Here is a 68,136-nt window from a genome sequence, read left to right as displayed (position 1 = left end):
TGGTGAGTCGCAGCTCATTTATGTGTGCTTCCGATGCAGATTAAGGGAGATGGGGGCTGGATGTCAGAATTTTTACACACTTGTATTCCTCATTACCAGTAGGATATCTTATGAGACTCTTTTCAACAAGAAATAGTCAGGCTATTGATTTTGATTGAACAATATTCTTATAAAAAGCATGAGCTGGCGCACACCCAGAGACACTGATTTAGTGTAGAGCTGCTGACAAATGGAGAATAAACTATAAAAACAGAGTATATAACAATATTCTTAAACAAAATTCAACCGTTTAAACTTTGTAATATCATTTTTTATACAATTACCCCCAACTGAGCATAAAGGCAAAATGTGATATTAATTTCCATATGATTTGTCCGATAGCAACTCAGAAATAGGTTTGAAACACAACTCCCCTGTCTTCTTTCAACAAATACATTGTTCATGGATAGCCTACCCCTATAATTCAAATAATGCACTACTTGGCCAAAAGTATGTGGACTCCTGCTCGTCAAACGTTTCATTCCAAAATCATGGGCATTGATGTGGAGTTGGTCCCCCCTTTGCTGCTACAACAGCCTCCACGCTTCTGGGAAGGCTTTCCACTAGATGTTGGAACATTGCTGCGTGGGCTTGCTTCCATTCAGCCACAAGAGCATTAGTGAGGTCGGGGCACTGCTGTTGGGCTATTAGGCCTGGCTCGCAGTCGGCGTTCCAATTCATCCCAAAGGTGTTCAATGGGGTTGAGGTCAGGGCTCTGTGCAGGCCAGTCAAGCTGCTGGAACAGGAAAGGGTCTTCCCCAAACTGTTGCCACAAAGTTGGAAGCACAGAATCATCTAGGATGTCATTGTGCGCTGTAGCGTCCCTTCACTGGAACTAAGAGGCCTAGCTCAAACCATGAACAACAGCCCCAGACCATTTTTCCTCCTCCACCACACTTTACAGTTGGCACTATGCTTTGGGGCAGGTAGTATACTCCCGGAATCCTCCAAACCCAGATTTGTCCATCGGACTGGCAGATGGTGAACCATGATTCATCACTCAATAGAATGCATTTCAACTGCTCCAGAGTCCAATGGCTGCTAACTTTACACCACTCCAGCCGACGCTTGGCATTGTGTATGCTGATCTTAGGCTTGTGTGCGGCTACTCGGCCATGGAAGCCCATTTCATGAAGTTTTTGTTTTTCCGGACTTGCTTCCAGAAGCAGTTTGGAACTCGGTAGTGAGTGTTGTAACCGTAGACAGACGATTTTTACTCGCTACATGCTTCAGCGCTCGGCAGTCCAATTCTGTGACCTTGTGTGGCCTATCACTTTGTGGCTGAACCGTTGTTGCACCTAGACGTTTCCACTTCACAATAACAGCACTTACAGTTGACCGGGGCCACTCTAGCAGGGCAGAAATTTGACTAATTGACATGTTGGAGAGGTGGCATCCAATGACAGTGCCACGTTGAAAGTCACTGAGCTCTTCAGTAAGGCCATGTTTGTCTATGGAGATTGCATGGCTGTGTGCTCGATTTTATACACCTTTCAGCAACCGGTGTGGCTGAAATAGCCGAATCCACTAATTTGAACGGGTGTCCACATACCTATGTATATATAGTGTACCAATACATGTATTTTTTATTATAACCTCTTATAAAAACATACAGATCCCACTCTCCTCCATGTTTTGAGATGTTGATATGAATTGACCAAGTCACATAGGTCACACGTTTTAATCTTAAAATTACTAGGCTACACAGCATCCTAGAGTAATAGGCTAAGAACTCTGACAACCAACCCATGATGAGACACCCAGTCTCCCCTATCATGGCAGTTATGAGTTTCCTCCAGTATATTGACCAAAGCAAAAGTAATATGAAGATTGGGACACACAAGTGATGCTCCATGATGATAATAAATGGATTTAACATGACCATTTGTGTCCAAAAAACAAATGACTTGCATGAACATGTGGTTTTGTTTGGTCATTTTTGTTTGTTAGACATTTGGCAATGTGAAACCAAAATGGACCAAATGAAATTAATACAATGTAACAAATGTGTTGGTCTATTAGCTGATCCATTTCAAATGTGCACACAGTACCTATTTTACTCCTGAGAGCAGATTTAAAATGCAGCTTGCCGATAACGATAAATGCTCTTGTTCTGAAATAGGAAACTTCATGCATATGTTTTGACACCGTTTCACTGTTGAAACTCTTTGGGAAAATGTTGTTGACGTTTTGGGACCAATTCTGTCCGTGCTTTAAGTGATGTGCAGCTTATAAACACAACACAAATGCGTCACAAATCATCTATAAGAGTACAGTGTCTCAAGCTCTATAAAGGGTTCATAAATGTGACATAACTGTGTGATATAACCACCAATGTCAAATGTGACATCAACCACTACGTCAAATATGACATACGCCGGTGCTTTATAAGCTCTACTCAATAAAGGCTTATAAATCATATTACATTGAGGGTTCACAAAGCATTTACAACCTTGTCATGCATCTTGGTAGAGCATTGCAACATGAGGATAGTGGGTTTGATTGCCAGGACCACCCATACATAAAAATATATTCACGCATGACTGTAAGTTGATTTGGATAAGGCTTTTGAGCACACAACACATATAAGCCTGGGATATCAACCATTCAAATTTGGCCTTAGTGGGAGTGACCATAGAATCCTATGGGAGGGACCTTACTGAGTAAAGTATTTGTCATCAGGCTATGTACTCTGTCAACAAAAGCATTTCCCCTGGTCATCACTAGTTAACACAGCCACAAAGTCATAATTATGGCAAAACCTTGTACAGTTCCACAATTTCTCTTCTTAAAAATTTGATTTGAAATGTAACCGAACTAATGAAGGCCAAGTTTAATGCATTGGTCCACCAGACCTTCTGTACATTTGGGCAGAAGTGTCTGGGAACGAGATTAGGTGTAATGTGACTAACATGACTTCAAAGAGCGTGAGCCATCCTTCAGCACAACATGCCACCCTTTATGAGGCACAAATCTGTCGTTCTGCCCCTGAACAGGCAGTTAACCAACTGTTCCTAGGCCGTCATTGAAAATAAGAATTTGTTCTTAAATAAAGGTAAAATAAAAAATTTGTTCTTAAATAAAGGTAAAATAAAAAAATAAACAATAAAAATGAAGCACATGTATAATATTATGTTTGACATTGGTGATTGTCATACAGTTATGCCACATTTATGAACCCTTTATAAAGCATGACATATGCTTATAGATGCTTTGAAACACATTTATGTAGTGCTTATGAAGGTGTTATGAAGGCTTTATGAAGCCTTTATATGCTGAATGTCATTTAAAGTGGGACGATAATGGTCATTAAAATCCTTCCTGCTCTTATGCTCTTTGGTTACAACCCACATTTCAACATGTCCTTTCAAGAAAAGCTAATAATCTTACTTGCTGTGAAAAAAACGTTCAATTTCCTTTGTTTGAACCCGAATATTGTATTGTGTAAAGCTTGGGTATTAATATCAATAGCATTTGCATATTAGAAAGGTCAATAGCCAAAATGTTTGGACATAGTGTTGAGCACTAACCAACTGATCCTGGGCTATCACGTACACTCAGAATCTGATCTAGGATCTGTCCCCAGTCATCACTTTAGGATATCTGGTGGCTATTATAGGCTATATTTGTATGTGTGGTTTGTACGTGTATGTTTGTGTATATATTGTGGTGTATTCTTGTTCAGGAGTGTGCATGCTTTGCACCATCCTGTGCCCAAAGGTGTCATTACACTGCTCTTATGACAGTCACGTTTATTCACCAGAAAAAAACAATTTGTTTTGACCTTCTTGATTGATTTATTCCTTGTTTTTTGTTGTTGTTAATGTTTCTCCCCCTGTGTACTGCTTGTATGTTGCCTTATATTTAATAAAATAAATGTTTTTGTTTTTTTTTAAATCTCAGTTTCAGTAATATCTGTTAATCAATGAGACCAGTCTGTCTCATCTGAATGAGAATTGCTGATACTATACAGTGATAGAGTCAAGTCATTAAACCTCGAGTCAGAGTCTGAAGTCCCCTTCCACTGGGCACACACTGGTTGAATCAACGTTGTTTCCACATCATCTCAATGAAATTATGTTAAACAAACGTGGAATAGACGTTGAATTGATGTAGACTGCCCAGTGGGCTGTAGTCCATGAGCCAGACGGCTTACTTCCGCCATCTTTGAATGTGAAATTGTAAGACATCTGTACATTCAAGCTTAAGTTCGGAGCACAATTCCTGCATTTTCAGACCCGCCTACCCAAATTCGTGATTTGTTGGGAAAGTTGAGAAACATCCGCGTAACATTTTTTTTTGTCCCCTTTCGAAATGTCAGAGAAAAGCTGACATTCTCCCCCAGACATTGTGCCGTTGCTTATAGGTTTTACGTAGCTCCAAGGTCGGGGATATCTGAGACTAAGTCCCATGTGCTTCGGTCCGAGTCCAAGTCATCATTGGTCGAGTCACAAGTTGTGTCACGAGTCCTTATGGCTGGAGTCCGAGTCCCAGTGCTTCAGTCCACATTAACTGCAAATTAAGTTGTTTACCTAGTCAGATGCAGTGTAGCGGCAAGACGAAAACTTATTCTGTCAATCAAGTGTTTGCTATCACTTTTTTTTCTTTCTGGGTCACCAAATGTTTGCATATACTGCTAAAGTTATCACAAAACTGCAGATGTTTTTCTCTGCCCCATGGCAATATGTGTAGAATTGCAGGAAATTAGCTTTAATATTGAGTTGCAACCCTCCTCCCCCTTTTTCGTCGGGGCATTGACTCTACAAGTTGTCGAAAGAATTCCACAGGGATGCTGGCCCATGTTGACTCCAATGCTCCCCACAAATGTGTGGATGTCTGGATGTCCTTTGGGTGGTGGAACGTTATTGATACACACAGGAAACTTATTGAGCGTGAAAAACCCAGCAACGTTGCTGTTCGTGACACACTCAAACCGGTGCGGCTGGAACCTAATAAGAAACGCACACCTATTTAGGCGAGGTGCTGGCTAGCGGAGTAGAAAACTTGAAAATAAAGGAGAGCCGCACACTCTAGGAGCTCAGATGCAAACATTTAATATCCAACGTTTCGACAGCCAAGCTGTCTTCATCAGGGTATAATCACAAACACTGCGGGATGACTCGTGTATATAGTGTCAAAAGTCACACACACACAGGTGTCTGTAATCATGGCCAAGAGTGGCTTAATATCATTGGTTAATTCTCAAATATTAAAATTGCATACAAAAAACAGCATACAAAAAACCAAATGGATAGCATAAGATCATAGATTCATTTTAGATTACACAAGCATACAAACAATTACAATGGCAAAGTCACAAAGCTGTTCGTGACACTCTCAAACCGGTGCGGCTGGAACCTACTACCTACCATAACCCTTTCAAAGGCACTTAAATATTTTGTCTTGCACATTCAGCCTTTGAATGGCATACAATCCATGTCTCAACTGTCTCAAGGCTTGAAAATCATTTCTTTAACCTGTCTAACCTAACCTTTAACCTGTCTTCTTTAATTCTGTCTGTCTACCTTTCGTTAGGAGTGAAGCATGTTGTTTGGAGTTCGACGACTACGGGAAAGACAGCTTCCAAACGGGCTGACAAAACATAGAGCTGTAGTCAGCAGGATTCGAACCTACACAAGTAAATCTCAATAGAGTTCTAGTCAATTCTTAACCCCTTGGACACAACTAACTCTCTTGCAGCTGGCTGTGCTGAGGCGATTTCCCTTCTTCGGTGGAGCTAGGAGCAAGCTTGCCATGGAAACTCCCTTGAGATGACAAGCCGCTAAAGTAAAGTGGGATTCGAATCCACACCTCCAGGGGAGGATGTGACCTGAACACAGCACCTTAAACTACTTGGTAATCCTGACCTCCTGCAGGTCGCCTTGCCGTGGGCCAATGACAGCAGAAGGCCTGGTTACGATTCATTTTACAGCCCGGTGGTATTTACTAAGACACTATGTGGTGGCAATAGATACTTTCTTGCACTTACTTCAAATAATTCAACGCCATTGCTAACTACCTGGTACCAAAGGGTACAAAACATACGCTATGTCAATGTTCTAACTTGGAATTAATATGCAGTTATTAGGGAATTACCATTTCAACAAGTCATTTCAAAGTAACTGCCTGCTAAAGACAGGGCTGTAAAGTAAATGGTTATCTACATGGGGTTGTTTCCTCACACGTATTGCACTCACTGTCTTGTTATCTGTCATGAGAATTTTCAATCCCAATGATAATAACTATCAATCAAAAGTTTGGAGTCCCTAGGAAATGTCCTTGTTTTTGAAAGAAAAGCATATTTCTTTGTCCATTAAAATAACATCAAATTGATCAGAAATGCATTGTAGACATTGTTAATGTTGTAAATGACAATTGTAGCTGGAAACGGCAGATTTTTTATGGAATATTTACTATGGCGTACAGAGGCCCCGTCACATCAGCAACCGTCACTCCTGTGTTCCATTTGTGTTAGCTAATCCAAGTTTATCATTTTAAAAGGGTAATTGATCATTAGAAAACCCTTTTGCAATTATGTTAGCACAGATGAAAACTGTTGTTCTGATTAAAGAAGCAATACAACTGGCATTCTTTAGACTAGTTGAGTATCTGGAGCATCAGCATTTGTGGGTTCGGTTACAGGCTCAAAATGGCCAGAAACAAAGACCTTTCTTCTGAAACTCGCCAGTCTATTCTTGTTCTGAGAAATGAAGGCCATTCCATGCAAGAAACAGCTAAGAAACTGAAGATCTCATACAACGCTGTGTACTACTCCCTTCACAGAACAGCGCAAACTGGCCCTAACCAGAATAGAAAGAGGAGTGGGAGGCCCCGGTGCACAACTGAGCAAGAGGACAAGTACATTAGAGTGTCTAGTTTGAGAAACAGACACCTCACAAGTCCTCTACTGGCAGCTTCATTTAATAATACCCCCAAAACACCAGTCTCAACGTCAACAGTGAAGAGGCGACTCCGGGATGCTGGCCTTCTAATTATATAGCGCATAGAATTAAAAAGGTATTGTCGGACATTATTAATTGGAGATAATATAAGGCAAGTACTGGAAACAATAGAACACCTGTCACGCCCTGACCTTAGAGAGCTGTTTTATTTCTCTATTTGGTTAGGTCAGGGTGTGATGTGGGGTGGGCATTCTATGTTTTGTTTTCTATGTTTCTTTACTTCTATGTTTTGGCCGGGTATGGTTCTCAATCAGGGACAGCTGTCTATCGTTGTCTCTGATTGGGAATCATACTTAGGTAGCCCTTTTTCCCTCTTTTCAGTGTGGGTAGTTATCTTTGTTAGTGGCACTATAGCCCTGTAAGCATCACGGTTGTTTTTCGGTTCTTGTTTTGTTGGCGACATTTTAAATAAAAAGAGAAATGTACGCTCAACACGCTGCACTTTGGTCTCCTTCCAGCGACGGCCGTGACAACACCATGAAAAATCTGGGAAACCAGGCCTGCTATTCATAGCTTACTTTGAATAGGCTTTTGATAAAGTATAACTGGAGTTTAGATATAAATGCCTGGAACATCTACATTTTGGATAATTTCTTAAAATCATGTGTAAAAGGTGTAAAATAGAAAATAATGGCTACTTCTCAGAAAGTTTTAAACTGTCGAGGAGTAAAACAAGATTGTCCTCTATCGGCATATCTATTTATTATGGCCATTGAAATGTTAGCTATTAAAATCAGGTCCAACAATAATATCAACTGATTAGAAATCCAGGGCTTCTCTGTCGTAACCGGCCGCGACCGGGAGGTCCGTGGGGCGACGCACAATTGGCCTAGCGTCGCCCGGGTTAGGGAGGGCTTGGTCGGTAGGGGTGTCCTTGTCTCATCGCGCACCAGCGACTCCTGTGGCGGGCTGGGCGCAGTGTGCGCTAACCAAGGTGGCCAGATGCACGGTGTTTCCTCCGGCGCATCGGTGTGGCTGGCTTCTGGGTTGGATGCGTGCTGGGTTAAGAAGCAGTGCGGCTTGGTTGGGTTGTGTATCGGAGGACGCATGACTTTCAACCTTCGTCTCTCCCGAGCCCGTACGGGAGGTGTAGCGATGAGACAAGATAGTAGCTACTACAACAATTGGATACCACGAAATTGGGGAGAAAAAGTAAAATTCAAAAAAAAAAAAAAAAAAAAAAAAAAAAAAAGAAATCCAGAGCTTAAAAAAAATGTTATTGTAGGCTGATTCATGTTTTCTTTTAAATATACAACTTGGATCCCTCCACAGTCTCATTGAGGATCTAGATTTTTTAAAAATTCTAACCTCTCTGGATTACAACCAAATTATGATAAGTATTATGATACTATATTACGTATTGGATCACTAAAAAAGACAACTTTTATATTACAGTGTAGTTTACCAATAAAATGGCCTGATGGTGATGTGGAAATACTCAGTATACATATCCCAAAATAAATGATCTCACTCCAATACATTTTAATAGAAAGTTAGCAAAAATAGATAAGATCTTGCTACCATGGGAATAAATACCTTTCTTTTTGTGGAAAAACAACCGTGATTAACTCTTTAGTGATATCCCAGTTTATCTATTTGCTCATGGTCTTGCTTACACCTAGGGAACAGTTTTTGAAATGATATGAGAAAAAAATATTCAATTTGATTTGGAACGGCAAGCCAGACAAATTTAACGGGCCTATTTATATAATGAATATGAATTCAGAGGGCAGAAATGAAATATTAAACCATTAGACCTCTCACTAAGGCGTCAGTCAAACAAAAGTTATACTTAAATCTGAACTGGTTCTCTAGCAAATTAGTAAGAATGTCTCACCCTATGTTCAAGAAAGGCATTTTTCCCTTTATTCAGATTACCTCTCACTTTCAGTTATTTGAAAATAAATCCTCTCACAATATTGCTATTTTTAAAACAAGCCATAGAAAGTTGGTTGCAATTTCAATTTAAACCACCTGAAAAGATCGAACAAATAATACAAAATATTGAGACTCAAATATACTAAATTATTTTTTTTTAAATGAAAGTGTAAAAAAATATACAATCTTGATATCATATCATAAATAGGACTGGTGGAGTTTTCACACACGCAGCTAACAAAAACATACAGAAATGTCTGCTCTAAACCAAAATGACAACCACTTAATTGCAGCATTACTGCAAAAATTGAAGAGGCAAGTGGAAGGGGGAGAAAGTAAGGAACTTGTTTGTCGGCCCTGCATTAAAGACCAAAATTGGATAAAGAAAATTGTGATAAATAAAAAAGTATCAGTTTCATTTATGTACCAAAAAAATTGACAGCCGTGTCAGATTGCAAAACAGTTGGGAAGAGATTTGTGACATACCAATTCCATGGCACATGGTTTATGAACTGATACGCAAAACAATGCTGGATTCAAAATGTATAATTGTTTTATTTAAATTGTACAACATTCTTGCAACCAATAGAATGTTATTTATATGGGGGATCCAACCTTCCCAGGTGTAATGAGTGTGCTGAGAGTCGGGAAGAAAGTTCAGGCAGTGAGTGTTTTAATAAATAAAAGAACCAATGAACACGAAACACAACCAATGCACTGACATGAAAACAGAGTCAATAACACCTGAGGAAAGAACCAAGGGGAGTACAGATATAGGGAAGATAATAAAGAAGGTGGAGTCCAAGTGAGTGTCATGAGGCGCAGGTGTGCGAAATGATGGTGACAGGTGTGCGGGATAATCAGCAGCCTGATGACTTAGAGGCCGGAGAGGGAGTATATGTGACACCAGCTCTGCAGATTTGGCTGTGAAGAGGCAGAATCATTCAATCATTTGTGTTACTACTGTCCAGATGTAGCTTGTTTTTGGTCACAGGTCAAGGAATGGCTGAAGAATTGCAATTTTACTTGGAGCTAACCTTGCAGATAGCACTACAGGGTGATCTGAAAAGTCATAGTCAATCAATCAATAATAGAATAATACTTTTAGCAAAAATGTTTATTTTCAATTTACAATCTGTAGAAATAATGAAAATAGAAAGGTTCAGAACTTTTGTGAAACATAACAGCACAGGTGAAAAATATGGCAAATAGAAATCCAATATGGATGGTGTTAAGAGATAGATGGGAGGGGGTGAATGGAGCTGAATGGACTAATAAGAACAAGATAACAACAAGATAACTAATGTTAAACATACTGTGTCCGTAAAACGTATATAGGTTAAGAACTTTGGTGAAAGGGCACAGTTGGAAAGATATGGCAAATAGAAATCAAACTGGATGGACATCAGAAATAGACAAGAGAGGTTGAGGGTAGAGGAAGAACAGGACTAAAACCAAACAAAATAGAACTATTGTAAAATAGACTGTGTCCTTAAAATGTATATAGTATGTATAAGCTGGAAATACAGGCCTAAAGCTTTGTTGTTCACTGGTTTGCTAAAATTGGAAGACGGGTGGAGGGTAATAAAGGAAAATAGATATGTATACATGCGTATTTATATGTATGTATGTATGTATGTATGTATAATACAGGTAACGAGTGGAGAGACAGAGGAGCCTCTTAAAAAAGAAGTTACAGGTCTGTGAGAGACAGAAATCTTGCTTGTTTGTAGGTGACCAAATACTTATTTGCAAATAAATTCATTAAAAATCTTACAATGTGATTTTCTGGATTTGTTTCCCTCATTTTGTCTGTCATAGTTGAAGTGTACCTATGATGACAATTACAGGCCTCTCTCATATTTTTAAGTGGGAGAACTTGCACAATTGGTGGCTGACTAAATAGAGAGAGAGAGAGAGAGAGAGAGAGAGAGAGAGAGAGAGAGAGAGAGAGAGAGAGAGAGAGATGGATGGTACATGAATAGACAAAACATTAATTGTTTATGTCTGTAAAACAGTAAGCTCGGCTTGTACCCCCAATATGGATGTGAAGATTTCATCAGAGATGATTCATCAGAGATCCTTGTATTTTTGCAGTGGTGGAAAAAATATCCAGTTGTCATACTTGAGTAAAAGTAAAGATACCTTAATAGAAAATGACTAATGTTAAAGTGAAAGTGAACCAGTAAAATACTACTTGAGTAAAAGCCTAGAAGTATTTGGTTTTAAATATCAAAGTAAATGTAATTGCTAAAATATACTTAAGTATCAAAATAAAATAATAAATACTTTCAAATTCCTTATATTAAGCAAACCAGATGGCATCATTAAATGTTTTTATTAAGGAATAGCCAGGGGCACACTCCAACACTCAGACATCATTTTACAAATGAAGCATGTGTGTTTATTGAGTCCGCCAGATCAGAGGCAATAGGGATGACCGGGGATGTTCGCTTGATAAGTGCGTGAATTTTCCTGTCCCGCTAAGCATTCATAATGTAAGTAGTACTTTTGGGTGTAAGGGAAAATGTATGGAGTGAAAAGTACATTATTTTCCTAAGGAATGTAGAGAAGTAAAAGTAAAAGTTGTCAAAAATATAAACGAAGAAAGTAAAGTACAGATACCCCAAAAAACTACTTAAGTAGTACTTTAAAGTATTTTTACTGAAGTACTTAATGCCACTGTATTTTTGCGTAATTTGTATTTGACAATACAATACATTTTGCCTATCCCTGGTCCCCCTCAACACGCATTCTAATGTTATACCTCTCAACTGCCTTTTTCAATTCTTGATTCTCCGTTTTTGCAGGAATCTTCTAGCTTGGGTGGAAGGTTGGAGAAGGGAACAACGGGAAGGAGTACAGAACTTATTGTCACAACTTCCACCAAAGGTGCGGTCGTCGTCACCGGTCTACTAGCTGCCACCGATTCCTTTTCCCTTTTCTGTTGGTTTTGTCTGTACCTTGTTTGTGGTTAATTCGGGGCTATTTAAGTCTTCAAGGCCCGCCTGCTTTTGTGCAGGCTTATTTTCTTTTCTGTCAGTGGAGGTTTGTGTTTTGTTCCATTACGGAATGTTTGGTGTCCCGTTTTGTTGTCATTTGTGCCTGTTGTTTTTTGCCTGACCATTTTTGGAATAAATACGTCCTTTCTGGAACCTCTGCTCTCTGCGCCTGACTCCACACCCACCACTCCTAGCTAATGTGACAGAAGCCCGCACCTAAGCATGGAGTCAGCAGGAGCAGCTGCGACCCCCCCCCCCCCCCTCCATCTATGGAAGAGCGTGTCCTCCATCACACGGCCATCCAACACCGAATAGGGACAGCAATGGACCAGATGATGGAGAGAATGGACTGATGGGAGAGGAGTGGCCTCCCTACCTTGTCTCCAGCTCCTCCTCCGCCTGCTCTACCTACTTTTACGGTGCCGTCCAGACCCAGTGCTCTTCGGCTCGCACCCCCGAGGGAGTACGATGGAATGGCTGCCGGGTGCAAGGGATTCTTGCTCCAGCTAGAGCTGTACCTGGCTAACGTTCGCCCGACTCCTTCTGGAGAGCGTCCTCGTCTCCTTTTAGACGGGCAGAGCCCTGGAGTGGGCCAATGCGGTCTGGGAGAGTCCTGACTCCGCAAGGGTCCACTACTCTGAGTTCACCCGCCGGTTCCGGGCCATTTTCGACCACCCACCAGAGGGCAGAGCGGCGGGTGAACGGCTGTTCCACCTTAAGCAGGAGACGAGGAGTTGGAGTTTCAGACCCTGGCCGCTGGAGCAGGGTGGAACGACAGGGCCCTGATGGACCACTACCGTTGTAGCCTCCCGGAGGACGTCTGCAGGGAGCTAGCTTGTCGGGACGCCACCCTCACCCTGGATGAGCTCATAGACATGTCGATCCGACTGGACAACCTGCTAGCTGCCCGCGGGCGTCCAGAGCGGGTCCTGTTTGTTCCACCCCCAAGGTTCTAGGGGAACCGGAGGAGGAGGCTCCTCCTGCACCAGTTGTGGTCGGAGAGGGCACACTGCCGATCAGTGCTGGAGGAGCTCGTCTGGGAGTCGAGAGGGCAGGCAGAGCACTTCTCGGACACCCCAGGTGAGTCAGCACCAGACTCACCCAGAGCTCCCTGTTGGTCACATGTTCATACTAATCTCTTTTCCTGAGTTTTCCCCCTCTTTCCAGCATAAGGCGCTAGTCGATTCAGGTGCAGCTGGGAACTTTATGGATCGCGGACTCGCTCTTAGTTTAGGGATTCCGCTGGTGCCGATAGGCCAACCCTTCCTCGTGCACTCCCTAGATAGCCGACCGTTAGGGTCAGAGCTGGTCAGGGAGGCCACGGTTCCACTGGACATGGTAACGCAGGGAGGTCATATGGTGCGGATTAGTCTCTTCCTTATTGATTCGCCTGCATTTCCACCACACTGGGGGATACCCTGGTTGGGGATTCCCTGGTTGGCTAGTCACAATCCTAGGATTTCATGGAAACAGGGGGCTCTAAAGGGGTGGTCAGAGGAGTGTTCAGGTAGGTGTATAGGAGTTTCCATCGGTGCAACGACGGTGGAGAGTCCAGACCTGGTTTCCACTGTGCGCCTGCCCTCAGATTTGGCTATCGCCTTCTGTAAAAAGAGGGCGACCCAATTACCACCTCATCGACGAGGGGATTGCGCGATAAACCTTCAGGTAAATGCAGCACTGCCCAGGAATCACGTGTACCCACTGTCACAGGAGGAGACAATGGCTATGGAGACATATGTCACTGAATCTCTGGGACAGGGGTACATTTGGCCCTCCACTTCACCCGTCTCCTCGAGTTTCTTTTTTGTGAAGAAGGAGGGAGGTCTGCGTCTGTGCATTGATTTTGAAGAGGTCTAAATTCCATCCAAGTGGGGTTTAGTTACCCGCTACCTCTCATCGCTAAGGCGGTGGAGTCATTTCACGGAGCGCAGTTTTTCACAAAACTGGATCTCAGGAGCGTGTATAACTTGGTGAGTATCCGGGAGGGAGATGAGTGGAAGACCGCGTTTAGTACCACATCTGGCCATTATGAGTACCTCGTCATGCCGCATGGGTTGAAAATGGATGGATTCTCAGCAACCTGCAAGGTTGGTGGTGTATATCGATGATATACTGATCTATTCCGCCACACACGCCACACATGTGTCTCTGGTGCGCAAGGTGCTTGGGCAACTGCTGGAGCATGACCTGTACGTCAGGGCTGATAAATGTGTGTTCTCCAAACAAGCCATTTCCTTCCTGGGGTATCGCATTTCCACATCTGGCGTGGTGACCGCGTTTCAGCCATGCGTAATTGGCCGACTCCAACCACGGTAAAGGAGGTGCAGCGGTTTTTAGGGTTTGCCCATTACTACCGGAGGTTTATCCGGGGTTTTGGCCAGGTGGCTGCTCCCATTACCTCACTGCTGAAGGGGGGGGGTGGTGGTCTGCGGCGGCGGACATAGCTTTTAGTCATCTGAAGGCGTTGTTTACCAATGCTCCCGTATTGGCTCATCCGGACCCCTCTTTGGCGTTCATAGTGGAGGTGGACGCGTCCAGGGCTTGGGTTGGAGCCGTGCTATCACAGCGCTTGGGCACGCCACCGAAGCTCCGCCCTCGTGCTTTTTTTCGAGGAAGCTCGCTCCGGAGCGAAACTATGACGTGGGGGACCGGAAGTTGTTGACTGTGGTAAAAGCTCTGAAGGTGTGGAGACATTGGCTTGAGGGGGCTAAACACCCATTCCTCATCTGAACTGACAACCGTAATCTGGAGTACATCCAGGCAGCGAGGAGACTGAATCCTCGTCAGGCAAGGTGGGCCTGATTTAGGTTCGCCATCTCCTATAGATCAGGTTTCCTTAACACTAAGGCCGACGTGCTGTCCCGTCTCTATGACACCGAGGAGCGGTCCATCGATCCTACTCCCATACTTCCAGCTTCATGTCTGGTGGCACCGGTGGTATGGGAGGTGGACACGGACATCGAGCGGGCATTACAGTTGGAACCCGCGCCCCCTTCAGTACTTGCCGCTTGGTGTTCGTGACAAATTGATTCGGTGGGCCCATACACTACCCTCTTCGGATCATCCGGGAATTGGGAGGACAGTGCGGGGTCTTAGGGGGAGGTACTGGTGGCCCACTTTAGCGAAGGACGTGAGGTTTTATGTCTCCTCCTGTGGCATTGCTTGATCGACCCTCGCAGCCGACCTTGGCCTAGTAACCTTAAAAAAGGGTCCCACTGGACTGAGGGGCAGCTCCGGACTGAGGGACATCTCGGGACTGAGGTAGCTCGGGACTGAGGGGTAGCTCAAGACTGAGGGGTAGCTCATGACTGAGGGGTAGCTCAAGACTGAGGGGTAGCTGAACACTGAGAGGTAGCTCAGGACTGATAGGTAGCTCAGGACTGAGAGGTAGCCCAAGACTAAGAGATAGCTCAGGCAGGTTGACGGCTCTGGCAGATCCTGGCTGAATGGTGTCTCTGGCGGATCCTGGCAGACTGGCGGCTCTGGCGGATCCTGGCTGACTGGCGGATCCTGGCTGACTGGCGGCTCTGGCGGATCCTGGCTGAATGGCGGCTCTGGCAGATCCTGGCTGACTGGTGGCTCTAGCAGATCCTGGCTGACTGGCGGCTCTGGCAGATCCTGGCTGACTGGCGGCTCTGGCAGATCCTGGCTGACTGGCGGCTCTGGAAGATCCTGGCTGACTGGCGGCTCTGGAAGATCCTGACTGACTGGCGGCTCTGGCGGCTCATGACAGACGGGAGACTCAGGACTGATAGGTAGCTCAGGACTGAGAGGTAGCCCAAGACTAAGAGATAGCTCAGGCAGGTTGACGGCTCTGGCAGATCCTGGCTGAATGGTGTCTCTGGCGGATCCTGGCAGACTGGCGGCTCTGGCGGATCCTGGCTGAATGGCGGCTCTGGCAGATCCTGGCTGACTGGCGGCTCTGGCAGATCCTGGCTGACTGGCGGCTCTGGCAGATCCTGGCTGACTGGCGGCTCTGGCAGATCCTGGCTGACTGGCGGCTCTGGAAGATCCTGGCTGACTGGCGGCTATGGAAGATCCTGGCTGATTGGCGGCTCTGGAAGATCCTGGCGGCTCTGGAAGATCGTGGCTGACTGGCGGCTCTGGCGGCTCATGACAGACGGGAGACTCTGGCGGCTCATGACAGACGGGAGACTCTGGCGGCTCATGACAGACGGGAGACTCTGGCGGCTCATGACAGACGGGAGACGCTGGCGGCTCATGACAGACGGGAGACTCTGGCGGCTCATGACAGACGGGAGACTCTGGCGGCTCATGACAGACGGGAGACTCTGGCGGCTCATGACAGACGGGAGACGCTGGCGGCTCATGACAGACGGGAGACTCTGGCGGCTCATGACAGACGGGAGACTCTGGCGGCTCATGACAGACGGGAGACTCTGGCAGCTCTGAACAGACGTGAGACTCTAGCAGGTAAGGACAGACGGGAGACTCTGTTAGCGCTGGAGAGGAGCAAGGCTCTGGCAGCGCTGGACAGGCGATGCGCACTGTAGGCCTGGTGCATGGTGCCGGCACTGGTGGTACTGGGCCTAGGACACGCACCTCAGGGCGAGTGCGGGGAGCTGCCACCGGAGGGCTGATGCGTGGAGGTGGTACTGGATAGACCGGACCGTGCAGGCGCACTGGAGCTCTTGAGGACCGAGCCTGCCCAACCGTACCTGGTTGAATGCTCCCGGTCGCCCTGCCAGTGTGGCAAGGTGGAATAGCCCGCACTGGGTGGTGCAGGCGAACCGGTGACACCATGCGTAAGGCTGGTGCCATGTACGCCGGCCCAAGGAGACGCACTGGAGACCAGATGCGTAGAGCCGGCTTCATGGCACCTGGCTCGATGCCCAATCTAGCCCGGCCGATACGAGGAGCTGGTATGTACCGCACCGGGCTATACACCCGCACTGGGGACACCGTGCGCTCCACAGCATAACACGGTGCCTGCCCGGTCTCTCTAGCCCCCCGGTAAGCACAGGAAGTTGGCGCAGGCCTCCTACCTGGCTTTGCCATACTCCCTGTGTGCCATACTCCCTGTGTGCCTCCCCCCCAATACATTTTTGGGGCTGACTCTCAGGCTTCCTTGCCAGCTGTGTTCCCTCATATCGCCCGCTCCTCACTCCGGCTGCCTCTGCTCTCCTAGCTGCCTCCACCTGTTCCCATGGGAGGCGATCCTTTCCCGCCAGGATCTCCTCCCATGTGTAGAAACCCTTGCAGTCCAACACATCATCCCATGTCCATTCCTCCTTGCGCTGCTCCTGCTACCGCTGCCTGTCACCACGCCGCTTGGTCCTGTTGTGGTGGGTGATTCTGTAACAGTTTTCTTCCTTAACTCCCACTGTTTATCGTAAGGAGCCAAGGAAGAAAACCGTTACAATAATATAGTACATAATATAGTGGTCAGAATTATGACCAGCTGGTCAGATAGAGGTCACAATTGCCCTCATTGATTTCATTGTTGTTTTCATTACTACATGATAATAACTCTGGACATGTGTGCGTTTCTATCAAAGTAAGTGCCTTACTAGGTTATCATAAAAGTTTCTGTGTGTCATTTCCACTGTTGCTCACTGTATGTATGGAGCATAATATATTTGTCTGTATTCCTTATAACCGCGGACATAGCCCTTATGGTGTTATACTCAGTTGTGCTTCTGTAGCTAGCTACATTATTCTATTATTGTAGCTCTGTAAAACAATGCTAACGGTGTCAGAGAAGGATTAGCTTGTGTTGTCTTTTGAAGCTGCCCTGGTCTTATGACCATGGTCTGTGTGATTTAATTTGGCCTGTTTAGCATAGCGCTGCTTTGCCTCGCCCTGTCCCCTTGTAGAGCTTTAATTTTGTCAATGCAACATATTATTTTTAGAGCAGTGTTATGTTCTTTGCAATACTGTTTTATTGCTATATCCTGATATTTATTCTGTACTTCCAGAAACCACACACATAAACAGTATTTGCCAGTATCATAACTGGAACTGAACCTCTGGTGATAAACATGAGGGGAGACAGAGAGCTGGTTTCAAGAGAAGGGTGCAGGGCGCAGCAGGTGTTTATTGCAAAGGACCACAGGAGGAGGCAGGTAGCTGGATCAAATCAAACCAAAGTGTATGTCACGACTCCTACCGAAGGTGAACACTTCCTGTTCGGGTGGCGCTCGGCGGTCGTCATCACCAGCCTACTAGTTGCCCCTGATCCCTTTTTCCCCTTTCTGGTTATTGGTTTCACCTGTTTGTGTTTTAGGCTGATTAGTCGGGCTTTATTTACCAGTAGGCCTGCTCTTTGTGCAGGATTGTTTTGTGTAACTTGTATGCACATCTGTGGGTTACCTGTTTCCCATTTCGTGGGATTTTCTGGACTGTTTTAGTCCCCGTGTTTGGGGCATTTGTTTTGTTGTGCGCCCTGTGTTTTCGTGGGGTTGGCGTATGTTCACCGTTTTGTGCATTAAATATAGCACTACCCTGAACTCTCTGTTTTCTGCGCCTGACTTCTCACCCACTACACCCAGTACATTACAGTGTATTTGTCACATGCGCCGAATACAACAGGTGTAGACCTTACAGTGAAATGCTTACTTACAGGCTCTAACCAATAGTGTGGGGGAAAAAATAAAAATAAAGTATGTGTGTGTGTGTAGGTAAGTAAATCAATAAAACAACAGTAAAAAGACATTTGAAAAAAGAGTAGCAAGGCTCTATACAGACACCTGTTAGTCAGGCTTATTGAGGTAGCATGTGCATGTAGGTATCGTTAAAGTGACTGTGCATATATGATGAACAGAGAGTGGCAGAAGCGTAAAAAGAGGGGTTGGCAGGTGGTGGGACACAATGCAGATAGCCCGGTTAGCCAATGTGCGGGAGCACTGGTTGGTCGGGCCAATTTAGGTAGTATGTACATGAATGTATAGTTAAAGTGACTATGCATATAAGATAAACAGAGAGTAGCAGCAGCGTAAAAGAGGGGTTGGGGGAGGCACACAATGCAAATAGCCTGGGTAACCATTTGGTTACCTGTTCAGGAGTCTTATGGCTTGGGGGTAAAAACTGTTGAGAAGCCTTTTTGTTCTAGACTTGGCACTCCGGTACCGCTTGCCATGCGGTAGTAGAGAGAACAGTATATGACTGGGGTGGCTGGGGTCTTTGACAATTTTTAGGGCCTTCCTCTGACACCGCCTGGTGTAGAGGTCCTGGATGGCAGGCAGCTTTGCCCCAGTGATGTACTGGGCCGTACGCACTACCCTTTGAAGTGCCTTGCGGTCGGAGGCCGAGCAATTGCCTTACCAGGCAATGATGCAACCGGTCAGGATGCTCTCGATGTTGCAGCTGTAGAACCTTTTGAGGATCTCAGGACCCATGCCAAATCTTTTTAGTTTTCTGAGGGGGAATAGGCTTTGTCGTTCCCTCTTCACGACTGTCTTGGTGTTTTTGGACCAATGGGGACATGCTCGGTGCTCCTTTTCCTGTAGTCCACAATCATCTCCTTAGTCTTGGTTACGTTGAGGGATAGGGTGTTATTCTGGCACCACCCGGCCAGGTCTCTGACCTCCTCCCTATAGGCTCTCATCGTTGTCGGTGATCAGGCCTCTGTTGTGTCGTCTGCAAACTTAATGATGGTGTGGAAGTCGTGCCTGGCCATGCAGTCGTGGGTGAACAGGGAGTACGGGAGGGGACTGAGCACGCACCCCTGGGGAGCTCCAGTGTACTGGTCTGTAGTCATTTAGGCAGGTTGCCTTTGTGTTCTTGAGCACAGGGACTATGGTGGTCTGCTTGAAGCATGTTGGTATTACAGACTCAATCAGGGACATGTTGAAAATGTCAGTGAAGACACCTGCCTGGAGCACACGTCCTGATAATCCATCTGGCCCAGCAGCCTTGTGTATGTTGACCTGTTTAAAGGTTGTGATCACACAGTCGTCCAGAACAGCTGATGCTCTCAAGTATGCCTCAGTGTTGCTTGCCTCGAAGCGAGCACTGAAGTGATTTAGCTCGTCTGGTAGGCTCGTGTCACTGGGCAGCTCACGGCTGTGCTTCCCTTTGTCGTCTGTAATAGTTTGCAAGCCCTGCCACATCCGACGAGCGTCGGAGCCAGTGTAGTATGATTCAATCTTAGCCCTGTATTGACGCTTTGCCTGTTTGATGGTTCGTCACAGGGCATAGCGAGATTTCTTGTAAGCTTCCGGGTTAGAGTCCCGCACCTTGAAATCGGCAGCTCTACCCTTTAGCTCAGTGCGAATGTTGCCTGCAATCCATGGCTTCTGGTTGGGGTATGTACGTACAGTCACTGTGGGGACGACGTCCTCAATGCACTTATTGATAAAGCCAGTGACTGATGTGGTGTATTCCTCAATGTCATCGGAAGAATCCCGGAACATGTTCCATTCTGTGATAGTAAAGCAGTCCTGTAGTTTAGCATCTGCTTCATCTGACCATTTTTTTATAGACCGAGTCACTGGTGCTTCCTGCTTTAATTTTTGCTTGTAAGCAGGAATCAGGAGGATAGAGTTGTGATCGGATTTATCAAATGGAGGGCGAGGGAGAGCTTTGTACGCATCTCTGTGTGTGGAGTACAGGTGATCTAGAATTTTTTTCCCTCTGGTTGCACATTTACAATGTTGATAGAGATTTGGTAGAACTGATTTAAGTTTCCCTGTATTAAAGTCTCCGGCCACTAGGAGCGCCGCCTCTGGATGAGTGGTTTCCTGTTTGCCTATTTCCTTATACAGCTGACTGAGTGCGGTCTTAGTGCCAGCTTCTGTCTGTGGTGGTAAATAAACAGCCACGAAAAGTATAGCTGAGAACTCTCTAGGCAAGTAGTGTGGCCTGCAGTTTATCACAATATATATACTTCAGGAAATCAAAATCTAGAGACTTCCTTAGATTTCGTGCACCAGCTGTCGTCTTACCTGAGTGTGCTGTTCTATCCTGCCGGTGCAATGTGTATCCCGCTAGCTGAATATCCATGTCGTCATTCAGGATATTCGTGATCTTACCTCGTCTAGTTTATTGTCCAATAATTCCACGTTGGCGAGTAATATTGACGGTAACGGCAGCTTTCCTAGTTGTCTTCTGCGGGTCCGGACGAGGCATCCGGCTCTTCGTCCTCTGCGTCGCTTCCTTTTGTGAATAATTGGGATGTCTGCCCTATGGGGTGTTTGGAGAATATCGTTTTAGTCCTGCTTGTTGTTGTTGTTGTAAGAAATCTTCATGTAATCCGAGGTGCGTGATCGCTGTCCTGATGTCCAGAAGCTCTTTTCTTCCGTCAGAAACGGTTGCAGAAACATTATATACAAAATAATTTACAAATATCGCAAAAAAACCCACATAATAGCACAATTGGTTAGGAGACCGTAAAACGGCGTCCATCTCCTCCAGCGCCATTTTCAAAAACCAATCTGGAAACATCCAGGGGCAGGCAGAAGGTCACACACAGGGGGTCCAAAAGGGCAACAGTACAGGCAGGGAAAGGCTAGTAACATAGTCCGGGAGATCAGGCAATAGGTAGATAACAGGAAATCCAATATGCTGAAGTACAGGCAGGGAACAGGCAAAAAGCAAAGTTACTGAGGCAGGCAAAAAACTACCATACACGGGAGGAGTAAATCACAGGAAAACCAATGATTGCAAGACGTGTGTCTATTTTACTGAAATATTGGCGGTGGTTGAACAACAAAAACTTGCTTTACTCAAGGGAAAAAAACTGCAAGAAAATACTGACAACTTATGAATATGCATAATCCATATTTCAATATTCATGCAGTGATTGAACAACAACTAAAGGCATAACATCATGGCAGGTCACCTGTTAAGTCAGTCAGTCAGTCAGTAATTTCTGCAGATGTGCTCAATAGTGCTTGAGCGTTTGGTACTCCCTAAAGCATGGTGAAACACACAGGAGTGTGTCACAAGCTAAACACATATACTTTGTCAACCTCCTTTGCTTCCTTCTCCTGGTTCCAGACAGGCAGACTTTGCAGTGTCTCTGTGTGTGACTGCCTTGAGCAGAAGTTTGAGGGACTTCACAGGGAAAATGTCGTACAGTGAGGCATAGGGAATTGTCTGCAGCAGGACGACCCCCAGTGGATCCACACTGAGGGGTGTGGTGCTCCTCCAGCAGCTCTCTCATGAGGTTCTCTGTACTTTTGGTAGGTAATTACTTTACATATGAGGGAGTGGGGAGGATGAGGGAGAGGAGAGAATGATGAGGGAGTGGGTAGGTGGGTGAGATGTCGTCACTATAATTGATTAATGCAACTTTGTGATTTGTATGTGAACTGTATGTCCAAAAACATATTGTACAGTAATCATCTCACCAGCTATTTGGTGGTGAACTATGTGACCATTGAGGACAGTTTTCTGAACGCATTTCACATTTATCATGTCTGCGTTATCCACTGCCCCCATTTTGAGGTTATAGTCAAGCACACAGTCTGGTTTGATGTTTCTCTCTTCCGTCAGGTGGTCCTCCATCCCTGTGACCGACATGGTTGACGTATGGACACTGGAGAGGACATGGATGTCTCGTTTGTCGTGCCACTTTACTGCCAGCTGTTGACCATTCTCCTTGAACTCAACCTCCCCCTCTGCATCTTCCTGCTTCCGAATCCCGGCATCCCCTTCCTGTTCATCCTGACTGTGCCACAGGTCCCTGTGCTGTTGGAGAGCAGATGCTGGAAGACTTCTGTACCAATTGTCCACATACAAAGTGTCTCTTTCCTAGATGAGGAACCAGCATGGTCATCACCATATACTCAGATTTTCTGAGCAGCAAATGTGTAGGATAAAAAATGTTTACATTTTTTTTAATTTTATTTAACTAGGCAAGTCAGTTAAGAACAAATTCTTATTTACAATGACGGCCTAACACGGCCAAACCAAGACAACGCTGGGCCAACTGTGTGCCGCCCTATGGGACTCCCAATCACGGCCGGATGTGATACAGCCTGGATTTGAACAAGCGCACTAATCCAGACCAGTCTGAAAATGAGGTTGAATGTGTTTCTAGTTTAAAAAGTGTAAGGGAATAGGGTTCCAAAGAATAATAACCATAGGCAGAAATAATTTGTACAACAAAACTGGCATTGGGAACAAACAAAGTATATGATAGGCTACTCCCGAGGCTAATTCTACTTAGCTAATTGTAGCCGGCTATTGACTGACAACACTAGAGCAGCAACGTGGTTGATCCCCGCAATCAATGACATCCCCGCAGCAGCCTAACATTACAACATGAGCAGATTGAGTGACCTCGGGTGAGATTCAAACACAGATAGCGAGAATTTGCAAAGAAAATGTCATATCAGAAACAACAGCATAGGGAGTACCGCCAATTACAGCAAGAGCGTCAATGCAGCAAAAGAAGCAAATACATACTAGTGGAAGCAGAGAGCAACAGCAGAATGTGTGAGCAGAACCGGTCACCTTAAATCGACAGCCAAATAAGGTAGGTGCGATTGTTACGAGCACCTGATGCGTCAGCTGTGGCGGGCACTTGGGTTCCCTTTCTAAAGTGGCTTCGCTTTATATAGGGAGGATGAATTCAAATAGGAGCCGATGCAGATTTAGGAAATGTATGCCTTTTTTACACTTTTTGATTTAAACACTCATTATTTGGTGTTTACTTACCCTATAAACTTGTGTAACGAGGTTTGCATGTGGGGCTTCCTTGTGTGCACTGAATAAATCTAATTCAATCCCAGAAAACACTTCCCTGGCTACCCAAACTCCTTGCTCTGGCCAAATGCTATGCCACACCCACGTTTCTTCACCGAAATGAGTCTGGATCTGAATACCTCCCCAACAATTGCTAGAACGCAAACACATTCTAACGGTTCTGATTGGTCACAGAAACCGATAGGTTTGGCCAGAGCCAGAACACACATGAGTAAAGTGGCATTTAGTAAATTCGTCATTGGCTTTGATGGTTAGAAATGTTCCAATCGCTGATGACTTGGGAAGAGGGGAATGTTTTATACAACACCCCTCATTTTGATATCACCACAAACGACTTCAAGTATGCAGCAAACATACAGCAGCGGAATAATTCAGTTTGAGTCATCAGGCAAGGTAAACACCCACTGGGTGGCCTACCAATTTGATCAGGAAGTTTTTACTCAATTTGTTGATCTGTTAATTTATCTAAAGCGATCCCTTTAAATACTGTGTACTCTACCTATAATTTTAATTTGATCAGCACAACATTAGAATGTATCCTATGGAGAATGAGTTCAGAATGGAGATTTTACTTTATTTTATTTAACCTTTATTTAACTAGGCGAGTCAGTTAAGAACAAATTCTTATTTACAATGATGGGCTACCAAAAGGCAAAAGGCCTCCTGTGGGGATGGGGGCTGGGATTAGAAAATAAAAATAAATTAAACAGAAATATTGGACACAGTACACATCACGACAAGAGAGATAACACAACACTACATAAAGAGAGACCTAAGCCAACATGTCATGTGTTGCTGCCATGCTAACACAACATGAAAACAACATGATAGCGACACAACATGGCAGCAGTACAGGGTACAAACATTATTGGGCACAGACAAAAGCACAAAGGGCAAGAAGGTAGAGACAATAATACATCACAAAAAGCAGCCACAACTGTCAGTGAGAGTGTCCATGATTGAGTCTTTGAATGAAGAGATTGAGATAAAACTGTCCAGTTTGAGTGTTTCTTGAGGCTCGTTCCAGTCGCTAGCTGCAGCGAAATGAAAAGACTAGCGACACAGGGATGTGTGTGCTTTGAGGACCTTTAACAGAATGTGACTGGCAGAATGAGTGTTGTATGTGGAGGATGAGGGCTGCAGTAGATATCTCAGATAGGGGGGAGTGAGGCCTAAGAGGGAATGATAAATAAGCATCAACCAGTGGGTCTTGCGACAGGTATACAGAGATGACCAGCTTACAGAGGAGTATAGAGTGCAGTGACGTGTCCTATAAGGAGCATTGGTGGGAAATATGATGGCCGAATGGTAAAGAACATCTAGCTGCTCGAGAGCACCCTTACCTGCCATTCTATAAATTACATCTCCGTAATCTAGCATGGGTAGGATGGTCATCTGAATCAGGGTTATTTTGGCAGCTGGGGTGAAAGTGGAGCGATTATGATAGAGGAAACCATGTCTAGATTTAACTTTAGCCTGCAGCTTTGAAATGTGCTGAGAGAAAGAAAGTGTACTGTCTAGCCATACACCCAAAAACTGGTATGAGGTGACTACCTCAAGCTCTAAACCCTTAGAGGTAGTAATTACACCTGTGGGGAGAGGAGCATTCTTCTTACCAAACCACATGACCTTTGTTTTGAAGGTGTTCAGAAGAAGGTTAAGGGCAGAGAAAGCTTGTTAAACACTAAGATAGCTTTGTTGTAGAGCGTTTAACACAACACCCAGGGAGGGGCCCGCTGAGTATAAGGCTGTATTATCTGCATATAAATGGATGAGAGAGGTTCCTACTACCAGAGCTATGTTGTTGATGTAAATTGAGAAGAGCGTGGGGCCTAGGATCAAGCCTTGGGGTACACCCTTGGTGACAGGCAGTGGCTCAGACAGCAGATGTTCTGACTTTATACACTGCACTTGAGAGAGGTAGTTAGCAAACCAGGCCAAAACCCCTCAGAGACACCAATACTCCTTAGCCGGCCCACAAGAATGGAATGGTCTACCGTATCAAAAGCTTTGGCAAAGTATATAAACATAGCAGCACAACATTGCTTAGAATCAAGGGCAATGGTGACATCATTGAGGACCTTTAAGGTTGCAGTGACACATCCATAACCTGAGCAGAAACCAGATTCCATACCAGAGAGAATACAACAGACATCAAGAAAGCTAGTCAGTTGATTATTGACAAGTTTTTCCAACACTTTTGATAAACAGGACAACATACATGTAGAAATAGGCCTATAACAGTTAGTATCAGCTTGATCTCCCCTTTAAATAAAGGATGAACCGTGACTGCCTTCCAAGCAATGGGAACCTCCCCAGAGAGGAGAGACAGGTTAAAAAGTTCAGAGATAGGCTTGGCGATTATAGGGGCAGCAACCTTAAAGAAGAAAGGGTCTAAACCATCTGCCCCAGATGTTTTTTTGCGGTCAAGTTTAAGGAGCTCCATTAGCACCTCGGACTCAGTTACCGCCTGCAGGGAGAAACTTTGTAGCGGGGCAGGGGAAAAAGAGGGAGGAGCATGGGGGCTAGTCACATTAGAAGGGGTGTGAGATGAGGAAATGTTGGACGGGCGAGGAGGCATGGCTGAGTCAAATAGGAATCCTGACTTAATGAAGTGGTGATTAATGAGCTCAGCCATGTTCTTCTTGTCAGTAACAACCACATCATCAACTTTAAGGGACATGGGCAGCTGTGAGGAGGGTATATTCTCCAGGTCTTTAACTGTTTTCCAGACCTTCTTGGGCTTAGACCCACAGAGAGATAACTGCTCCTTAAAGTAACTAACTTTGAAAGATAGCCATAAAGAAAAAAGGCATATTTATCTCTGTTTCAGAACCCATGCTTAGATGTCAAAACACTGATATTTGACAATATGTACTGTATGTTTTAATGAACCCTGGCCTGTTGCCCGCACTGACCCTGGAACTGTGTGATAACACGGCAAACGCTTGATGCACTTCAAGTCCCGCCTCTCCCAACAACCGCCATATAAAGTCCAAAGAAGAAGAAACCTGAAGGAGAGATTATTAGAAACCAACTTGGTTTACCCTTTTATCTGTGGATTAATTGTCAGAGTAGAGGACCAAGCGCCACATCTGGAGGAAACCTGGCACCATCCCTATGGTGAAGCAAGATGGTGGCAGCATCATGTTGTGGTGATGTTTTTTAGCGGCAGGGACTGGGAGACTAGTCCGGATCAAGGGACAGATGAAGGGAGCAAAGTACAGTGAGATCCTTGATGAAAACATGCTCCAGAGTGCTCAGGACCTCAGACTGGGGCGAAGGTTCACCTTCCAACAGGACAACGACTCAAAGCACACAGCCAAGACAACACAGGAGTGTTCTGATTTGTGTTAATTATGCCCCAAAATATTAAAAAACTATTTTTGCTCTGTCATTATGGGGTATTGTTTGTAGATTGAGGAGGGGAAAAAACGATTTAATCAATTTTACAATAAGGCTGTAACTTAACAAAATGTGAAAAAAGTCAAAGGGTCTGAATACTTTCAAAATGCACTGTAAAATGCGTCTGATTTTTCTACACATCTCTTAACATTATCTTTATGAGTAACCTTGTACTATACTTTTCCAAAGGAACATTTACACCCACTGCTTGGGTTGGAAGCTTTTTCTAACCTTCAGCTATACAGGTCAAATACTCTCACCTTATTTTGAGAAGCTCAGGCTTACCAGTCTGCTCCTGAAAGCACATTACAACAAGACTGGCATTCCTTGCAGAGGTTTGGCTCAGGTTTTCCCAGTAGGGGATTAAGAAAGGCTGCCAAAGCTCCTTATTTACTTTATGAACCCTGAATAGATCAGAGGTTGGTCGCAGTCCAGGCACAATGTCTGTCATACGCTTGCTTGCTCCTCTGTAGTGAAAATAAAGTAGACTTTTTATGACCGTGGATGAGGTCAATTGAATGTGAACTTTTATCAACTCAGGGATGATGTACAGCAGGGTTCCCCAACTGGCAGTCCGAGGGCCAAATAGTTTTATTTGGCTCCCAAGTTTTGGCCAGCATCCTGGAGTCGTCTCTACTGTTGACGTTGAGACTGGTGTTTTGAGGGTACTATTTAATGATGCTGCCATTTGAATACTTGTTAGGTGTCTATTTCTCAAACTAGACACTCTAATGTACTTGTCTTCTTGCTCAGTTGTGCACAGGGGCCTCCCACTCCTCTTTCTATTCTGGTTAGAGCCAGTTTGCGCTGTTCTGTGAAGGGAGTACTACAAATCAAATCAAATGTATTTATATAGCCCTTCGTACATCAGCTGATATCTCAAAGTGCTATACAGAAACCCAGCCTAAAACCCCAAACAGCAAGCAATTAAGGTAAAGAAGCACAGTGGCTAGGAAAAACTCCCTAGAAAGGCCAAAACCTAGGAAGAAACCTAGAGAGGAACCAGGATATGAGGGGTGGCCAGTCCTCTTCTGGCTGTGCCGGGTGGAGATTATAACAGAACATGGCCAAGATGTTCAAATGTTCATAAATGACCAGCATGGTCAAATAATAATAATCACAGTAGTTGTCGAGGGTACAGCAAGTCAGCACCTCAGGAGTAAATGTCAGTTGGCTTTTCATAGCCGATCATTAAGAGTATCTCTACCACTCCTGCTGTCTCTAGAGAGTTGAAAATAGCATGTCTGGGACAGGTAGCACGTCCGGTGAACAAGTCAGAATTCCATAGCCACAGTCAAAACAGTTGAAACTGGAGCCGCAGCACGGCCAGTTGGACTGGGGACAGCAAGGAGTCCTCATGCCAGGTAGTCCTGAGGCATGGTCCTAGGGCTCAGGTCCTCCGAGAGAGAGAAAGAAAGAGAGAAAGAGAGAATTTGAGAGAGCATACTTAAATTCACACAGGACACCGGATAAGACAGGAGAAGTACTCCAGATATAACAAACTGACCCTAGCCCCTCGACACATAAACTACTGCAGCATAAATACTGGAGGCTGAGACAGGAGGGGTCAGGATACACTGTGGCCCCATCCGATGATACCCCCGGACAGGGCCAAACAGGAAGAATTTAACCCCACCCACTTTGCCAAAGCACAGCCCCCACACCACTAGAGGGATATCTTCAACCACCAACTTACCATCCTGAGACAAGGCCGAGTATAGCCCACAAAGATCTCCGCCACGGCACAACCCACGGGGGGGCGCCAACCCAGACAGGAAGATCGCATCAGTGATTCAACCCACTCAAGTGACGCACCCCTCCTAGGGACGGCATGAAAAGGCACCAGTAAGCCAGTGACTCAGCCCCTGTAATAGGGTTAGAGGCAGAGAATCCCAGTGGAAAGAGGGGAACTGGCCAGGCAGATACAGCAAGGGCGGTTCGTTGCTCCAGAGCCTTTAGGTTCACCTTCACACTCCTGGGCCAGACTACACACAATCATATGACCCACTGAAGAGATGAGTGTTCAGTAAAGAGTTGAGACCGAATCTGCGTCTCTCACATGGGTAGGCAGACCATTCCATAAAAATGGAGCTCTATAGGAGAAAGCCCTGCCTCTAGCTGTTTGCTTAGAAATTCTAGGGACAATTAGGAGGCCTGCGTCTTCTGACTGTAGCGTACGTGTAGGTATGTACGGCAGGACCAAATCAGAGAGATAGGTAGGTAAGCCCATGTAATGCTTTGTAGGTTAGCAGTAAAACCTTGAAATCAGACCTTGCCTTAACAGGAAGCCAGTGTAGGGAGGCTAGCATTAGAGTAATATGATCACATTTTTTGGTTCTAGTCAGGATTCTAGCAGCCGTATTTAGCACTAACTGAAGTTAATTTAGTGCTTTATACGGGTAGCTGGAAAGTAGAGCATTGCAGTAGTCTAACCTAGAAGTAACAAAATCATGGATGAATATTTCTGCATCATTTTTAGACAGAAAGTTTCTGATTTTTGCAATGTTACGTAGATGGAAAAAAGCTGTGCTTGAAACAGTCTTGATATGTTCGTCAAAACAGAAATCAGGGTCCAGAGTAATGCCGAGGTCCTTCACAGTTTTATTTGAGACGACAGTACAACCATTAAGATTAATTGTCAGATTCAACAGAAGATCTCTTTGTTTCTTGGGACCTAGAACAAGCATCTCTGTTTTGTCCAAGTTTAAAAGTAGAAAGTTTGCAGCCATCCACTTCCTTATGTCTGAAACACAGACTTCTAGCGAGGGCAATTTTGGGGCTTCACCATGTTTCATTGAAATGTACAGCTGTGTGTCATCCGCATAGCAGTGAAAGTTAAACATAATGTTTTGAATGACATCCCCAAGAGGTAAAATATATAGTGAAAACAATTAGTGGTCCTAAAACGGAACCTTGAGGAACACCGAAATTTACAGTTGATTTGTCAGAGGACAAACCATTCACAGAGACAAACTGATATCTTTCCGACAGATAAGATCTAAACCAGGCCAGAACTTGTCCGTGTAGACCAATTTGGGTTTCCAATCTCTCCAAAAGAATGTGGAGATCGATGGTATTGATCGATGGTAGTGAAAATAAAGTGGACTTTTTATGACCGTGGATGAGGTCAATTAAATGTGTAAACTTTTATCAACTCAGGGATGATGTATAGCAGGGTTCCCCAACTGGTACACAGCGTTGTATGAGATCTTCAGGAAATTTCTAAGTGACCCCAAACCTTTGAACGGTAGTGTACATAGGTATGACTTTTATTAGTAAAAATACATTTTTGATTAAACAAACAAATTGACACAAAATTGACTGAACAATGAGATGCCAGTTTTAAACCTGAATTATCAAACTTGGTACCATACAGAGCTGCTTCACTACAAGCGTATCGTAAGCATCCCACCATTGTAGGCTTTGGAGCTTCTGCACTGTCATCGTATCACATAGCCACTGTTTTATCAAATGTTTGATGGGCAGGAGATGTATGCCGGTGTGTATAAAATAGACTGGAAGCATAATTTCACTCATAACTTCATTCATACACTGCTCATGCATCCAGCATAGCAGGCTGGATTCACAGTATGAGCGTACCAGTTCCACCTGACGCCTGGCTAAAGTATGCACTGTTAGGCCTTGCCACAATAAAAATACCACTGTTACTTCGTATGTAAAGTGTAGCTTGCTGGTAAAAATAGTCAAATCACATTGTACATTGAACTTCGAATAGGCAGAAAGTAGTGTTGTGTTGGATACCACCTAAAGTGAGACCGATTCAAGACCAGAGCAAATTGAGTCCACGTCAAGACCAAGACCGTTAGGGGACAAGGGGTTCGAGACAGAGTTAAGTCCGAGACCAGAAAAAAGCAAGTCTAATTCAGGACAATGATTGTAATTTTGTCTAATCACCACCATAATATGAGTTCAAAATGTCCAGTATTTCTGTGTTCATATTTCAGACCAACATATGGATTATTTAGACATTCAGAAGCATTTCGCTACACATCAACATCTGCTAACCATGTGTATGTGACAAATAAAATGTGATTTGACTTGAATAGTGAATAAAGGCATGTTGAGGGACAATAGAGCCACTATACAAATTATTACTAACCCAAACAAAGTGGGGAACAATGGGCCTTCTACAGCCTTCAAAGAAGGGTTATGGATTTATAAAATAATAATTAGAATGTTTTCAGTGATGATTAAATCACTTCAGTTTTGTTTGTAAAGAAAAGGGTTGATACTGAAGAGAAAAAAATATCTAATCAGGATTTTCCTTTGGTGGTCTCAGGGGAGATAAATCTGGAGACCACATTCTCCAGACCACATAGAGTGTCTCGGTCTTGTTTCGGATACATTTTTACTCAGCCTTAACTCAGTCTTGGACAATGAGGACTCACAATTTCTTCCTGAGACCAGCCAAGACCAGCTGAGTAAAAAAACAAAATTATCAGCTTCCATTGTCAGCACATGAAACCGCTTGGCCAGGCCAAATATATACACTCCTTTCTTGAAACATAAATATCTTATCGCCTATTGAAACCTAATCTAATCAAAATTGATTCGTCACGTGCGCCGAATACAACAGGTGTAGATCTTACAGTGAAATGCTTACTTACAGGCTCTAACCAATAGTGCAAAAAAGGTATTAGGTGCACAATAGGTAAGTAAAGAAATAAAACAATGTTAATGTTAAGGACAGTAATGTTACAAGTAAAGTAGGAAGCTCAGGTTTCAATAGGTGTTAAGATTTTAATGTTTCAATAAAGGAGTGTATATATTTGGCCTGGCGAAGCGGTTTCATGCGCTGACTGAATGGAAGCTGATCATTTTTTTACTCAGCTGGTCTCAGGAAGAAATTACGAGTCTCCACTGTCCCAGACGGAGTCAAGACCGAGTAAAAATGTATCCGAGACAAGACCGAGACACTCAATATGTGGTCTGGAGTATGTGCTCTCCAGACCGGTTTGGAGTACTACATCACTGGCAGAAAGGGCTTTGCGGCTTCAGTCCCTAATAGATCCCATGTTACCGAAAGGTTTGTGTCAAGACCGTTGAAAGAACTGGACCAAGGTGCAGCGTGGTGAGCGTACATATTCCTTTATTTAAAAAGATGCCAAACAAAACAATAAACACTACAAAACAAACCATGAAGCTAAAAGCTATGTGCCCTAAACAAAGTCAACTTCCCACAAAGACAGGTGGAAAGGGCTACCTAAGTATGGTTCTCAATCAGAGACAACGATAAACATCTGTCCCTGATTGAGAACCCTAACAAAATATAGAAATACAAATAATAGAACATAGAATACCCACCCCAAATCACACCCTGACCAAACCAAATAGAGACATAAAAAGGATCTCTAACAGGGTGTGACAGTTTGTCTTTTGTGTTAACTCAGCAGCACAGACATTCCTCGCAATGGTGACTCTTACACAGTGCAATGTTACTCGTTTCAGGAAACTAGGCGTCAAGTCACGCGTCACAACTTCACAGGAGAGGCGTTTGAACATATTTTTATTTTTTTATTATAAAAATGCAGTTTTGGGCAAAAATCCTTCTGGAACATGTGAACTTTCATGTGCCTTAACAATAAACTTGTATGGCATCTTTAAATACAAACAAAATTGTTATATTACGAGCATAGTTGTTAAAGCCATAGCAAAAGAGAGGAACCTTCCTGTTAGCCATGATTGGCTGAGATAATGGATGTGCTGGACATGCCGAGAGATATGTTCAGAATGGTCTGCCATGTAGTACGCTTATGTCTATATCATGAGCTGCGTAGTATGTGAAGGTAATCCTTTCTAAAGTGGCTTTTTTGAAAGGTGTCATGAAGAACTGCACAAATGTTGCTAAGGCTCTCCATGTTCTGGAGGATCGTGTTTTGAAATCAGTGGAATGACTGGTGGAAGCAGAGTATGATAGCTAAGGAGATTTAGGCATATGATTGTAAATGCGGAGGCGGTCGAAAAGAGAACACATAAGGCTGTTGTTTAAAGCACCTGTCTGGATTACATCTTCAAACTAAACAACTCCTTTGCTCGCTTTGAGGACAATACAGTGCCACTGATATGGCCCGCTACCAAAACCTGTGGACTCTCCTTCACTGCAGCCAACGTGAGTAAAACATTTAAACGTGTTAACCCTCGCAGGGCTGCAGGCCCATACGGAATCCCTAGCCGCGTCCTCAGAGCATGCGCAGACCAGCTGGCTGGTGTGTTTACGGACATATTCAATCAACCCTTATCCCAGTCTGCTGTCCCCACATGCTTCAAGAGGTCCAAGAGGGCCACCGTTCCCAAGAAAGCTAAGGTAACTGAGCTAAACGACTCACTTCCGTCATCATGAAGTGCTTTGAGAGACTAGTCAAGGACCATATCACCTCCACCCTACCTGACACCCTAGACCCACTCCAATTTGCGTACCGCCCCAACAGGTCCACAGATGACGCAATCGCAACCACACTGTACACTGCCCTAACCCATCTGGACAAGAGGAATACCTATGAATACCTATGAATACCTATACCTATGTGAGAATGCTGTTCATCGACTACAGCTCAGATTTAACACCATAGTACCCTCCAAACTCGTCATCAAGCTCGAGACCCTGGGTCTCAACCAACTGGGTACTGGACTTCCTGACGGGCCGCCCCCAGGTGGTGAGGGTAGGAAACAACATCTCCACCCCGCTGATCCTCAACACTGGGGCCCCACAAGGGTGCGTTCTGAGCCCTCTCCTGTACTGCCTGTTCACCCACGACTGCATGGCCATGCACACCTCCAACTCGATCATCTAGTTTGCAGGCAACACTACAGTGGTAGGCTTGATTACCAACAATAACGAGGCAGCCTACAGGGAGGAGGTGAGGGCCCTCGGATTGTGGTGTCAGGAAAATAACCTCACACTCAACGTCAACAAAACAAATTATTGTGGACTTCAGGAAACAGCAGAGGGAACACCCCCCTATCCACATCGACGGGACAGTAGTGGAGAGGGTAGTAAGTTTTAAGTTCCTCGGCGCAGCAGCGCCTCTTCAACCTCAGGAGGCTGAAGAAATTTGGCTCGTCACCAAAAGCACACAAACTTTTACAGATGCACAATCGAGAGCATCCTGTCAGGCTGTATCACCGCCTGGTACGGCAACTGCTCCGCCCACAAGGCTCTCCAGAGGGTAGTGAGGTAGTGACCCTACAGGACACCTACACCACCCGATGTCACAGGAAGGCCATAAAGATCGTCAAGGACATCAACCACCTGAGCCACTGCCTGTTCACCCTGCTATCATCCAGAAGGCGAGGTCAGTACAGGTGCATCAATGCAGGGACCGAGAGACTGAAAAACAGCTTCTATCTCAAGGCTATCAGACGGTTAAACAGCCACCACTAACATTGAGTGGCTGCTGCCAACATACTGACTCAACTCCAGCCACTTTAATAATGGAAAAATTGATGTAAAAAAATGTATCACTAGCCACTTTAAACAATGCCACTTAATATAATATTTACATACCCTACATTCCTCATCTCATATGTATATACTGTACTCGATACCATCTACTGCATCTTGCCTATGCCGTTCTGTACCATCACTAATTCATATCTTTATGTACATATTCTTCATCCCCTTACACTTGTGTGTGTATAAGGTAGCTGTTGTGAAATTGTTAGGTTAGATTACTCGTTGGTTATTACTGCATTGTCGGAACTAGAAGCACAAGCATTTCGTTACACTCAAATTAACATCTGCTAACCATGTGTGACAAATTTTAAAAAATGATTTGAAACTAAGGGCAAGCATGGCATCCGTGACAGAGATGGAGAAACGTTCATCCATGTAGCTTGCTACATTTTCAGATATATTTAGTCAGAAAGTCATTTTCATTGCAAATTAAAGCTTACTGTTAGCTAGCTACCATTAGCTGTCTGGCTGGCTCGCAAGATCATGTTACATGTATGATCTGTGTAGTAACGTTATGCATATCTCAGAGCCATTTGTATTGCTAGTTATAGCCTAATGTTAGCTAGCTAGCTAACATTGAACCCAGCTAGTTGGTTAGATTTATCTACCTGTAGATTCATGCAGGGTAGTAACGTTATGAGTTGGGATTATGGTTAATTGTTTAGCTAGCTAGCTACATGTCTAAACAAAAGACTTCACTATTCAAGTAACCATTTCACTGTACCGTTTACACCTAACAGGCTAGAAACTAACCAAAAACATTGTTTAGAAAGTTGCTTTCAATTTTTAAACGGATGGGTTTATTGGTGTTAATTACGCACCAGTTATGCTATTTTGGACCCCCAGGCTGCTGATGTCATTTTTTTGTTAATAATTTTTCAGAACAACGACAAGTTTGATGTCGGACGACAATAGAATGTTCATGATGTCACTGTGACAACTGTTGATGTAGTATAAACCAGCCTTTAGTCTTGAAATCTTTGGTTGTTCACTACCATACTCACTGTTTAGCACATTGCCTCACACGTGAAAGAGATGGGTGGGGCAAAGTCTTAAGAGGGTGTAAACGATGCTGAATGGGTGTAGAATAAGAAGAGCTCGTGTACCAAACATTCAAGGACCATTTTCTCAAAAGTGGGGTTACAAGTTTTTCAACTTTCAAAGCAGAATTACTTTCCCATTTGTTCCTCAACTGCAGTGTATGCTATACAGTTTTTCTAGCTGTGAGTCTAAGGAGTCAACTTTTATCTAATGTAAAAAAAATATTAAAACAATGTTACAAAAGACCAAATCGAGGCGGTCAGTCACAAATATACTTTCTTTACATGAGGCTCAGATCTCACTGTCCCCTGTGTCCTTATGAGAGGTTAAATAGGGTAAAAAAAACAAGCTGTTACGGTAGATGCCTGTCATCAATCAGTTCCAACCGAGGAATGCGTCCCAGGAATAAAATAATGTGAATAGATCTGACATGTTGGCAATTCGGGTAACAATCAACTGTTTCCACATTTTGGCCTCTGAGCACAGAGGAGGGAAAGCCCTTGGGTGACAGGGACTCCACCCAACCACCCTGCTCGCACTCAGAGATGTTTTTTATCCCCTCAGTTTCCCAGGAATCAATAACAATGGTCTCCAGCTGCTATCACTGGTTAGCTGGGGGGATGGCAGCTGATTTCAGTCGATCTCTGCTTTCTAAAGGGCCCCACCACTCCCAGTGGGGATTCCAGGATGTCTGGATGGCTGGAGAAAGGCCTGGGCAGCATGCCGTTGCCTGCCATCCCGTTCCCACCACCGCCACCACTGTCCTCCTCCATCCCAGGCTGCATCCTGCCAGAAGCTGAGAGCAGCCGTATGTCAGAGTGTGCATTGGCCACTGTGTGGCGTCGGACTCCTCCCACCTTCTCCAGGTAGGATTCCCCCTCCTGCTCCACTAGGGGAGCCAGAGAGGAGGAGTCTGAGGCATGATGATGAGTAACAGTGATCTCTGGTTGTGCCACTCTTAACCTGGAAAGTGGTGCACGGCATTCTAGGGATAGAAGAAGAGGAAAACACCTGTTTGAGTATTTCTCTGCTATTGTTTGAAAGTAATAAAGCCGACTCCTGATGAGTATGCATTGGATAAATGCAATGCAATGTAGTTCACCAGTCCTAATTCAAGAACAATTGTTAAAGGCCCAGTAGTCAAAATTATGTTTATTTCGAGTTTTGTTCTATCATATTGTACAACAGCTGATGAAACTAACAGTGCAAAATATTATTTTTTATAAGTGATATTTCCTGTGCCTTAAATAATTATTCCTGAATTCATCTCCCAGTGTATGGTGGAAAGCAGACTCAACCAGATTTTCCTCTAGGATTTTGCCTATGCTTAGCTCTATTCTATTTCTTTTTCATCTGGAAAAACATTTCAAGCACACCAATAACATGATTCAGCTACTGTACCACTATGCTTGAAAATATGTAGTGGTACTCAATAATGTGTTGTATTGGATTTGCCTCAAACATAACACTTTGTATTCAGGACAGAAAGTGCTTTATCAAATTTCTTTGCAGTATTACTTTAGTGCCTTGTATCAAACAGTATGCATGTTTTGTAATATTTTTTATCCTGTATAAGCTCCAATCTTTTCAATCTGTCAATTAGGTTAGTTTTGTGAAGTATGTACTGTTGTTGTTGATTCACTTAGTCTTGCCATAACAAAGGGGTTGAATACTTATTGACTCAAGACATTTCAGCTTTCATTTTTAATTAATTTGTAAAAATGTCAAAAAACATTATTCCACTTAGACATTATGGGGTATTGTGTGTAGGCCAGTGCCCCCCAAAAATCTCAATTTAAATGTAGGTTGTAACACAACAAAATGTGGAAAAAGTCAAGGGGTGTGAATACTGTAGTTGCTGGCACTGTAGTTGCTGATTGAAAATACAATTTACACAGGACCTTTTAATCAGCATGTTTGCATGGGCGGGATGCATTGGCATTCCATTGTGACATCACCATGCTGTAAATTGGTTAATAGACCAATAACAATAACAGCCAAATAATCAATGAACCTACCAGGTACAACCCCAAATCAGTAAACACGGGCACCCTCATAGATGTCATCCTAACTAATTCGCCCTCCAAATACACCTCTGCTGTTTTCAATCAATATCTCAGCGATCACTGCCTCATTGCCTGCATCCGTAATGGTTCTGCAACCAAACGACCACCCCTCATCACGGTCAAACACTCCCTGAAACACTTCTGCGAGCAGGCCTTTCTAATCGACCTGGCCGGGGTATCCTGGAATGACATTGACCTCATCCCGTCAGTAGATGATGCCTGGCTATTCTTTAAAAGTGCCTTCCTCACTATCTTAAATAAGCATGCCCCTCTCAAAAAATGTAGAACTAGGAATAGATATAGTCCTTGGTTCATGCCAGACCTGTCTGCCCTTGACCAGCACAAAAACATCCTGTGGCGTTCTGCATTAGCATCGAATATGCAACTCTTCAGGGAAGTTAGGAACAAATATACACAGGCAGTTAGAAAAGCTAAGGCAAGCTTTTTCAAACAGAAATTTGCATCCTGTAGTACAAACTCAAAACGTTCTGGGGCATTGTAAAGTCCATGGAGAATAAGAGCACCTCCTCCCAGCTGCCCACTGCTCTGAGGCTAGGAAACATTGTCACCACCGATAAATCCGCTATAATTGAGAATTTCAATAAGCATCTCTACGGCTGGCCATGCTTTCCACATCGCTACCCCTACCCCGGTCAACTGCCCGGCACCCTCCACAGCAACCCGCCAAAGCCCCCATCATTTCTCCTTTACCCAAATCCAGATAGCTGATGTTCTGAAAGAGCTGCAAAATCTGGACCCCTACAAATCAGCCGGGCTAGACAATCTGGACCCTCTCTTTCTAAAATTATCTGCCGAAATTGTTGCAACCCCTATTACTAGCCTGTTCAACCTCTCTTTCGTATCGTCTGAGATTCCCAAAGATTGGAAATCTGCCGTGGTCATCGTCCTCTTCAAAGGGGGTGACACTCTAGACCCAAACTGCTACAGACCTATATCTATCCTACCCTGTCTTTCTAAGGTCTTCGAAAGCCAAGTTAACAAACAGATTACTGACCATTTCGAATCCCACCATACCTTCTCCGCTATACAGTCTGGTTTCAGAGCTGGTCATGGGTGCACCTCAGCCACGCTCAAGGTTCTAAACGACATCATAACCGCCATCGATAAGAGACATTACTGTGCAGCCGTATTCATCGACTGGGCCAAGGCTTTCAACTCTGTCAATCACAACATTCTTATTGGCAGACTCGACAGCCTTGGTTTCTCAAATGATTGCCTCGCCTGGTTTACCCTGATAGAGTTCAGTGTGTCAAATCAGAGGGCCTGTTGTCTGGATCTCTGACAGTCTCTGGGTGTGCCACAGGGTTCAATTCTCGGGCCGACTCTTTTCTGTATACATCAATGATGTTGCTCTTGCTGCGGGTGATTCTCTGATCCACCTCTATGCAGACGACACCATTCTGTATACTTCTGGCCCCTCCTTGGACACTGTTAACTAACCTCCAGACGAGCTTCAATGCCGTACAACTCTCCTTCCGTGGCCTCCAACTGCTCTTAAACGCAAGTAAAACTAAATGCATGCTTTTCAATCGATCGCTGCCCGCACCTGCTCGCCCGTCCAGCATCACTACTCTGGACGGCTCTGACTTAGAATACGTGGACAACTACAGGGTGTCTGGTTAGACTAAACTCTCCTTCCAGACTCACATTAAGCATCTCCAATCCAAAATTAAATCTAGAATCGGCTTCCTATATCGCAACAAAGCATCCTTCACTCATGCCGCCAAACATACCCTCGTAAAACTGACCATCCTACCGATCCTCGACTTCGGTGATGTCATCTATAAAATAGCCTCCAACACTCTACTCAACAAACTGGATGCAGTCTATCACAGTGCCATCCGTTTTGTCACCAAAGCCCCATACACTACCCACCATTGCGACCTGTACGCTCTAGTTGGTTGGCCCTCGCTTCATACTCATCGCCAAACCCACTGGCTACAGGTTATCTACAAGTCTCTGCTAGGTAAAGCCCCGCCTTATCTCAGCTCACTGGTCACCATAGCAGCACCCACACGTAGCACGCGCTACAGCAGGTATATCTCACTGGTCACCCCCAAAGCCAATTCCTCCTTTGGTCGTCTTTCCTTCCAGTTCTCTGCTGCCCATGACTGGAACGAATTGCAAAAATCTCTGAAGCTGGAGACTCACATCTCCCTCACTAGCTTTAAGCACCAGCTGTCAGAGCATTTTACAGATCACTGCACCTGTACTTAGCCTATCTGTAAACAGCCCATCTATCTACCTACCTCATCCCCATACTGGTATTTATTTATTTATTTTGCTCATTTGTACCCCAGTATCTCTACTTGCACATTCATCTGCTGCCGATCTACCATTCCAGTGTTTAATTGCTATATTGTAATTACTTCGCCACCATGGCCTATTTATTTCCTTAAATTACCTCATTTGCACTCACTGTATAAATACTTTGTTTTCTTTTGTTCTACTGTATTATTGACTGTATGTTTTGTTTATTCCATGTGTAACTCTGTGTTGTTGTATGTGTCGAAGTGCGAAGCTTTATCTTGGCCAGGTCGCAGTTGCAAATGAGAACTTGTTCTCAACTAGCCTACCTGGTTAAATAAATAAAGGTGAAAACAGCTGGTTTTCCCTTCCCCATTCAGACCACTCCCAAAAGCAATTTTTGCCCATTTTAATGGAAATCTATTACAGTAAGGTACTTAATTGTTACCCTGAAATTATTTGATATTGATATAAAAACTGCTGCATTGGGCCTTTATTTACTCTGGGATATCTGCATGCTCTAGTTTAGTGCATGATGTCACGACCATCCCAAGCCATTGAATTGATCAGGTTGACTGTAATGGCAATCGTAGAAACAACTACACTGGGGAAGGGGAGTAAAAGTGTAATAAAGAAAGTGTGTGTGCTAGCCAGTTCCAGGCCAGTGGGATAAGAAATGTGATAAAATGCAGATTTGCAGGCTCTGTTGATGTTTTTTATGTGATTTGTCATGCCATAGAAGCCTAGTTAGGGCTTTCAAGGCTTATTTCCCCTCATAGAGCCACGGTAAAGGGATCACACATTCTCCTTCTTATTAAAAAAACTGGTCAAATTGCTGTTAATGCTTCTTTTGAAAACAAGCACTATTTTACTCTTTTATTAACTGTTCATTATTGTTCAAAATACAATATGATTAGAAGAAGAAAAAATAACTTAATCTTACTACAAAAAGTGGGACCAAAGCTTATACTATGTTCTGTTGTGACCCAGGCCACTCACCTACGAAGCAGTTGGTGTTGCTAACGTGGAGGACGTTCCCCAGGTAAGGCGAGATGACTGTCTCGACCAATCCCTCTAGCTGATAGTACTCTTGACTGGGCCCGTTAGACTCATGGATGCCCTGTGGATAGATACAATGACAGAAACATGGACAGATACATCGTGAGTAAGCATGGGATGGTGCTCAACACAGACAGTTGACACAGAGGCCTCACTTTGAACCCTATTGCATTAACTTTATATTACGATGTGAGATAATGTTATGTTCATTCGCCACAGAGCCAGGCTCTGTTTTGCCATGTAGTACTGCCATGTAGTACAACTGACCCAAAGGGGTTTAGAAGCTACATGTACTAACTATTATTATTCTACTATATGTGGTGACAATTGTCAAATAAAGTGTCTACATGTCCAGATTACAATGACTGGTGTAGAAGTAAGCTTACCTGCAGAATCAGCAGCATTTGTGTGATGGCTGGGGGGACTGTGGCAATGGGCAGCAGGTCTTCTAGGGAGAGCTTCAACAGAACCAGGTCTCTGAAGCCCAGTAGAGCCATCTGTCTGACGGTAAGCTCTTGACCCTGCACTCACACAGGAAAAAACACACATAAACGAATGATGTTCATGAGGGATGAAATTAGATGGCAACATTGCAGTAAAGGGCTGGGAGGACTTCAAGATGCCAAATAAATGAAAGAGTATGGCAAAAAGCAGAGGCTGTAATTGAGAGAGGGAAGGAGAGAGAGATTTCTGACCCTACACTGACAGGGGCAGGAGAGGATTGTCCCTATCTGGCTGTGTGCAGTAGAATGAGCAGCCAGTTTCAGAATTAAGCCAGGAGGGCAGGATTAATAACACCCCTACTGTATAAACCAAGTGCCATGGGATTGTACTGATTACTGAGGGTCAGGCAGTCGGTTTAAAGTCTCAGCGAAAGGACGGGCTGTATGTTGGCAGTACCTGAACAGGATAGAATATAGCCTGGAGCGTGGGCAAGATCCCAGTGAAGAACCTGACCCACATCTCAGACAGGATAAGGAGTTGACTGTCACCTGAGGAGAAAGGGAGGGACAAATGAACCACCATTAGATGACACTGTGACAAATGGCACAGATCTAAGTTCTTTCACAGAGCCTTCGTTCCCTGAGTCTGAAAGCATTTATGCTCCACAAGACTGAATCGAGGTGGTCAATCACAAATAAACTCTCTTTACATGAGGCTCAGATCTCACTCTCATTTCTGTGTCCTTATGAGAGGTTTAATAGGGTAAAAACACAAGCGGTTACAGTAGATACCTGTCATCAATCAGATCCAACCGAGGAATGCGTCCCAAGAATAAGACCTTGGGGAAATACCCTGACCATCTCGCTGTGAACAAAGTAGCTTCCTTAAATGTAAATGCAAACTAGCCAAATTGTTTGCAATGTTTCATGGCGCAGATGGTACACTTACCCTCATAAAGTCTAATCTTCTCAAGAATATGTGACAGGCCTTTGGTCAAGAGTTGATTCTAGGACAAATTGTAAGAAAGAAAGAGTAAAATGTTAGAAACGTATGTTTTTAAATTCAAGGAAACAGTAACAGTTTCAAGTTCTCTTACATGGCTGTTACCAATGACTCTATTAACATCTACATGAGAGACATCTGGTGTGCAAATGAAATGCATCTCACATGCCAGTTGGTGTAAGGTTGCTGAAAGGAGGTGTTCATTTGTGTCCTATCCAAAACACGTAGAAAAGGGGATATTTATAACCAACGTTCAGAATGAACAGGTTTCAACCCCTTCAAAAAAATCAGTTCTCTGCTGACTGAATAATTGATCAACAAATGCACAGAAAGGCACTAAGCAAAAGAAAATCTGCTCATTGCATATAGAGGAGCTGGTGGGACAGCCAGTGGAAAATACATAGTGGTTGGTAATGTTCCCTAGTTGTGCCATGATTTGCTCAGTGTTCTGTTACTCATGGGGACACAACGTCACCGCAAAATTTATTGGGAGAGCTCGAAAATTCAAGCCCCTTTGGTGCTGCCATAGAGTTACATTAGAAGTGTCCATCCAAGAAGGCTCAAGGTCATTGGCCACAGAAAAAATAAATCAAATCATGTTATATCTCCCGTACCTTTGATTGGACTGATGTCAACATCATACTTTCAAAATCTTAGCTAGCAAGCTAGCAGTCATCATCATGAATGAAGTCGACAATCTACTGGCAAATCCTTTTCAATCCTTGCCATGTGAAGAGAAATTATGAAGATAATTTATAGATTAAACATATTTGTGCTCATCGGCCATTGGACATAAACATTACAGAACACATTGAAATTGCAAGTTCAACAATGAGTGGTTTGGAAGGAATCAGTGGCTAACTGCAAGCATTGCAAAGCAATCACTAGCATGCTATTCAGTGGACTGGGTGTGTGGTCCAAGTCTGGGTTTAAGGATCTCTTTTCCAAGCTTAAAAGGATAAACATTCAACATTTGCAATGCTGTCAATCCAGCATGGCTTCTGCAGCGTTCAAAACAATGGGAAATCTCAGACTTCAGTGAGTTCAAGACAACTGTGACCTCGGAAAAAAAAACTAGCTCTGACTGGGAAAATACGTTTTGAATGGTCTTCCAACTCGGAATTCAGAGTCGGGAACTCAAGCCTCTTTCTAGAGCTTTGAACTGAAGATCACTGACGTCATGATTCAACATTTACAGAGTTCCCAGTTGTCTTGAAAGCACCATAAATCCAGAGAATGCCAGACTTTGATGACAAAGTTTGATGACAAAATTTGCCCACGAAGGTCCGCCACGCCACTTCCTGTTCAAGTGAGCACAGCACAACAAGTTGAGTCAAAAAATGTATTGTATGCTGCTTCAGAAATTATGTAATATGCCAAGGAGATATGTATACTGTAGCTAAGAAAATAATACTGAGTTGTTGTGTTGTAATTTGAAATACTTGCTACACCAGAAGTTAATGGTTATATGTAGGAGGAATGTTTATGGTGGGGTCAATTGAGGGCGGATAAGAGCCATGGGCCTGGGAAGTTACTAAGTAAGGGAAAAAGCAATCACATGGTTGTGGTCACTGATAACGGTGGAGAGCTGTGTTTTAGTGAGGAATGGGGGCCGAGGTCAGGTCAGGTCACATGAAGGGAGAAGGAACAGTTTACTACCCACATCACTTAACTTCCTGCCTAGCAACAAAGATGTAGGGTTTAGAAAAAAGGAGGAGACTCCGCCTAAAGGGAAGTTTAAATACTTGTGCTGTTGGAACCATGTCTTTGTCGCTGTTTGACCCGTTGGGTGAATAAACTTTGTTTGAGCTTTGACTAGTTGTCTGTTAGGTTCTGACAAACAGAGTGAAAAACTAACAAAGTTTGTTGTGTAGTAAGCCATTACTTGCCCATGTGCCTCACCCTAATAATTTGTTCCCTTTTCCCCCTCATAATATAGCCTACTGTTCTGACTTGGTGGTGCATGTAGCCTATAGCCTGTTTTAAAGAAATGTAATCATTGAATATTGTAAAAGCTTTCATTGTCTGCATATGCGCCCCCCTTATTTATCCTATGGTTCTGACTTGGTGTACAGTGAGAATACCGTAAGAATGGCCCATGTTCTGAATTCTATCGCTGTACATTTCAAAAGTGTTTAACAAATAGTTATATTGACTACGTCCGTCCTAGTTCGCTCGTTAATGTCTTAATCGAAATTAAGGATTGCCTCTCATCCACTCGTTGTCCCAGTATGCCATAATTTGTACATCTCAATTGTCAGTATAAACCACATATGTTTAAGCAAGTCAGCCATATCAGCTATGTTTTTTTAAAAGGCAGTAAATGAGGCTGAATGAACTGTTTCTCTGCCAGACAAAGCTCCATTGATAGCAGTGATAAGGTGTTGGGACTGCTGTTGGGACTCCGTTGTTGAGACAGCTTTAAGTAGACCCTAACAGTTTGTGGGCACCGTTTGTAACTGTTATAGTGCACTTCATGTATTGTTTAGTGTTGTGTTGTGTAGTGTAGTGGTTTTGCTGGCATGCATCTCCATTTTTGGGGGGAGTTTGCCCCACCTAGATTTACATGCTAAAATCGCCACTGGCTCAACTGCCATTTCAGGACAAATAATTAAGACAGCAATCTAAATTTAGTTTATTAAAACACCAAAACACCTTTCACTTCAATTTAAAAATAAATAAATATATGAATTACTTCATTATTATTACTACATTTGACACATGTATATGATTTTCCAGGTACCTTGACTCTTGTCAACTCACCCAGACTGTTTTTAAATTGTTCTTGAGGCATTTTCCTAAAACACCTTACAAACACATTTGACTGGAAAGTTTGTAAAAGGTCTTTTGGAATGAATGGGGCAAAAATCCTTACAAATCTGATATGGCTATTAAATACACTACATATGTGCATTATATTAATAAACTACTCCTTTGATAATTTTGGATGGTGAATCTACAGTACATGCAAGGGGAAAGGGCATACCTGGAAGTACTCTGTGATGAACGAGCCCAACTCGGTCTTGAGGAGCCATCTAAAAGGACACAGAACAATGGGACACTAGCTAATAACGTGAAAGAAAAACATATATTTAAAACACACTTTATAAAAATATTGACATACAGTGGTGCCCTAAATCAAAGGTAGTGTAAACATTTTGATGTCTCCTTTCCTTTATGTCGATTCCACTAAGGCCTTATCTGTCACAGCCTTACGGGTTACAAGAACAAAACAAGGAGAACCGTGTCCCCAAAGCTTCCTGCAGTGTGCGGTGAAGTCACAAAGCTCTTACAGAGTACGTCTATCTAGACTGTCAATTCAACCTTACCTGATGCTCTCATTGAGGGTGTAAAGCTCATTCGCTTGCAACCCTCCACCCTGGAACACTTTGATCACGGCTGTTTGGACGCTAAGGGAAAGAAACACAGGGTCAGGTCAGAGCTCATAGGTCAGAGGGCATAGGTGAGGGAGCCTCAACTGCCTGGCAAATGGGAAGCTCTGGCTGAGATCAACAGGACAGTATTTAAACTTTTCTGAAAGATGGCTGATTGTGATAGATAGTGATTAGGTTGCCTCATTTTGTCTAATAAGTCAATCATACAGTGAGTATACCAAACATTCGGGAACACCTTCCTAATATTGAGTTGCATCCCTATGCCCTTAGAAAAGTCTCAAGTCGTCGGAGCATGGACTCTACAAGGTGTCAAAAGTGTTCCACAGGGGTAATGGCCTATGTTGACTCCAATACTTCCCACAGTTGTGTCAAGTTGGCTGGATGTACTTTGGGTGGTGGACCATTCTTGATACACATGGGAAACCTTTGAGCGTGAAAAACCCAGCAGAGTTGCAGTTCTTGACACAAACTGGTGCGCATGGCACCTCCTACCATACCCTGTTCAAAGGCACTTAAATATTATGTCTTGCCTAGGGTTGCAAAGGGTCGGAAACTTTCTGGTATATTTCCAGAATTATTCCATGGGAAGTTAAGCCCGGGAATTTGGGGAATTTTGCTTAAATTCATTTTAAAAAATCATTAGCTTATTACAGTGAACCATTTTTGTGGGATACACAAGGCAATTCTAGGTCTTGTGGCATATTTTGGTTAAACTACCCCCAATTCAATGGAATTGCAAACCTCTGCATGCACAGTGCATTCTTCCATTATATGTGCAGTGCACTCTTCCATCTAATGTACAGCTGATTCTCAAGATCTTGCACACTAATGATGCTATTGACATGCTATTGACACTGCCTGAACCAAGGACTACACACTTTCTGGTAAGTTTTGATTACAATACTGGGTGGGGTGAATATATTTTATATGACATACATTATTTTTTGTTAACTTGTAAACAGTAGCCTACAGAAAAGTGTGTTTAAATCATTTATAACTTGTTTATAATTTATGCTAGTTAGTTTTTGCTACCATGTGGCTTTAGCTTGCTTGAGCCTGCTATCTGAGGAGTGTTAGTTCACCTGTTTCCATACATGTTTCATTTAAAAACATGTATCTTACAAAGGAGTTGTTTAATCTAACTGCTTAACAATTCATCTGTACATGGAATTGTATTAGTTTATTTTAACTCATTTTTTCAAATCTTTACAGGAATATTCCACAAGCACTATCTGATGTGTGGAGACATTTCACTGCAGCTAATGTGGAAGGAAAATGTCACGACTTCTACCGAAGGTAACTCCTCTCCCTGTTCGGGTGGCACTCGGCGTCGCCGGTTTACTAGCCGCCACCGATCCCTTTTTTCTTTTCTTTTCTGTTTGTTTTGTCTGTGATTCTTTTCACACCTGGTTTCATTTGCATTTATTTCTGTGTGTATATAGGGTACCTGTTGCCTGCCTTAGTTCGTGCGAGATTAGACTTGTTTGTATTGCGCTGGATTGTATTTTGATGTTTGTTGTTTTCACGGTTACACACGTGTATGTAAAGTGTCAGAACTGTGTTTGTTCCTCCTTGTTTGGGAACACACACCAAAGCACGCAACAGGCTAACCAATACAAGGGTTGAAAAATTGGGGGCCACCCGGGAAAATGTGAGGCTTTTTGAGCCGGACAACGAGCCATCCTCAACAAGGTTGAAAAGTGACAGTGAAGATGAGGCCTCAGAGTCAGATGTTCAAGGGGTGGACATTGAGGAGATCTAGGGAGAAGACATGGAAGACAAACAAAGCTTTAGTTTCTGGACTATCATTTTACAGATGTATGTTGAAAATGTTTTTGGGAGATGTGATGGATCATTGGGGATCATTCAATACTCCCTTTATTTTGTTGTTCAGTGAAATCATCCCATGTGAAGAGTCAACTCGTTTAATTAAAGTTAAATTTGTAACTAAATAGTTTTTAAAAATGTCTATTGGAGAAATTTTATGATTTGCAATTATGTCTACTTATGATAAGGTAAAATGTTTATGTTTCTGTCTCCATATGATAAGGTAAATATATCCAATGCAAAAAACATCTACATTTAAATGGTAATAATAGTAATTTGCATTTATTTTTGTTAATTCCCATGGAAAGTTTCCACCTCTGAATATTACCTAAAATGTGCAACCCTAGTCTTGCCCATTCACCCTCTGAAGGGTACATATACACAATCCATGTCTCAAATGTCTCAAGGTTTAAAAATCCTTCTTTAACCTGTCTCCTCCCCTTCATCTACACCGATTGAAGTGGATTTAACAAGTGACATCAATAAGGGATCATATCTTTCCCCTGTATTCACCTGTTCTGTCTATGTCATGGAAAGAACAGGTGTCCTTAATGTTATGTATACTCAGTGTATGTCTTGAGCCATGTTAATTACAAAAACAATTTTTAAACTTGTTTTGATAACAACCCACCGTGGACAATTAGTGCCCTGCAACATTTTCTGAATATGAATTCTCCAATGTAGGAAAAGAGGTGTGAAGTATGATGCATTTTGCAACAGGGAGGCATGGACATACTGTAAACAGTGAAAACCAGAGATCCATTTAAAGCCCCTCTGCAGATATTGTCATAACATGACACAACATATTGTCATAACATGGCCTTGGGGGTTTTCATAAACCTTTTCATTGTGTAGCAAAGCTGTGTAAAGGTACTGTCCAGAATCAACCCCTAGCCCATACCCCCTGGGCACTTTTGTAGAGCTGAAGGAATTAGAAAGGAAAATAGGGCTTGTGAAAACTTGGCATTGGCCTTTTGTCCTAGTTTAGGGACGGTCCGCTATCAGATCAAAACAGTGCAGCGTACCATTGTGACTTCGGCCCTTTGCTGTGGAGGACTGTGCCGTTCAAGTGGTGGCGGCGGCCGGTGACCATGTGACCAAGGACACAAACTCCACACCTATGGAAAGACCCCCTGCTTTCGGTGGACAAAGAGCACGCCAAGCGCCTCAGTGGCACCTCTGGGGTTTAGTGGAAGGGACCTCTTAGCAGCCGAAGCACCCGCTGCCCCATCCGCTTCCCACAAAACATCCTGTCAAATGCTCTATTCACTTCCTGAGAGAAGGGGGAGAGCTGTCTGACACATTTCCATACAGAAATAAAGGGTTAGCTTCTGTTTCCGTAGTGAATATGTTCAAAACCGCCAGCTCAACAGTACTATCCACACTTTTTGCAGATAAAGAGTGATTGGGTGGTCAGAGAGGAAAGAGACCATCGCAGGTCTTCCTGCTCCAACCCGGACACTTACTAATATACAAAAACCCACATCCTCTAAAAACTTCCTGGTGGGATTACAACATTATTTATCCTGTAATTTCCTATCATGTTCTCTTTGGACATTTTAGGGAAATAAAGTGAGGCACAAAGAAATATGATATGTATCAAATCTAGTTGCTTCCCATTTGAAAGCAAACCAAAGTCAGTTCAGTATCTAATGACTGATATAGACCCTCTGTCAGAGATGAATGAAAAGAGAAACGTGTTTCACACACTCAAACACACACATTTAAAAGCAGTGTTGGATGTGGTTCACACAGATGAGGAGGCCCACCCACCTATTCCAGACGCTGGTGTTGGACAGCTGCTGGCCGACCGAGCTGGCGTGGAAGCAGGCGAGGTCCGTCAGCACGGGCGAGCTCATGAAGCGAGCGCGGGGCCGCCGAAAAGATCCCATCATGCACCAGGCCTGCAGAAAACAAAAGTCAGTGGTTAATAATGGCTATTCAATTGGGTGCAACTAAAAGTTCATGACATTGCCGATTAAAAAATAAATAAATGATCCTGCAGTATAGAAGTCTGTGTATGGGCTATTCAGTGCATTTCTGCCTCCAATGCTAAAGCCGTTCATTCTACTGAATAGACCGCATGGAAGAAAGGAAGACTTGGTGTGACATTGTGAAAGTTTCAGAATCAACAGCCACTGGCGTAGACGAAGACTGAAACCAAAATACTTTGGCTACAACACTCACACAAAATGTGTTTGTGTGTACAGTAAACCACTACAGTAAGCGAGTAAGTTCACTAAGCGAAACTGTGTCTGAGGGGGAAGACAGACACTCGCTCTCACAGCAGGTATGCATGCTTATGTTGTCTCAATACGAGAGAGCCTGTATCATTCCGAAAGCAGAGAGGTGGTGAACCCCCGCTGTGCAGTCATGTCAACTTCCTCTCGTCCATTAGCTTCCTGCCTTACTGCTCTAATCCAAACCTCAGTACTGTTTACAGCACAAACTGTGCCCTAATGAAAGGGCCAACCGCCAAAAGCCTGGGTTGGTTAGGTAAGAGAAGAGTGGCTAAGCTAGGCTACACTAGGATATAATAAGAGCCTGAGAACAGCATGGGATTTGGCGTCCCGCACAGATATATGGATAGCTTGTGAGCCAGGCCCCAAAAATAACACTGTGTCGAGAACTTGGTAAACTAAAATGAGATAAGGGACAAGGTGACAGGAGGTGGGCCATCGCACAGCTTTTAGTCTCAAGTCACCCACTGACAGAGAGAGCAGGAAGCCCACATGAAGGGGAAGGGAGGGTGGTGAATGCCACCAAATGTTATAAACAACGCACATGCGCTCTTTCCCACGCATTGAAAAGGCACTCATGCACAAGCTGGCCTGGTACATAAACAATCACACACAGACTTGCACAAACACAAGCTAGCAAACACCTACGGTACACACTTGAGACATGCACACACAAGCTGGTGAAGACACACACCGCCGCCCCGCCTGTACCCACCACGTCACCCCATCCCACACACATCTGGGTGTCAGAAAGTATCCCTACCTCCCCAATCTACTCTGTAGAATGAGAGCAGATGCAACAGCACCAACCACTCATTTAAAGAGGCGCAATGCCTAATATTCAAGATATGTGGGCCAACTCTTGCTTGCGAGAAAGAATTGGTTGAGATTTACAAATGTGTTATGACCAGCTCAGTTGGGCCTGTCTGTGTACAAATGAATGAATGAAAGAGAGAGAGAGAGTAGTGACTTATGTACATGTGTGCGTGTGCCCTCATCAAGTGCAGATCCTAAATTAGAAAGAACATCGAAAAGCTGTAAATGAAAGATTATTCTGCACCTCCTTTTTTTTCTCTCGCCTTCGTGCTCTGCTCTGCGTCCCCTCTAATGCTGTCCCTTTGTGCACTCCACTGAGGGTAGCCTGGCAACGCTAAATAAGTATTTAGCAATCACCTCTCTCTCTGTTCTCTGTTTGGCAGACCAGATGAAAATAAACAATAGCATGCTTGTGTGCACCCACCCCGGGTGCTTCCATTTGCCCTGATCCAAGAAGAAATCAGAGTGAGGGTTTGTGGGGCACTCTGCAACATGAGGGCTGGACTATTAGCCACCTGGGTCGCCCTAATTGAGACTAGGGTAGTGGGCACTATGAATGTATACTTTCAAAATGCATCCATAAACAAGTATATATTTTTTAAACCTGCATATTTAGTTCAAAGAAATTCATGTTAGCTTGGCAATATTAACTAGGGAAATTGTGTCACTTCTCTGCGTTCAGTGCAAGCAGAGTCAGGGTATATGCAGCAGTTTGGGCCACCTGGCTCATTGCGAACTGTGTGAAGACAATTTCTTCCAAACAAAGACCGTAATTAATTTGCCCGAATTTTACATAATTATGACGTAACATTGAAGGTTGTGTAATGTAACAACAATATTCAGACTTAAGGTTGCCACCCGTTCGATAAAATACAGAGCGGTTCGGTATTTCACTGAAAGACTAAACGTTTTGTTTTCGAAATTATAGTTTCCTGATTTTACCATATTAATGACCTAAGGCTCGTATTTCTGTGTGTTATTATATTATAATTAAGTCTATGATTTGATAGAGCAGTCTGACTGAGCGGTGGTAGCCAGCAGCAGGCTCGTAAGCATTCATTCAAACAGCACTTTACTGCATTTGCCAGCAGCTCTTAGCAATGCTTGAAGCACAGCACTGTTTATGACTTCAAGCCTATCAACTCCCGAGATTAAGCTGGCAATACTATAGTCCCTATAAGATCATCCAATAGTCAAAGGTATATGAAATACAAATGGTATAGAGATAAATAGTCCTATAAAATCTACAACCTAAAACTTCTTATCTGGGAATATTGAAGACTCATGCTAAAAGGAACCACCAGCTTTCATATGTTCTCATGTTCTGAGCAAGGAACTTAAACGTTAGCTTTTTTACATGGCACATATTGCACTTTTACTTTCTTCTCCAACACTGTGTTTTTGCATTATCTAAACCAAATTGAACATGTTTTGACATTTATTTGAGACTAAATTGATTTTATTTATGTATTATATTAAGATAAAATAAGTGTTCATTGTTCATTCAGTATTGTTGTAATTGTCATATACATACACACACACACACATACATATATACATATATATAAATAAATTAAAAATCGGCCCATTAATCGGTATCGGCTTTTTTTCGTCCTCCAATAATCGGTGTCGGTGGTGAAAAATCATAATCGGTCGACCTCTAGCTAACATACTAAGTACACTGAACAAAAATATAAATGCAACTTGCAACAATTTTCCTGAGTTACGGTTCATATAAGGAAATTTGTCAATTGAAATAAATTCATTAGGCCCAAATCTATGGATTTCACGACTGGGCAATTTGTGCACACAATTTGAGCCATGGGAGGGCATGGTTACACGTGGTCTGCGTTTGTGAGGCCGGTTGAACGTACTGCCAAATTCTCTAAAATTACGTTGGAGGTGGCTTATGGTGGAGAAATTAATATTAAATTAATTTCAGTCTTGCTGTCAGTATGCCATTTGCACACTCTTTCAAAAGGAGGAGACATCTGTGGCATTGTATTATGTGGCATAACTGCACATTTTAGAGTGGGCTTTTATTGTACCCAGCACAAGGAGAACCTGTGTAATGATCATGTTGTTTAATCAGCTTCTTGATATGCCACACCTGTCAGGTGGAAAGGAAAATTTCTTACAAACAGGGATGTAATGATATTTGTGCACACAATTTGAGAGAAATACGTTTTTTATGCATATGGAAAATGTATGTGATCTTTTACTACAGTTCATGAAACATGGGACCAACATTTTACATTTATATTTTTCTTCAGTATAGTTGCAAAGTAGCTAAAAAGTAGTAAGTAGCTCCAAAGTTGTTAATAAGCTAAAATACTAAAGTTGTCCGTGATGAGATTCGAACACGCAACCTTTGGGTTGCTAAATATTAGCTATTTAAAAAAAAAAAAACAAACATAGCATATTTTAGTAATTTGGTTGTCCGGGATTTACATTTACTATGTCACTATTAGTCTATGAGAACAGGCTGAACCACCAAGGAGTAACGGGCAGCATGCTCAGTCCTGCAAAATTCAGTTTGGAGATGTTATTCAATGGTTTGAGTTCATTTTCTACATATGTATGCAGTTTTTTACTGCCGTCTAGACGTTCACTGACACTGACACACACTCATTTGGGAAGAAACTTCAAGATGGCAAATCAGAATCTCGAGAAGGTGAAAGGCAGAAAACATATTAGATGTGTGACTGTCAACGTGAATATTTATCTTTAGAAGTAGGCTGGGCTAATTTGAATACATTTTGTAAACAAACATATTTTAAAGCGTATCTTACCTTTTACAAGCTCACTTCAACTACTCTTCAATTGCCGTGTGTCTTGCGCACAGCGGCGTCCTTGTGGCGACAATTTCAAATTCGTGTATAAAGCATGTGTAGCCTATACCTCTTTGAACTAGCGAATTATGAAATTCAACCAATTGAAAGGTCCTTGGGTTTTAGTCTCGTCGTCTAATAATTCAGCCCATAAAGAGTTGCATTAGCTTGAAGGCTATTTGCTACATCTGCTACTTTCTACTGCGAAGTACCGGACGACGCTCGCGTTTACAAGTGTGACTTTCATCAATACACATCTATAGAGTTCGTTCATTCTCTGGTGGTGCCTGCCCCTCCTCCCCGACACCGATTGTTACGGAATACTTAACCGTTTCAATATTCATGAAGTGATCACCACTCTCTGTAGGCGGAAGCATTTTAACGGTTCATTATAGCCTATAATACAGTTATGTGAGTTGTCGCAGAATTGATAGGGAGTTTTTAGGAAATGTTCGTCTTTAATACAATATTGACTTTCACTAAATTCAACAATAAAAGCATAGGCCTAGATGCTTCACAATAGCTGTGTTGGAACTATTGCACACTGTATACTATTTTGTTCCTAACTACTAGCATTGTAATATGTATAATATATTATATCAAATTATACTATTCATTACACAAGCCAACTGCAGACTTCGTCTAGGATTAATGAAGTCAGGTACTGACTTGTCACACATTTAGTGTGAAGAAATTAAATTTTGCCTACCAATATAATTTCAATGTATAGTCCTACAAACCCACAGTTCTAAACCCTCTACTATCACCATACATGTTGATGCAACTAGGCCTGCACATATCGTATTTTTTCAATCCATTATTATTGTGCAATCCTAAAAGGTAAACATTTAAACTTCAAAGTGTTGTGATTTTGATAAGAGTAAAATGAAACCGGGTGATATAAAATCAATCCATTTTTCCACCCTGACCAAACAATAAATCCCTTGATTCTCTCAAAATAACCTTCTACCTGACAGCTACTTGACAGTTTAACATGTAAACGTGAAGTTCGAGACTCATGAACGTGCTCAAGAAAGTCAAAAACCCCACTGAGGGAATCATCATGTTGATTGTCAATCAAGAAAAAGGATCAGGCTAAAATGAATTGGACAGTGCTGATCCTTTATAATCACTTAAGCAAGAGCCTTATTTGGTCTACAGAGGGTCAAACCAGTGCCACATTTTAATAGTTAAGGTAGAGCACAAAAATGGTCAACACAACATCAAATCAAATTTTATACAGCGGACTGTACCGACCTCAGCATCCTCCAGGATGCTCTCAATGGTGCAGCTGTATAACCTTTTGAGGATCTGAGGTCGGTAGTCATTTTGGCAGGTTAGCTTAGTGTTCTTGGACCTTTTGCAGAATATCAGTCTGTCCCTAATGTTTTTCCTGGAGAGAAGTGGCTTCTTTGCTGCCCTTCTTGACACCAGGCCATCCTCCAAAAGTCTTTGCCTCACTGTGCGTGCAGATGCACTCACACCTGCCTGCTGCCATTCCTGAGCAAGCTCTGTACTGGTGGTGCCCCGATCCCGCAGCTGAATCAACTTTAGGAGACGGTCCTGGCGCTTGCTGGACTTTCTTGGGCGCCTGAAGCATTCTTCACAACAATTGAACCGCTCTCCTTGAAGTTCTTGATGATCCGATAAATGGTTGATTTAGGTGCAATCTTAATGGCAGCAATATCTTTGCCAATATCCATGCCTGTGAAGCCCTTTTTGTGCAAGCAATGATGACGGCACGTGTTTCCTTGCAGTTAACCATGATTGACAGAGGAAGAACAATGATTCCAAGAACCACCCTCCTTTTGAAGCTTCCAGTCTGTTATTCGAACTCAATCAGCATGACAGAGTGATCTCCAGCCTTGTCCTCATCAACACTCACATCTGTGTTAATGAGAGAATCACTGACAGGATGTCAGCTGGTCCTTTTGTGGCAGGGTTGAAATGCAGTGGAAATGTTTTTTGGGGATTCAGTTCATTTGCATGGCAAAGAGGGACTTTGGTGCTCCAGTACCACTTGCTGTGCGGTAACCGAGAGAACAGTCTATGACTAGGGTGGCTGGAGTCTTCGACAATTTTTAGGGCCTTCCTCTGACACCGCCTGGTATAGAGGTCCTGGATGGCAGGAAGTTTGGCCCCAGTGATGTACTGGGCCGTACGCACTACCCTCTGTAGTGCCTTGCAGTCGGTGGCCGAGCAGTTGCCATACCAGGCAGTGATGCAACCCTCCAGGATGCTCTCAATGGTGCAGCTGTATAACCTTTTGAGGATCTGAGGTCGGTAGTCATTTTGGCAGGTTAGCTTAGTGTTCTTGGACACAGGGACTATGGTGGTTTTCTTGAAACATGTTGTTATTACAGACTCAGACAGGGCGAGGTTGAAAATGCCAGTGAAGACACTTGCCAATTGGTCAGCGCATGCTCGGAGTACACACCCTGGTAATCTGTCTGGTCTTCTGAATATTGACCTGTTTAAAGGTCCTACTCACAATCGGCTGCAGAGACTGTGATCACACAGTCGTCCGGAACAGCTGATGCTCTCATGCATGTTTCAGTGTTACTTGCATTGAAGAGGGCATAGAAGTAATTTAGCTCGTCTGGTAGGCTCGTGTCACTGGGCAGTTCTAGGTTGTGCTTCCCTTTGTAGTCTGTAATAGTTTGCAAGCCCGGTCACATCCGACAATGTAGTGTAGCAGTGTAGTACGATTCAATCTTAGTCCTGTGTTGACGCTTTGCCTGTTTGATGGTTCATTGGAGGGCATAGCGGGATTTCTTATAAGCTTCTGGGTTAGAGTCCCGTTCCTTGAAAGCGGCAGCTCTACCCTTTAGATCTGTGCGGATATTGCCTGTAATCCATGGCTTCTGGTTGGGATATGTACATACAGTCACTGTGGGGACGACGTCATCGCTGCACTTATTGATGAAGCCAGTGACTGATGTGGTGTACTCCTCAATGCCATCGGAAGAATCCCTGAACATATTCCAGTCTGTGCTAACAAAACAGTCCCGTTGCTTAGCATCTGCTTCATCTGACCACTTTTTTATTGACCAAGTGACATAGGCCTAATGCCTGCACTCTGTTCACTAAAATGTTTTGACCTAAAAAATATTCCGACCTACCACCCTTCAAACACATATCCCAACCAACCAAAATGTTTTTAATTGCAAGATACTGTATCTGTCACGTGTGCTCCCTCTCTGGCCTCTAGGTCACCAGGCTGCTCGATAAGACGCACACCTGTCACCATCGTTACGCGCATTAGCGCATAATGACACTCACCAGGACTCCATCACTTCCTTGATTACCTGCCTAATATATGTCACTCCCCTTGGTTCCTTCCCCAGGCATCATTGTTTCTTTTCTTGTGTATCGGCGTGCTGCCATGTGCTAGTGTCGTGTTCTTGGTTTTGTTATTTTATTAAAACGTTTCACCTGCACCTGCTTCCGACTCACCGCCCAGTCATTGCAGTATCTAAGACTTTATACACTTTTCCCAAATGTATCATATCTGTAGTAATTTTCTAATTATTTATCTGTATAAGAAACAAAACATAATTTCAATAGATATCCTTACATGGTATGTTATATACATCCTCCTGTGTCTGATCGAAAATGGGCTAAATCCGACTCATGAAAGGTCCAGCTGCCAAATAATTTGACCTGTTCAGATGCCGAAAATCATTGTGCTTCTTCACATGAAGGTGACATATCTGAGCATACATTTGCACCATATTCAATAGTAGGCTATACAAGGCACGGAAAGGAAAACATTGTCTTATTTAATCCAAGTTGCTATTTCCAAAGCACATCTCTGCAATTTCTGTTTTAAAAATTCAGAATAGCAAATCCAGAGCTCCAATCACAATACGTTTTCTGTAAAGATGCTAACATAGGCCAATCCTGGTAAAAAAAAAAGTATTTTATTTCATTAACAGAACATAAAAGTTGCACACCCTCAATATCCCTGCCTGTCCTGTTTGTTAGGCTGGATGGGTGTTGATTGGCTCTTTAGCGGCGGTCCCTCGCAGTCCAGACCCAACGTAGTCTGTGAGCCGCTCCAAACTGTCAATGCATGAATTAAGAATAAAAAAGTGTAGATATTGCAAGAAAATATTGTAATTTCACCTAACCAATACCACAAGGTACCCACTCTAACTGCTTCATTCATGATGAGGAAACTGAAACAAGCTAGCTAGCTAGCTAGATAGATAGCTAGCTAACTTGCAACTTGGCTATCTTATATCAAGGAGTAATTCAAAACACGCCTAAACTTTTTAAAACTATTTCATATTGAGCATGTGCTGAAAACATATCAAGATCTGGATTTGGACCTCAGCCAAGAGAAGCATTTCTGGAATCAATAGTGCTTATCTTGAATGTACTGAGAAAACACAGATATTGTCACATCCTGACCTTAGTTCCTTTTTCTCTATTTTAGGTTGGTCAGGGCGTGAGTTGGGGTGGGCATTCTATGTTTTGTTCTTGTGTTTATATTTCTATGTGTTTTGTCTGGTATGGTTCCCAATCAGAAGCAGCTGTCAATCGTTGTCTCTGATTGAGAACCATACTTAGGTAGCCTATTTTCCCACTTTTGAGTTGTGGGTGGTTATTTTCCGTTTCAGTGTTTTCACCATACAGGACTGTTTCGGTTTTCCTTTATTCTCTTGTTCTTTGTTTTCTGTGTTCAGTGTAATAAATATGACGAACACTTACCACGCTGCATATTGGTCCAATATTTCATACTCCTCCTCAGACGAAGAGGAGAATCGTTACATATATGCAATGAATACAGTCAGTATTTGTCAACGTGAAGAGAGAAAATAGGATGTCGCATATCTCAAGTCCATATCCAGCCATAGGAAATGTCTATGTGTGATATTCGGAATAATCCCAATTGAAATCAAATAATGGCAGGGGAAAAATGTCCACGTTAGCTACCCCCTGCGAAACTGTGATACAGCTGCCCAGTGGGAAGCACCCATAGAGAATGATAGAGGCCTCTAGTTGCCAAAAGTCAATTTTTGCATGGGCAGCTCTATTGACAGCTTCCACCACGCTTCCATGCTGTCACAGACGCTATAATGGCACAGACACCTACAGCACCCGATGTCACAGGAACACCAAAAAGAACAACAACCACCAGAGCCACTGCCTGTTTACCCCGCTATCATCCAGAAGGCGAGATCAGTACAGGTGCATCAAAGCTGGGACAGATACTGAAAAAATACATTATTTCTCAAGGCCATCAGACTGTTAAATAGACATCACTAGCACATTACAGGCTGCCCTATATACATAGACTTGAAATCACTGGCCACTTTAATAAATGGAACACTAGTCACTTTAATAACGTCCATATTTTCATTTATTCATTTCATTTGAATGATCGGCTATGAAAAGCCAACTGACATTTACTCCTGAGGTGCTGTGGCACCCTCGACATCCACTGTGATTAGTATTATTTGACCCTGTTGGTCACCTATGAACATTTGAACATCTTGGCCATGTTCTGTTATAATCTCCACCCGGCACAGCCAGAAGAGGACTTGCCACCCCTCAGAGCCTGGTTCCTCTCTAGGTTTCTTCCTAGGTTCTGGCCTTCCTAGCCATCGTGCTTCTACACCTGCATTGCTTGCTATTTGGTGTTTTAGGCTGGTTTTTGTACAGCACTTTGAGATATCAAATGTGTAAGGGCCGAGATGACCGAGACGATGATGGCTAAGCCGAGTTCGGGGTCAAGTTCATGCCCCCAGTCATGCGGTTATAGCATTTCTCACGGTTTACTCACGATTTATGTGTAGTTTATCTCGGATTGGAACAGAAGTTACCTAAGGCAACTTCCTTTTCTCGGATGCCGGTACCTCGGTTAGGACCGAGAGGCAGTAAGCGGAGAGAGACTTGGGGCTGTGGTCGGAACAGGTGAAACTAGCATCCCAACAGGGGGAGACTTCTGGTTACATATATGGCCCAAGTTCGGATGGCCCAAGTTCGGATGACGACTTGGGGTGCATTTCAAACTCAAAGTAGACAGCATTTGGCCCTAAACCCTCAGCCCTTGAATGACGTTTCACATCGTCACATTCGATTGTACCTTAAATGTCCCTTGCCCAAGCGGGGGAGAGTGATGATCGGAGAGGAATCATCCTTAGTGGAAATCTTGAAGTTGAGCTTAAAAACAACCAACCTAAAGCTATTAATGTACCTAGGAAGCTAACGTATCTATGCAGCACTCCTCTCAGGTAGCTAGCTACAGTTACCCATAGCTGGCTAGCTAGTTTTATAATTTGGTCATTTATTCCAATAAACTTCAGAATACCCAAAAATATGTTTAGAATCTAGCTACGTTTTATAGGCTCCTCATTACAAGACTAAGCCAATTTGTCCATGCTTAAACCAATGTTTAAATCTTTTTTTAGCAACCTAGCTCCATACTTTTTCCTGACATGCTGAAAATGCAGCATTGTTGTTGATTAAATTTGGCACTTCGCAGCCAGCAGAGTTTGACATATGACTGCAGTTTGTATTGAATTGTGGGTCATATCAACCCCGCAAGTCAAAGTTGTTCACTCGCTCCCTCAAGCTAATTCGAGGGGGTGTCACGATCGTTAGAATAACTGGACCAAAGCGCAGCGTGATCTGGGTTCCACATCTTTTATTTCTAAGTGAAACTCACAGCAAAACAAAAACATTGAATCTCAAAACGAAACGTGAAGCTAACAATGGCGCTAACAGGCAACTGGCTGCCTAAATATGATCCCCAATCAGAGACTACGACAAACTGATTGGGAACTATACCTGGCCAATATAGAAACATAATCCCCTAGATGACCCACCCTATTCACACCCCGACCTAACCAACACAGAGAATATAAAAACTCTCTATGGTCAGGGCGTGACAGTACCCCCACCCCCGCAAAACCTGAATCAATAGGGGAGGATCCGGGTAGGCATCTACTGTCGGGGGCGGCTCCGGTGCGGGGCGAACCTGATACGTTATCCTCAATGGCGGCTCTGGTGCGGAGATCGTCGCCGGATGCTCCGGACCGTGGATCGTCGCCGGAGGCACCACACCGTAGATCGTCGCCGGGGACTCCGAACCGTAGATCGCCGCCGGGGACTCCGAACCGTAGATCGCCGCCGGGGACTCCGAACCGTAGATCGCTGCCGGGGACTCCGGACCGTAGATCGTCGCCGGATGCTCCGGACTGGGAACCCTCACAGGAGGCTCTGGACTGCAGACCGTCGCTGGAGGCTCCGGACCGCAGACCGTCGCTGGAAGCTCCGGACCGCAGACCATCGCTGGAGGCTCCGGACCGCAGACCGTCGAGAGGAGGTTCCATACCGTGAAACGTCGCCGGAAGCTCTGGACTGGGAACTGTCGCCGGAAGCTCTGGACTGGGAACTGTCGCCGGAAGCTCTGGACTGGGAACTGTCGCCGGAAGCTTGGTGCGTGGGGCCGGCACTGGTGGTACCGGTCTGGTGACATGCACCTCAGGACGAGCTCGAGGAGCACATGACGTACTGGACTGTGGAGGCGCACTGGAGGGCTGATCGGTGGGACCGGTACAGGTGGCACCGGGCTGGTGACACGCACCTCAGGGCGACTGCGGGGAGGAGGCACAGGACGCACTGGGCTGTGAAGGCGCACTGGGGATACAGCGCGCTAAGCCGGCACAACCCGTCCTGGACAGATACCCACTTTAGCACTTTAGCATGACAAGTACGAGGAGCTGGCACAGAACGTGCACAGTGCGTATCACCGCAAAACATGGTGCCTGACCGGTCACACGCTCCCCGCGATGAGTGTGGGGAGTTTGCTCTGGTTCACTCCCCTCAACTTTCGCTGTCCACTCCTCGCTCAATCTGTCCCAATATTCTTCCTCGGTCTCTGACTCACCCCTCAGCGTCGCCGACCACTCCGTGTGCCCACTCTTTTTCGGGCTGTCTTTGGGGCTTGCGTCGTGGCCGCGAACCCCGGTGTCGTCGCTGTTGTTCCCTCGCTGCCTCTGCCTGCTTCCATGGCAGGCTTCTGTCTCCTGCCATAATCTCTTCCCACGTCCAGGATGTCCTCCTCTCCTGGCTTTCCTCATGGGCACGGTGCTTGGTCCGTTGTTGGTGGGATCTTCTGTCACGATCGTTAGAATAACTGGACCAAAACAATAAATCTCAAAACGAAATGTGAAGCTAACCATAGTGCTAAAAGGCAACTATCCATAGACAAGATCCCACAAAGCACAAAGGGGAAATGGCTGCCTAAATATGATCCCCAATCAGAGACAACGACAAACAGCCTGGTATGGTTCTCAATCAGAGGCAGCTGTCGATCGTTGTCTCTGATTGAGAATCATACTTATGTAGCCTGTTTTCTGTGTCCGAAAACACGGAACTGTTTTGTTTTAATTTTGTGTAGTGTTCAATTTTTATTAAAAATATGATGAACACTTACCACGCTGCGTATTGGTCCGATCCTTCTTACTCCTCCTCAGAAGAGGAGGACGAAAACCGTTACAGAATCACCCAACCCAACTCAATCCCTGACCAAACTAACACAAAGACATAATAACGGAACTAAGGTCAGAACGTGACAACTCTGTTACTGGTGATTTCTATCCTTTGTTTAGCAAGCCTATTTCTGAATTTAATTTAGTTAACACTATCTCAAATGGTGGCTCACAATGTTTAGAATTTTTGGTTTAGGTTGATGGAGTCTAGCTAACATCAGCAAATGTGCAAATCTCTCTTCACCCACCATCTTCACCAACAACCACTCCTTACCCTCCTCCATACCATTGCATGCCTGTTTTTATCAATGATGTATAGAAACCCTGGATTGCTGATACTATGTATTGGCTATTGGGAGGCTTTGAAGAACTCTGTAGTAGGAGCAGTTCTCCATAGGAATGAATGGAATTCAACAGTATTTCAATTAAATGTTAAGGACAAAATTACATGTATTTAATTGTGTTTTTTTGTGGGGACAGTAACATTATTAATCTCTAAATATTATACTTTTTTATTTGTATGTTGAGCTCACATAATCTAATTTAAAAAGTATGCATTAAGGTGTCTGTAATAGAACATGTGGCAAAAACAAATGCTTTTTAAAAGTGCAATATGTAACTTTTTGGGCGACCTGACCAAATTCACATAGAAATATGAGTTATAGATCTATCATTCTACTTAAAAGCATGTCTAATAAGCGGTAGATATGTTCTATCAACCAATCAAATGTATTTATAAAGCCCTTTTTACATCAGCAGATGTCACAAAGTGTTATACAGAAACCCAGCCTAAAACCCCAAACAACAAGCAAGGCAGATGTAGAAGCCCGGTGGTTAGGAAAAACTCCCTAGAAAGGCCAGAACCTAGGAAGAAACCTAGAGAGGAACCAGGTTCTGAGGGGTGGCCAGTCCTGTTCTGGCTGTGCCGGGTGGAGATTATAAGAGTACATGGCCATAAGGCCAGATTGTTCTTCAAGATGTTCAAACGTTAATAGATGACCAGCAGGGACAAATAATAATCACAGTGGTTGTAGAGGGTGCAACAGGTCAGTACCTCAGGAGTAAATGTCAGTTGGCTTTTCATAGCCGAGCAATCAGAGGTCGAGACTGCAGATGCAGTAGAGAGCGAGTCGAAAACCGCAGGTCCGGGACAAAGTAGCTTGTCAGGTGAACAGGTCAGGGTTCCATAGCCACAGGCAGAGCAGTTGAAACTAGAGCAGCAGCACAACCAGGTGGAAATGTGGGCAGCAATGAGTCATCAGGCCAGATAGTTCTAGGGCTCAGGTCCTCTGGGAGGGGAGGGAGGGAGGGAGAGAAGGAGAATTAGAGGGAGCATTCTTAAATTCACACAGGACACCAGATAAGACAGGAGAATTACACCAGATATAACAGACTGACCCTAGGCCCCCAGCGCATAGACTATTGCAGAATAGATACTGGAGGCTGAGTCAGGGGTGGTTCGGGGGACACTGTGTCCCCGTCCAACGATACCCCCGGATAGGGCCAACCAGGCAGGATATAACCCCACCCACTTAGCCAAAGCACAGCTCCCACACCCCTAGAGGGATATCAACACACCACCAACTTACTACTGTAGTGACTCCCATTAATGTGATGACTGTTAATGAAGTATTTTTAATTGTTACTCAATTAAATGAATCATGTAACAACTAACTCATTAGGAATTTAGGGCACCACGGGAAAAGTTTTTTAACAAGTTACTATCTCCCTACTTAAACTCCAAAGATATCCAAAGATATCTATATATCTCTTACATCAATAACAGTCAAGTATTAATTATTACCTAATCAGTCTCATTCTGAACGTCACGTAAGCCTTGGATCTGCAAAAACCCTAGCCCTTCTGAATATTCAGTACTACACAAATTGAGTTAATATTTTATTGACTAACTAAATAATAACACAATACACATACATGAAATAAAAGTCCCTAGGGGACAGAGAAGATATGACGGCTTGTTACACATATGGAGAGGGAGGGGTAGGTAAAGAGAGGGAGAGACAAAGAGAGACAACACTTTAATATACAGTGCCTTGCGAAAGTATTCGGCCCCCTTGAACTTTGCGACCTTTTGCCACATTTCAGGCTTCAAACATAAAGATATAAAACTGTATTTTTTTGTGAAGAATCAACAACAAGTGGAACACAATCATGAAGTGGAACGACATTTATTGGATATTTCAAACTTTTTTAACAAATCAAAAACTGAAAAATTGGGCGTGCAAAATTATGAAGTTCCACTTCATGATTGTGTCCCACTTGTTGTTGATTCTTCACAAAAAAATACAGTTTTATATCTTTATGTTTGAAGCCTGAAATGTGGCAAAAGGTTGCAAAGTTCAAGGGGGCCGAATACTTTCGCAAGGCACTGTATTTGGGAGCTACGCTCACAGAAATATTAATACTTAGCACCCTAACCACCGCTCATTCGGATTAGAAATGCAATATATATTTACGCATAGCTGCTCCTGATCGTCGTCTATCTGTTGAAACCAATCAATCCGTCTATGGGTAGTGCCTCAATGTAAGGCTCTGGTTGTCCACCAAAGGTCACAATTGTCCTTCTTCTTTGTTGAGCTTCTCTGGTAGTGGAGTGTTTGTTAGAACACATACTTCAGATGTGTCAATGGTTGTTTCTGGGGATTCTCCTTCCCACCTTGTGTCTTTAGTCGAAGTTCTAGGACCACTTTTCCATGCACAGCTGCAGACTGTGAATGTTTCTGGTCTCCTAGGTGATCTTCACTTGTGTTGAGGTTGAGAGCTTTAGAGTTTCTAACCATTTCAACGTGTACACCACCATCTCACGTCTTTTGGTATCAATGGTTGATTATTCAGGGTTCAGCTCCCGACCACTTTACACGCCAGTAGTCACCCAGCAATGTACAGGTCTCAGCATTTTCCGTTGTGTAGCCACCGCTCCACGCTGTCTGGTCTTGCGCTGTACATTGGCTGGTCCATAGAGTTTAAATCATTTCGTAACGTTCAGCTCACGCTGTCCGTCAGGCTGGTCTGTAGAGTTTAAACCATTTCATAACGTTCAGCTCATGCTGTCGGTCAGGCTGGTCTGGATCTTAGTGAGTCCTTTTAAGCTCCGTCATGTTCCGTCATGCTGACACGAACTCTGAGCTCACTTGGGCGTGGCTACTGACTGCATAGTTTGTGAAAAACAATTCTCTTTAGAAAACTAAAATCACATTTCTATCTTATCAAAAATACTCTGATACTTAATCATTTATTTTAAACAACATTTAGATGTAATCTTGACATATAGAATGTGCTTCCTTCCTAACTTACAGTTACTTTGTTATACCATCCTTAATGACATCAAAATAATAAACAATGTGACAGGATTATTCTTTAGATCCCCCCCCCCGGACCATTCTTAACATTCCTATCTTATAAATATTGTTCCAAAGTTCATTCTCTTGGAGAAAAAAGATTTTGGCAGCAAAAGTCTCTGGAACAAAGAGGTTTCCGTCTTCTCATACTAGAGAGCCAGAGGGTGGTTTCTGCAAACTATTTATGACCGGCTGTTATGTCATAAAACCAGCCCAACTCGCTGCTCTCCTCTCCTGTCAGCCATTGCCAGTTGATCTGGCACCTTTGAGCCTCACCAAGGAGAGTCATGACACTACCCCGAGACTGAGTATAGCGAGACTGAGTATAGCCCATCAAGATCTCCTCCACCTCACGAGCCCTAAGGGAGCGTAAAACCGGACAGGAAGATCACGACTGTGACTCAACCCACTCAAGTGACGCATCCCTTCTAGGGACAGCATGGAATAGCACTAGTAAGCCAGTGACCCAGCCCCCGTAATACGGTCAGAGGCAGAGAATCCCAGTGGAGAGAGGGGAGCCGGCAAGCAGAGACAGCAAGGGCGGTTAGTTGCTCCAATGCCTTGCCGTTCACCTTCGCACCCCTGGGCCAGACTACACTCAATCATAGGACCTACTGAAGAGATGAGTCTTCAGTAAAGACTTAAAGGTTGAGAGCGTCTGCGTCTCTCACATGGATAAACAGACCATTCCATAAAAATGTAGCTCTATAGGAGAAAGCCCTGCCTCCAGCTTTTTGCTTAGATATTCTATGGACAATAAGGAGGCCTGAGTCTTGTGACAGTAGCATACTTGTAGGTGTGTACAGCAGGACTAAATTGGAGAGATAGGTAGGAGCTAGCCCATGTAATGCTTTGTAGGTCAGCAGTAAAACCTCGAAATCAGCCCTAGCCTTAACGGGAAGCCAGTGTAGAGAAGCAGCACTGGAGTAATATGATCAAATTTATAGGTTCTAGTCAAGATTCTAGCAGCCGTGTTTAGCCCTAACTGAAGTTTATTTAAAGCTTTATCTGGGTAGCTGGAGAGTAGAGCATTTCAGTAGTCTAATCTAGAAGTGACAAAAGCATGGATTAGCTATTCTGCATAATTTTGTGGATGAAAAGTTAGATTTTTGCAAGGTTACAAAGACGGAAAAAGTCTGTCCTTGAAATATTCTTGATATGTTCATCAAAAGAGAGATCAGGGTCCAGAGTAACGCTGAGGTCCTTCACAGTTTTATTTGAGAAGACTGTACAACCATCAAGATTAATTGTCAGATCCAACAGCAGATGTCTTTGTTTCTTGGAACCTAGAACTAGCATCTCTGTTTTGTCCGAATTTAGAAGTAAAACATTTGCCGCCATCCACCTCCTTATGTCTGAAACACAGGCTTCCAGGGTAGGCAATTTTGATTTGTTTGATCGAAATGTACAGCTGTGTGTCGTCCACATAGCAGTGAAGGTTGACATTGTGTTTTTCGAATGACATCACCAAGAGTTAGAATATATCATGAAAGCAATAGTGGTCCTAAAATGGAACCTTGAGGAACGCCAAACCTTACAATTGATGTGTCAGATGACAAACCATCAGAGACAAACTGATATATTTCTGACTGATAGGAACTAAACCAGACCAGAACTTCTCCGTGTAGACCAATTTGGGTATCTGGTATCGTGGTGCGCCATTTCCATGCGGCCCATTCTTAAGTTTAGTTTTTTACATCTTTTACTTTAGTTTCAAACAGCTGAAATAACAATATTTTTGGTTATGGAAAATATATTTCATAGCGGTTTAGATGGTATAGTGTAGAGAGTCATTGTACCATCTTATTTAATCACAAACTGAAATTAGACGAACTATTATAGTTTTAGCAACCAGGAAATGGCGGAGCGATTTCGTCATAGTGCAATTTTAATAAATACATTTCTATATTTTTTACAATGGTGGGGGAGTGCCAAAATGGATGCACGGCAGCTTCAACACAGCGCACCCAATTAGTAATCTAGTGGATGAAGCAAGGTTTTAACTGGATAACTTGTAACCACTGAGGTATAACAAGGAGATTTTGTCCAAGATGTCCAACCGGTGTACTCCGTCCTCAATACAGAATGGGCAGTGCCATAGCATTTTGATTGATGCGTATTATCAACAAATGGAAGAGGACAAAGATTTAGGCAGCTAACTAGGATGTTTGCTAGCTAGATAGGAACTTGGAGGGTGAAGGAAGCGAGACAGTGGATGGTGGACAGTGGACAGATTTGCACACTCTTGGCATTCTCACAACCAGCTTCACGAGGAATGCTTTTCCAACAGTCTTGAAGGAGTTCCCACATATGCTGAACACTTGTTGGCTGCTTTTCCCTTCACTTTGCAGTCCAACTCATCCAAATTCTACTGCAACCCTCATCCTCCACCCGTTCTGCCATGCACCTTCTGTTAAAGGGCCCCAAAGCACACACATCCCTGGGTCTCTCGTCTTTTCAGTTCGCTGCAGCTAGCGACTGGAACAAGCTGCAACAAACACTCAAACTGGACAGTTTTATCTCCATCTCTTCATTCAAAGACTCAATCATGGACACTCTTACTGACAGTTGTGGTTGCTTTGCATGATGCATTGTTGTCTCTGCCTTCTTGCCTTTTGTGCTGTTTGTGCCCAATAATGTTCATAGCATGTTGTGTTGCTACCATGTTGTTGTCTTAGGTCTCTCTTCATGTAGTGCTGTGTTGCCTCTTGTCATGATGTGTTTTGTCCTATATTTATATTTTATTTATTTTTAATCCCAGCCACTGTCCCCACAGGAGGCCTTTTGGTAGGACATCATTGTAAATAAGAATTTGTTCTTAGCTGACTTGTTAAATAAAGGTTCAATAAAA

The 68,136-nt window shown here is 43.6% G+C and overlaps 2 protein-coding genes and 1 long non-coding RNA gene across 3 annotated transcripts; 1 reads left to right on the top strand and 2 right to left on the bottom strand.

The window, feature by feature from the left end:
- Positions 1-11,687: 11,687 nt before the first annotated feature.
- LOC149985126 (uncharacterized) lies at positions 11,688-23,584 on the top strand. Its single transcript, XR_016487005.1, has 2 exons — positions 11,688-11,771; positions 22,340-23,584. It is a non-coding gene; the product is annotated as an uncharacterized LOC149985126 (long non-coding RNA).
- Positions 23,585-32,052: 8,468 nt separating this feature from the next.
- On the bottom strand, positions 32,053-53,744 carry LOC110490784 (proline-rich protein 5-like). The gene is made up of 9 exons (XM_021564236.3): positions 53,384-53,744; positions 49,309-49,439; positions 45,643-45,723; positions 45,300-45,348; positions 42,260-42,317; positions 41,768-41,859; positions 41,254-41,388; positions 40,808-40,928; positions 32,053-36,459 (listed from the first exon to the last, which is right to left on the bottom strand). The coding sequence occupies exons 2-9, from the start codon at positions 49,428-49,430 to the stop codon at positions 36,083-36,085; spliced, it is 1,035 nt and encodes a 344-aa protein (XP_021419911.1). The 5' UTR covers positions 49,431-49,439; positions 53,384-53,744; the 3' UTR covers positions 32,053-36,082.
- Positions 53,745-57,330: 3,586 nt separating this feature from the next.
- LOC149985125 (uncharacterized) lies at positions 57,331-65,605 on the bottom strand. Its single transcript, XM_090201499.1, has 2 exons — positions 64,404-65,605; positions 57,331-63,215 (listed from the first exon to the last, which is right to left on the bottom strand). The coding sequence occupies exon 2, from the start codon at positions 60,909-60,911 to the stop codon at positions 60,276-60,278; it is 636 nt and encodes a 211-aa protein (XP_090057625.1). The 5' UTR covers positions 60,912-63,215; positions 64,404-65,605; the 3' UTR covers positions 57,331-60,275.
- Between the last annotated feature and the right edge of the window lie 2,531 nt (positions 65,606-68,136).

This window comes from Oncorhynchus mykiss, chromosome 2 (assembly GCF_057628025.1).
Source record: "Oncorhynchus mykiss isolate SJ-2025 chromosome 2, ASM5762802v1, whole genome shotgun sequence".
Classification (NCBI taxonomy): Eukaryota; Metazoa; Chordata; class Actinopteri; order Salmoniformes; family Salmonidae; genus Oncorhynchus; species Oncorhynchus mykiss.
The sequence above is the reverse complement of the archived record's forward strand: the minus strand, read 5'-3'. Positions and strand labels throughout refer to the sequence as shown.

Excerpts from the sequence above, each read along its gene's own strand:
- LOC110490784 (XM_021564236.3), bottom strand. The coding sequence starts at position 49,430 with ATGATGGGATCTTTTCGGCGGCCCCGCGCTCGCTTCATGAGCTCGCCC. Across the intron at positions 42,318-45,299 it reads TCATCACAGAGTACTTCCAG|AATCAACTCTTGACCAAAGG; the intron begins GTATGCCCTTTC and ends AATTTGTCCTAG. Across the intron at positions 41,860-42,259 it reads GAAGATTAGACTTTATGAGG|GTGACAGTCAACTCCTTATC; the intron begins GTAAGTGTACCA and ends CTTTCTCCTCAG.
- LOC149985125 (XM_090201499.1), bottom strand. The coding sequence starts at position 60,911 with ATGTCACCAGACCGGTACCACCAGTGCCGGCCCCACGCACCAAGCTTC.